Source organism: Hyperoodon ampullatus (assembly GCF_949752795.1).
Source record: "Hyperoodon ampullatus genome assembly, chromosome: 11".
Classification (NCBI taxonomy): Eukaryota; Metazoa; Chordata; class Mammalia; order Artiodactyla; family Ziphiidae; genus Hyperoodon; species Hyperoodon ampullatus.
The window spans coordinates 81,537,471-81,609,559 of record NC_136924.1 but is presented as its reverse complement, the minus strand read 5'-3'; the positions used below and the strand labels follow the sequence as shown (position 1 = coordinate 81,609,559).

The 72,089-nt window shown below is 37.4% G+C and overlaps 1 protein-coding gene across 1 annotated transcript; it reads left to right on the top strand.

Moving 5' to 3' along the window:
* Nucleotides 1–46,485: 46,485 nt before the first annotated feature.
* Nucleotides 46,486–61,281, top strand: RASSF8 (Ras association domain family member 8; the record flags this gene model as incomplete). The annotated part of the gene is made up of 4 exons (XM_079715106.1): nt 46,486–46,588; nt 56,863–57,752; nt 60,062–60,206; nt 60,851–61,281. The coding sequence occupies 4 exons, from the start codon at nt 46,486–46,488 to the stop codon at nt 60,970–60,972; spliced, it is 1,260 nt and encodes a 419-aa protein (XP_079571232.1). The 3' UTR covers nt 60,973–61,281.
* Nucleotides 61,282–72,089: the final 10,808 nt, after the last annotated feature.

The window sequence follows — 72,089 nt, the reverse complement described above, 5'->3', positions numbered from 1 at the left end:
GTTCTAAGAGGGAAGTTTATAGAAATACAATCCTACCTCAGGAAATAAGAAACATCTCAAATAAACAACCTAACCTTACACCTAAAGCAATTAAAGAAAGAAGAACAAAAAAAACCCCGGAATTAGTAGAAGGAAAGAAATCCTAAAGATCAGATCAGAAATAAATGAAAAAGAGGTGAAGGAAACGATACCAAAGATCAATAAAACTAAAAGCTGGTTCTTTGAGAAGATAAACAAAATTGATAAACCATTAGCCAGACTCACAAAAAAAAAAAGGGAGAAGACTCAAAGCAATAGAATTAGAAATGAAAAAGGAGAAGTAACAACTGACACTGCAGAAATACAAAGGATCATGAGTGGTTACTACAAGCAACTGTTTGCCAATAAAATGGACAACCTGGAAGAAATGGACAAATTCTTAGCAAAGCACGACCTTCCGAGACTGAACCAGGAAGAAATAGAAAATATGAACAGACCAATCACAAGCATTGAAATTGAGACAGTGATAAAAAATCTTCTAACAAACAAAAGCCCAGGACCAGATGGCTTCACAGGCAAATTCTAGAAAACATTTAGAGAAGAGCTAACACCTATCCTTCTTAAACTCTTCCAAAATATAGCAGAGGGAGGAACACTTCCAAACTCATTCTACGAGGCCACCATCACCCTGATACCAAAACCAGACAAAGACGTCACAAAGAAAGAAAACTACAGGCCAATATCACTGATGAACATAGACGCAAAAATCCTCAACAAAATACTAGCAAACAGAATCCAAGAGCACATTAAAAGGATCATACACCATGATCAAGTGGGGTTTATCCCAGGAATGCAAGTATATACAAATCAATCAATGTGATTCACTGTATTAACAAACTGAAGGATAAAAACCATGTGATCGTCTCAATAGATACAGAAAAAGCTTTCAACAAAATTCAACACCCATTTTATGGTAAAAAACCCTCCAGAAAGTAGGCATAGAGGGAATTTACCTCAACATAATATAGGCCATATATGACAAACTCACAGCCAACATCGTTCTCAATGGTGAAAAACTGAAACCACTTCCTCTAAGATCAGGAACAAGACAAGGATGTCCACTCTCACCACTGTTATTCAACATAGTTTTGGAAGTTTTAGCCACAGCAACCAAAGAAGAAAAAGAAATAAAGGGAATCCAAATTGGAAAAGAAGAAGTTAAGCTGTCACTGTTTGCAGATGACATGATACTATACATAGAGAATCCTAAAGATGCTATCAGAAAACTACTAGAGCTAATCAATGAATTTGGTAAAGTAGCAGGATACAAAATTAATGCACAGAAATCCCTTGCATTACTATACACTAATGATGAAAAATCTGAAAGAGAAATTAAGGAAACACTCCCATTTACTATTGCAACAACAAGAATAAAATACCGCGGAATAAACCTACGTAAGGAGACAAAAGACCTATAGGCAGAAAACTATAAGACACTGATGAAAGAAATTAAAGATGATACAAACAGATGGAGAGATATACCATGTTCTTGGATTGGAAGCGTCAACATTGTGAAAATGACTACAGTACCCAAAGCAATCTACAGATTCAGTGCAATCCCTATCAAACTACCAATGGCATTTTTCACAGAACTGGAACAAAAATTCACAATTTGTATGGAAACACAAAAGACTCTGAATAGCCAAAGGAATCTTGAGAAAGAAAAATGGAACTGGAGGAATCAGGCTCCTGGACTTCAGACTATACTACAAAGCTACAGTAATCAAGACAGTATGGTACTGGCACAAAAACAAAAATATATATCAGTGGAACAGGATAGAAAGCCCAGAGATAAACCCACGCACCTATGGTCACCTTATTTTATTTATTTATTTTTTTGCGGTACCCGGGCCTCTCACTGCTGTGGCCTCTCCCGTTGCAGAGCACAGGCTCCAGACGCACAGGCTCAGCAGCCATGGCTCATGGGCCCAGCCGCTCCTCGGCATGTGGGATCTTCCCGGACCAGGGCATGAACCTGTGTCCTCTGCATCGGCAGGTGGACTCTCAACCACTGAGCCACCAGGGAAGTCCAGGTCACCTTATTTTTGATAAAGGAAGCAAGAATATACAGTGGAGAAAAGACAGCCTCTTCAGTAAGTGGTCCTGGAAAAACTGGACAGCTACATGTAAAAGGATGAAATTAGAACATTCCCTAACACCATACACAAAAATAATATCAAAATGGATTAAAGACCTAAGTGTAAGGCCAGACACTATAAAACTCTTAGAGGAAAACATACACAGAACACTCTGTGACATAAATCACAGCAAGATCCTCTTTAACCCACCTCCTAGAGAAGTGGAAATAAAAACAGAAGTAAACAAATGGGACCTAATCAAACTTAAAAGCTTTTGCACAGCAAAGGAAACCATAAGCAATACGAAAAGACCTCAGAAATAGGAGACCCTCAGAATGGGAGACAGTATTTGCAAATGAAGCAACTGACAAAGGATTAATCTCCAAAATTTACAAGCAGCTCATGCAGCTCAATATCAAAAAAGCAAACAACCCAGTCCAAAAATGGGCAGAAGACCTAAATAGACATTTCTCCAAAGAAGATATACAGATTGCCAACAAACACATGAAAGGATGCTCAACGTGACTAATCATTAGAGAAACGCAAATCAAAACTACAATGAGGTGTCACCTCACACCAGCCAGAATAGCCATCATCAAAAAATCTACAAACAGTAAATGCTGGAGAGGGTGTGGAGAAAAGGGAACACTCTTGCACTGTTGGTGGGAATGTAAATTGATACATCCACTATGGAGAACAGTATGGAGGTTCCTTAAAAAACTAAAAATAGAACTACCGTGTGACACAGCAATCCCACTACTGGGCATATACCCTGAGAAAACCATAATTAAAAAGGAGCCATGTACCACAATGTTCATTGCAGCTCTATTTACAATAGCCAGGATATGGAAGCAACCTATGTGTCCATCAACAGATGAATGGATAAAGAAGATGTGGCACATATATACAATGGAATATTACTTAGCCATAAAAAGGAACGAAATTGAGTTATTTGTAGTGAGGTGGATCGACCTAGGGTCTGTCATACAGAGTGAAGTAAGTCAAAAAGAGAAAAACAAATACCATATGCTAACACATATATATGAAGTCTAAAAAAAAAGAAAAGGAAAAAAATGGCTCTGAAGAACCTAGAGGCAGGACAGGAATAAAGATGCAGACGTAGAGAATGGAGTTGAGGACACGGGGAGGGGGAAGGGTAAGCTGGGACGAAGTGAGAGAGTTGCACTGATATATATACACTACCAAATGTAAAATAGCTAGCTAGTGGGGAGCAACCACATAGTACAAGGAGATGAGCTTGGTGCTTTGTGACCACCTAGAGGGGTGGGATAGGGAGGGTGGGAGGGAGACGCAAGAGGGAGGGGATATGGGGATATATGTGTATGTATAAGTGATTCACTTTGTTATAAAGCAGAAACTAGCACACCATTGTAAAGCAATTATACTCCAATAAAGATGTTAAAAAAATAAAGAACTGCCCAAATCTCTCCAAAAATAAATAAATAAATAAAATAAAAATTAAAGTCACTGGGTATTGCCCCACAGATATATACCAAATGAAGAAACATTTATCCAAGAAACTCTGCTAACATTTGGTAAGAACACCAGTATGTCAGCAAAGCCATGATCTGCTCCTACCTTCCACCACTGCCCCCAGCTCAGCATTAAAATAGCTCTACTTTCAACAGGTGTGGCTAAGAAAATGGGCTCCCTCTCCTTTCATCTTCCAGTGAAAGGATAGCATGTCTTACCAGGAGGCTGGGCTGCCAGCACCTCTCATCCCCTCCCACATCGAGGTACAGAGGCTAGATTCCTGGTGAGTGCAGCCAAGAGGTCAGGAGCTCCATCACCCAGCCCCTACTGATAGAATGGAGATTCCATTGCAGGTATGGCAGCCTAGAATACTGGGGCTCCAGTTGCTCTCACTCTGTCTTGCTTGAAGGGCAGAAGTTCCCCACTGGGAGAGGCAAGCCAAGGAGACCAGAGGCTACTGCTCCCACTCAGCCCCTGGAGCAGTGTCTCAGAGATTTTGCCTAGGGGAAGGGGCAGCTATAACAACAGAGAGCTTCAAAGCTCTCCCCAAAGGAACTTATTTGAAACGGAGCGTGAGGAAGTTTAAGTTTCAGGATGCTCTCAAAAACAATGGAAATCTCTAGAGTAAGCAAAAAAAAGGAGCCTGGTATATCTTCTTAGTAAAAGCAGAATGCTAAAGTATAGGCCAGCTACTTCACAGAAGAGAACCAGGGAAAGAGCTAAGAAAAGCCTTCCTGAAGTCAGAAAAAACCTCAAAGACGGGCCAAAAAAACTGCTACTGCCCACACTTAATTGCATCAGACTGTGAAACAACCTATGCCCCAGAGCATTGTTTACAACAGTAGAGCCATCGGCCAGCAATTCCTTAAGCCAAAGAGCTAAGTAGATACCTTGATAGAGATAAGGGAAAGAGATGGGCAAAGAGAGCCCTGCTAACATGACACTGTCATTCCCTGGTGACGGTGTGCATGCCCAAGACTGCACCTCTGAGGAGCAACAGCGGAGGCTTCACACTGCAGGGGAAATGGACTTTCTGAAACAGTTTAGCCAAGTCACTAAACAAACAGCAAACAACAGCAAAAAAAGAAGTCCCAGAGAAGGGGAGAGAAACCAGAGTTCATATAATATATTATGTCCAGTTTTCAGCAAAAAACTATGAGACATGAAAAGAAATAAGAACTTGTGATTCATACAGTTGGGGGGTGGGTGGGAAGCAGGTAACAGAAACTGACTGTGAGAGGACTCAGATGTTGAATTTAACAGGAAAAGACCTCAAAGCAGCTATTGTAAATTTATTCAAATCACTAAAGGAAACTATGCTTAATGAAGTAAAGGAAGCTATGATGACACTGTCTCACTAAATTGAGAGAATGAAGAAATTATCAATATAGAAATTATAAAAGAGAGCCAAATGGAAATTCTAAAGTACAATAAACAGTACAGTAACCAAAATGAAAAATTCACTAGAGGGGCTCAACAGTTGGTTTGAACTGGCTGAAGCAACTAATGAACTCGAAGATGGATTGACAGAAGATCATGTAATCCAAAAAATAATAATAATAAAAAATGGAATAAAGAATGAAGAAAAATGGACAGAGTCTCAGAGAATGGCACTATTGGGGCACCAACATAGGTGTAATGGGAGTACTAGAAGGACAGAGGAAAGACAGAAGAGCAAAAAAAAAAAAAAAATGGAATAACAGCTGAAAATATCCCAAGTTTGATGAAAAATATTAATCTATACATCCAAAAAGCTTGATGAACAAAAAGATCCACCCTCAGACACATCATTATAAAATGCAGAAAGACAGAGAAAATCTAAAAGCAGTGAAAAGAAAACCCCTCGCTTAGAATGGAATCTCATTAAGATTAATAGCTTACTTCTCATCAGAAACAATGGGGGTCAGAAGGATGATAAAAAATTGTCAACCAAGAATCTTATGTCCTATAAAACATCAATTTTTGACATTTTCAGAGTAACAAAATTCAAGAGAATTTTTGCTTACACATTCGCCTTGCAAGTAATCCTTGCAAGAATTAAAAAAGGAAGTTCTTTTTTTAAAAAAAATTAGTAATAACATGAGATTTACACTCAACAAACTTCCAAGTGTACAGTACAGTATTGTTAACTATAAGTACAATGTTATACAGTAGATGGCTAGAACTTTTTCATCTTGCACGACTGAAATTTTGTACCTGTTGAACAGCAATTCCGCGTTGCCCCCCACCCCATCCCCTGGCAACCACCATTCTCTGCTTCTATTTGACTACTTTAATTCCTCATATAAGTAGAATCCTGCAGAATTTGTCCTTCTGTGACTGCCTCACTTCTCTTAATAATGTCCTCCAGGTTCATCTGTGTTGTAACATGACAGGATTTCTTTCTTTTTTTATGGTAGAATAATATTTGGTTGCATATATATACTACATTTTCTTTATGCATTCATCCATTCATGGACATTTAGATTATTCCAGCTCTTGGCTATTGTGAATAGTGTTGCAGTGGACGTAGGAGTACCAATATCTCTTTGGGATCCTGACTTCAGTTATTTTGGATAAATACCCAGAAGTGGGATTGCTGGATCATATGGTAGTTCTATTTTTAATTTTTGGAGGAACCTCTGTACTGTTTTTCATAGAGCCTGCACCATTTCACAGCAGTGCACCTGCCAACAGTTGCAGTTTCTCCACGTCCTCACCAACACTTCCTGTTTTTGTTTTGTTTCAATAATCGCCATCCTAAGAGTAGTGAGGTGATGTCTCATTGTGTGAGAGGAAATGTCTCATTTCCATGATTATTGATGAGCATTTTTTCATGTATCTGTTGGCCATATGTATGTCCTCTTTGGAAAAATATCTATTCAAATTTTTTGCCCAGTTTTAAATTAAGTTATTGCATTGTTTTTGTTTCTTGTTTTTGTTTGTTTTTGGTGAGTTGTAAGAGTTCCTTATAAATTATGGACATTAAAATCTTATCATATATATGGTTTAAAAATATTTTTTCCCATTCTGTAGGTTACCCTTTCACTCTGTTGACTTTTTCCTTTATTGTACAGAGCTTTTTAGTTTTATGTACTCCCACTTGTCTGTTTTTGCTTTTGTTGCCTGTGATTTTGGTGCCATATCTAAATTATTGCCAAGCCTAATGTCATGAAACTTCCATCATGTTACCTTCTAAGAATTTTACAGTTTCAGGTCTTACATTTACATCCTTAATTCATTTTGAGTTGATTTTTGTGTATGTTGTAAATTAGGGGTCCAATTTCATTTCTTGTGGATATATTATAATATGTTGTTAAAAACACAAAGTATGATGCCTCCATCTTTGTTCTTCTTTCTCAAGATTTTTTTTTTTTTTTTGGCTATTTGTGGTTATTTGTAGTTCCATATGAATTTTAGGATTTTTTTCTCTCTTTCTATAAAAAATGTCATTGAGATCTTGATAGGGATTGCATTGAATGTATAGATCACTTTTGATAGTTTGGAAATTTTAACAATAGTAAGTGTACCAGTACATGAGCATGGGATGTCTTCACATTTGTGTATTCTTTAATTTCTTTCATCAGTGTTTTGTCATTTTCAGTATGCAAGTCTTTCACCTCCGTGGTTAAGTTAATTCCTAAATATTTTATTCTTTAATGCTATTGTAAATGGTATTGTTTTCTTAATTTCTTTTTATGGATAGTTTATTTTTAGTGTATAGAAAACTGATTTTGGCGTGTTGGTTTTGTATCCTGAAACTTTACTGATTTATCTGTTAGTTGTTACAGATTTTTTGTATGTGTGGATTCTTTAGGGTTTTCTACATATAAGATAATAACATCTGCAAACATAATTTTACTTCTTCCTTCCTGATTTGGATGCCTTTTATTTCTTTTTCTTGCCTAATTGATCTAGCTAGGAATTCCAGTACTATGTTGAATAGAAGTGGCAAGGGTGAGAGTCTTTGCTTCATTCTCAATCTTAGAGCAAAAGCTTTCCGCTTTTCACTTTTGAGGATGATGATAGATAGGCTTTTCATATATGGCCTTTATAAATTGAGGTAATGTTCTTTACTCCTAGTTTGTTGAGAGTGTTTATTATGAAAGGGTGTTGAATTTTGTCAAATGCTTTTTTACATTTACATTGATTGAGATGATCATGTGATGATGTGCTACATATATACAATGGAATATTACTCAGCCATAAAAAGGAACGAAATTGGGTTATTTGTAGAAATGTGGATGGATCTAAAGACTGTCATACAGAGTGAAGTAAGTCAGAAAGAGAAAAACAAATATCATATATTAATGCATATATGTGGAACCTAGAAAAATGGTACAGATGAACCGATTTGCAGGGCAGAAATTGAGACACACGTGTAGAGGATAAACGTATGGACACCAAGGGGGCAAAGTGGCGGGGGTATGTGTGTGATGAATTGGGAGATTGGGATTGACATATATACACTAATATGTATAAAATGGATAACTAATAAGAATCTGCTGTATAAAAAAATAAATTAAATTCAAAAAAAATAAAATAAAATAAAAATATATTTTACTTATTTATTTATTTTTGTCTGCTTTGGGTCTTCATTGCTGCGCACAGGCTTTCTCTAGTTGTGGCGAGCAGGGGCTACTCTTCATTGCAGTGCGCAGGCTTCTCGCTGTGGTGGCTTCTCTTATTGCAGAGCACGGGCTCTAGGTATGTGGGCTTCAGTAGTTGTGACTCACGGGCTCTACAGTGCAGACTCAGTAGTTGTGTCACATGGGCTTAGTTGCTTCACAGCATGTGGGATCTTCCCATACCAGGGCTCAAATGCGTGTCCCCTGCATTAGCAGGTGGACTCTCAACCACTGTGCCACCAGGGAAGTCCCAATCATGTGATTTTTGTCTTTCACTCTGATAATGTGGGATGTCATAGTAATTGGTTTTTGTATTCTGAATCATCCTTGTATTCCAAGGATAAATCGCACTTGGTCATAGTGTATGATCCTTTTAATGTGCTTCTGAATTTGGATTGCTTGTATATTATTGAGGATTTTTGCATCTACATTCATCAGAGATATTGGCGTATAATTTTCTTTTCTTATACTATCCTTGTCTGGCTTTGGTATTGGGTAATTCTGGCCTAAAAATAAGTTTGGATGTGTTCCTTCCTCTTCAATTTTTTTGCAAGAGTTTGAGAGGGATTTGCATTAATTCTGCTTTAAATATTTGGTGGAATTCATCAGTGTAACCATACTCTGCATGGTTTTTTTTCTTGGGAGATTTTTGATTACTGATTCATCTTATTAATTATTCGTCTGCTTGGATTTTCTCTCTTCGTGATTCAGTCTTGGTAGGTTGTAAATTTCTAGGAATTTATCCATCTCTTCTAGGTTGTCCAGTTTGTTGGCATATAATTTTTTATAGTAATCTTTTGTCTCTTGCATTCCTTTGGTATCAGTTGTGATTTCTTCCCATAATTTCTAATTTTATTTATTTGAGTCTTCTCTCTTTGCTTAGTCTAGCTAGTTTTATTTATTTTGTTAATCTTTAAAAAACCTTTTTATTGATTTTTTTCTGTTCTCTGTTTTTTAATTTCTGCTCTAATGTTTATTAATTCCTTCCTTCTGCTAAATTTGCACCTAGTTTATTCTTCTTTTTCTGGTTCCTTGAGATATAAAGTTAGGTTGTTTATTTGAGGTTTTTTTTTTAATATAGGTGTTTACTGCTGTAAACAATCCCCTTAGTACTGAGTTTGCTGATCCATAAATTTTGCTATATTGCGGTTTTTATTTGTCTCAAGATGTTTTCTAATTTCTCTTTTGCTTTTTGGCCCACTGGTTAAACTTCCACATATTTCTGGATTTTCCAGTTTTCCTTCTGCTGTTGATCTCTAATTTCATTACATTGTGGGTAGAAGAGATATTTGTTATGACTTCAGTCTTAAATTTGATAAGATTTTTTGTTGTTGTTACTTAATATTTTATCTATGCTGGAGAATGTTTTATGTACACTTGAGAAGAATATATATTCTACTGTTGTGGGGTGGAATGTTCTGTATGTCTTTAGGTCCATTTGCTCTGTGGTGTTATTCAAGTTCTCTGTTTCCTAATTGATCTACCCTGAATGATCCATCCATTGTTGAAAGTGGGGTATTGCCGTCCCCTGTTATTATTATTGTATTGCTGTCTGTTTTTCCCTTCAGTTCTGTCAGTGTTTTCTTCATATATTTAGATGTTGTGGTTTTGAGTTCATGTAGATTTATAATTGTTTTGTCTTCCTGGTGAATTTGACCCATTATCATTATATAATGACCTTGACTCTAAAAATATTGGCAGATGATTGTACATGTATTTGATTACTGTCAAATATGTAAAATGTTTGTCATGCTTTCTGGTTCACTGCCTAACCCACTTTTACAATTAACCAGCCAATTACCATTCTCAAGTGTAGCAGGTAAGAGGCATCTGCTGTGGGGTTCTGCCTTGGAGCTAAGAACTTCCTGGAGATCGGGTTTGAAAGTCATTAAATCCTTAATAAAATTAAATATTTATTAAGCATCTATTGTATGTTAGGCCTATCAACATGAAGCTCGTAGCTGATACCGTGCCAATGACTTTGGTCACTCGGGGAGAGGGTATAAATGAGTGGCATAGAGGAAAGAGCCAGAAGTTCCATAGTTAACATTATCCTGACAAAGAGCAGCCCACGATGATGACCAATGGGAAATGACCAAATGGATGGGAGAAGCTGTGGAAAGTAGGGTGTAAGAAATCAGGACAAGAGAGTGTTTGCAAAAGAATGGTCAGCAGTACTCATGCTGTAGACACGTCAAAGAAGGTACAAGAAAAGAGTAAACTGAGTGTGAAAATATGGCCCACACAGCATGAGATTCTTGGGAAACTTGTTGGGAATATTTCATTGGTAAACAGAGGACAGGTTATAGTGGATCTTGTGAGCTGAATGGAAATGAATTATAATGATAAAAACCTGAACCATGTATAAATTTAATATTTTGCATATTTGAAAATGTTTCCCTCAGAACTTCGTTCTCTTTCCCCATATTCTGTGGGATTATAGGTGATTTTATTTTCTTGGAGCCTTTCTTCATTTTTTGAATATTCTGTAATGAACATATTTCGCCTTTGTAGTTGGGAAAGAAAGTTGTTATGTTTCCAAAATATAAAATGATGTGCAGTAGCCTTATTTGCCAATATGTTGGAATATAAAAGAATGTTTTCTAAACAAGTATTTCACAAACTGCTCAGGACTTCTGGGCTACTAAAGACCCTTTTCTTTGTAATTTCCTGTAGTGCTACATGGAATAAGAAAAATTGTGTTTTGGAAAGTTCTAAACCCCTGGGTAATCATAAGGGTCTATGCTGAATTGCCTCTTGGCTGCTGTAATCCACATACATGAAATTATAAAAAACCTATTCTATCCCTTGAATTTTATTTCTACCTGTAGCTATAGTAGAGTGGCAGCAAACGGAGAGAACGGGGGCCCTTACCTAATGGGACTGAAACAAAAGAGATTGAAACTTTCAGTTGTCAGCTCTTTCTTGTATTACATGTGAGATGGGGTGAGTGGGGAAGAGTGTTTACTGACCACATATTTTGTGCAAGACACTGTGACGAAGCCAGGGTCTTTTTCTCTCCAGTTTGATTGTAAATATATGTTTGTTGAACCCTGAAGGAGCCCTGGCTAATTTTCTTTTTCCTGAAAGCCAGATTTGGTAGATACAGTTTAAGTTTGACATGCAAAACTAGATTTAAAAAGCAACATAAATCTTTACTGCAGCCTTTAGCTGAAAATGTCCAAGAATGGTTATAATACACAGTAAAAATTCTTGAAATCTCTTTCATCCAGTTCTCTGCATTTTCTCTCACTAGCATGGTAGCCTTTCAGAAATCTTACTTCTCCCAGGAACTGCATCCCCTCCACCCATCCCTCATTGTGACTCAACTCTGTTATGTAGATCATGTTAGCCTCTCAGGCAAGTTTCACTTCTGTTCTCCAGTACCGGTATGTCTGCATTAAGGGGCAAGGTTGGGGGGTGGTTCCATCCTCAGATATAGTTCCGGTGGGGAGAGAAGAATGTTGCAAACATGTGTTGTTGTTGTTTTTTAATTATATCCTTATAACAAGTACACAACAGGTGGCAAATGCTTCACAAACCCTGCTTTTCATCTCTCTGGGGAAGGGTGACCTCTGGTGGCTAAAACAATAAGCCCCAAATTCAAGAGATAAAGCTTGAGATATCTCATTTCTGCTCAAATTGTGTGCATGTGTTTATGTTTTGTCATTTTTTTGTAATGTCCCATGTACTCATTCCAAGTAAACCAATGTCTCTGCCACCATTTTTAAATGCTGCGTCTTCTGTTACTTATCACCTGTGTTCTGTATTCATGCTTGGCCTTAATTAAAGATCCAAAATATTTTCTTAACAGAATATTTCTTAACAAGACTACCTCCTTGGTACTCTTTTATATAATTAAAACTTTTCTATTAGTTTTAAGTTCTTATTGTTAGTGATGATTCTAATTAGAAAAACAATTTTACCTAATGGTTAAAGAAGCTATCAGTCTGAAATTATGTTGTCTGATTTATACTCCTGGCTTCTGTTTATCTTTGAATCAACCCTCTAACCAATATTTAATTGAGTTGTTTTGTTACTATAGGACATTGAAATACTGTGTTTCTATAGGAAATAATATATTAAAATACTGTATCATTTGTATCTGTGAAATTAAGATGTCTTAGATTATCACTAGAGTAGTGCTTAATGGTCCAAGAAATGTAGTAATTAAGCACAGTCAGAGATACTCATCAGAGATACTTATCCGTAACTTGTTTAGTCCATCAGTAAATGGCAACCAAATTGTCAATTTTGTTTTCAGGTCAGTCTTCATTGGTTTGGTTATTTTGCCTCACTTTGTTTAAAAAAAAAAAAAAAATTTAGGGTAACAAAGGCCTATTATTTAAAAAGGTAAAAATGATTTTAAAAGAAAAATGAGGCAAAAGAGATAAAAGTATCTTTCTCTTGGGGTACAGATTGTACTATTGTATGTCTAAATTTTCTCCAAGCTAATTTTAATTCATTTGTTTTTTAGTAGGTAATTGATAAATGTTATAGTGATTAATATAGTTACAATTAATGATAAAGTAATTCTTGGTAGTTTTTCCCCATGATCAAAAGAATACTTTATTCGGGAGAAAAGAAAAAGCTGTCTTGTTCAGGAGCCATGATTTTCAGAATTTTTGTGTGACAGTTTAGACCTACATTGTTTCTCATGCCTTATAATCCTGAGTAATGGGACAATAAGAAGCAGAAGTGAATCCATTCCACATAATTTTACTTGTTTTCAAAAAACTTTCTATGAGGCTCTGTAGGATGACTTTTTAAAACCGCTTGTCTAGATAGGATGGATTCTATTCTTTTGTAATCCATTATTGAGTTTTTGTCTATCATACGTAGAATTATCAGCCTGTGATGCTCTGCAGAACTGTTACTCCATAGGCATTTTTGCTGAGGTGTTTGGTATGAAACAAAAAATTCCCATGGTACTCTAAATGTAGTAGAAAAGTGTATTCTAATGGACAATATTTAACCTCTTTTGTAAATTAAATAGGTATCTTTGAATTTCTCTTTTTTCCTAGAATTGGATTTTAATAGATAAGCAACTTCAGATTAACATCTAGAACAAAGTTAGGACTCAAAAAGCGTTTTTTTACACAGACTGTACCGGAAAGTGGTTAGTTTTCAAGGTCAATTGTGTATCACAAAATATCAAAACTGTGGCACAAAGAAAGCAATTAAGTCAAAAGCCAGACTGTGCTTAATTACTACATTTCTTGGACCATTAAGCACTACTCTATTGATAATCTAAGACATCTTAATTTCACAGATACAAATGATGCACTATTTTAATATATTATTTCCTATAGAAACATAGTATTTCAATGTCCTATAGTAACAAAACAATACAGATACTGTGTAGTTGGTTACAGAAAGAATGTACTAATTACCCAGTATTTGTAAATATGTTTTACAGAGTATCAGTACCATGGAGATGATCTGTAAAGTACAAATATACTATAGCATATGTAGAAAGCATGCATCCAAGTACTGTGTTTACAATATTTTAAAATAAACATAATTGTATTTTAATCAGTATTGTTTCCTATCTTTATCAAAAATATTCACTGTTGAAACATACTGTTAGAAAATCCTCAATGCTCCTTAATGTAAAGAAGAAAAAAATAGCTTATTTGCTACCATACCTCTTATGGCTGCACTTCACATCATCAAGGTTATCTTACATTTCATCATCTAGTCAGGGGTCTACAAACTGTTTTTGTAGAGGGCCGGGCAGTAAATATCTTAGGCTTTGCTGGCCATGTGGTAAAACTACTCAACTCCCACACTGTAGCACAACGAAGCCAGAGACAGCAGGTAAATGAATGAACATGACTCTGTTTCAGTAAAACTTTACTTACAAAAACAAGCAGCAGGGTATACATAGCTTGCAGACCCCTGCAACATGATCATAGAGATAGCAAGTTGAAGCAGTATAAATATCTGATTTCTAACCAGCTTGACTGCTGCTGCTTCCACTATAAATAAAGATTGTTTACAGCGATATAATGTCTGACAAAACAATGCAGTAAACTTTCTTTCATAACCAGTAGCTTGACTTGCAAACCTTTTTCTTCTATTTTTTGAGGTATTTGGGAGTTTATGATATTCTGCCACTCCATTAATGAAGCATTTTACAATGCCAGGGTCTCTTTCATATTATTTTTATCTCGCCAGCGTTACAATCTCCATACCTCAGGTGTAGATTTGGGGAGTTGCATTGTGCTAGATTTCTGGGTTACTTTGATTTTGCCAACTGCCAAACCTTTAAAATGTCAGCACTCCAAGGTACTAAAATTTGGTTAGGTTTTTTTCCTTTTCCTTTTCAACTGTATCACTTACTTGGGTTCTCAGAGTATATTTTGGCTCTGTGTCACACTTGGGACCCGTCCTTACTCATCAAGATGTTGTGAGGTCAATATAGATTTCTTGAGCTGGATTACCCACCTTTTCTTATACCTCTGTCGTGGTGCTTAATAGAGGTACAAAGCAGATTGGAGCCAGGCTTAGGGAACGGTAGGATTTGGTGGCAGTGGGCCAGGTGGACTGGCATAGCAGTTATAAAATGGCAAATGCTGGAGATAATAAAGGTTTTGAACTATTGGCAGTGAAAATGGCAAACGATTGAGAAACTTTAAAGTAACAGACTGGAAAACAAGTGTCTGCTTCTTAAAGGTGCTTGTTAAGTCTGAGCAATCAGTTGGGGTAGGAGAACTTGAGAGAAGAGGGTTCACTAGGGATTTCAGTATCAGCTATACATGTAAACTTACAGCTATTCCCATCATTATTGAAAATATTTCTTATTCAATGAAATTCACAAAATATGAAAAAATGCTTTAATGGTTTGATCTGATCTATCTTTGACTTATAAATATGTTCCAGATAAATTTACCAAAATATCTTGTTTCTCATCATCATATGCTCTTTTAATGAAATGTATGTTTGTGTGTGTTTAGCTTAAATTTATGTGCATGATACAGCAACCTACAGCACGTGAAGGGAAACTTCCCATATCCCAGGAGAGCAAGTGACTAAAATATGGCCTTGGGAAACTTGGAAATTTTATATCTGGAAAACTTCTGGATTAGGAATTTTTCCATTGAGCTTGCTTCACTGAAAAGATCCTTCCTCTAAGATAGTCTGTAGCACTTTTTTTAGCTCACTTCATCCATTTTTTTCATGATGATTTACTCATTTATTTTCACTTATAAAACTTCTAAATGTCTTTGGAAAATTTGTGGAAATACTATGTTTGTTGTTGCTTCATTTTTCCTAAAAGGAAGTGGGAGAAATTTGAGTCATTAATATAAAACAATTCTACTGTGTCTGTATGCTTTTAGATTCACAGCAGGTTGTTCAGAATCATCTAGGTAAAGAACTTTGGAATGTTTATTCAAAACAAACTTCTAGCACTGTTTGTATAGAGAAGTATATCCCAAAGTCAAGTTCGAGGACTCATGGGAAACTTTCACGGCTTAGTCAAAGGTTCCCTTGGGATAGATGAATTTTTAGAAAGAAGAACAATAACAAAAAAGAATTTGGAAATTGCTACACTGGTGTGAAGCAAAGATTTTGAAGAAAATATTTTCTGGCTGTTTTTATATTATATTTACCCGTGTTTATAGCCTAAGAGAATTTTTTCATCCATAAAGCCTCCAAATCTATTAAAAGTAAAAGGGGCTAGATAGATTTCATTAGTATGTGCAATGCCAATTTCTTTACTCCTCTATGATTATTTAAAACATGATTAGTAATGGGAATATCAGCTGAGAAATTCTGATAATGTTTGAAATGCCTGGGGTGCCAACATAATTAAACAGCATATGTACATACTTTGGCCCTGTTCCAAAACCAGGGATGACGTGTCTAACATTAATCCTGTGTGTCTACAAAAGCTGCTAGAGTAAACATCTGGAATCTTTTACTACCAAAACTAAAATATTACCTAATCAGTTAAAAGAGCTTCTTACCCACAGATGTCCTACAGAGAGCAATTGTTGTGAGTGATCTTATATTAAAACAGACATGTTAGGAACTAAATATATCAGATACTTCAGCCATCCTGCCATCCTTGAGATGTGACTTTTCCTCTAAGGTAAAAATAAGGACAGGTTAAATTCTGCTAAAGAGTTCAGTTCAACCCCCAAATACTCCATAATGAGACAGAACGGGATAAGTTGGAGATCAAATTCTTACCAAAACTGTGTGGCTCAGCTCCCAGGCGGCTACAGAATCTGTTGGAGCTCCTTTGATCGAAAGTGTTTGGTATCTGTTCACATAAATACTGAAGCTCTAAGTAAAACTTGTGATCTTTCACGTTGCAACAGAAGAACCACAAATTGTTTGTAGCGTTTTTTGGTTTTACAACATAAAACAACAAGAATAGTGAGCTTTTCCGTGTCCTTTTATATTTTTTCCACTATATTCCTTCTTAACCTAAGGTGTGCTTTTAGTAAGTTATTATCACACTCTTTCATCCTAAAGCACATTAAAATTTTCCAGAATACAAATGGTTTCTCTAGAAAAATCACATTAATTATCCAGATTCTTATTTTAGAGAGAAAATGAATAACAGAAGGGCTGTTGGTTTTCTTATGGTAGATATAATATGAAAGTGAATATTACCCACCCTCATAGAAATAAACTTAAAGGGTCATTAGGTTTGGTTTTGTTTCGTTTAAGCATATTTCTTTGTGGAGGTGAAAAACTGTTTCTTTGCCTTTAATATGCAAACCTGCCTGATCCCTGTGGGTTTTGCCAGGTAAAGATTAACAGCAAGGACTAGAGTCAGACTCAGTTTAAATCCCAGCTCTATCTTGTACTAACTGTATTGTATTAATTATAATTAACCTTTCAAAGCCGCTACATCCTCGCTTGTAAAATGGACATGATGATAACATTTCCTCGGTGTCTGAGTTTACATATGTCCTGGCCTGGAGGAAACGCTCAGCGTCTGCTGGTGCTTCTTTGCTACCACCACCTCATCAAGCGGGGACCGGAGGGTTCCTGGCGCTCACCTGGTGAGGTGGGTAGGAAGGAGGAAGATGTTCTAAGCAGAGAAAACTGTACATGGTGGGGCAGGGAGATATGGCTGCCTCACAAAGGGGAAGTGTAGTTAAGGAAGGGGCTGGAGTGACGTTGGCAGTGGTAGGAACATGGACTTTATCCTAAAGTCAGTGAGAAACATTCATGGATTTGAGCAGGGGAGGCCCAGATATATATTAAGAGTGACGGAAGAAAGGAATCAATGAGGAAATGACCCAGGTTGCTTTTGGATGCATTTTTCCTGAAAAAAAAGCTAAAATTAAGAGGTTGTCGTGATAGCTGGTGTGTGGTTTTTTTTTTTTTTTTTTTGGCTGTGCCACACAGCATGTAGGATCTTAGTTCCCCAACCAGGGATCGAACCCCTCGCCCCCTGCAGTGGAAGCACAGAGTCTTAACCACTGGACCTCCAGGGAAGTCTGATATCTGCTATTTAGACTGAGATTGAGCCCTTATCATTAGTAGAATGAGGTATGGAGGGCTTTATATTTTCATGCTTTCAGTATTTTCTTCTTTTTTCCCCCCACCCATGACCTTTTTTTTTTTTTTTAAAGAAATGTTAAGTATATGAAAAAGCTCTTTTTCAACCCAGGTGATTTATTCTTAAGCAACTGTGAAGATAGGGATGGACTATCATCAAACTGTACAACTTAACTAAGCAATAGTAAAACTGGCAGACAGTCATGCCCACGCAAGAGGGGTCAGTGCCTTGGTACAGCCTAGAAAAGAAATTCATTAACCTTACCTCTAGAAGTTAATAATTTTTATTAATGGTATTGGACAATTGGAAAAATGCCCATTAAAGTTTATAGGGAAACAGTGGAGTTATCTCATAAATCTCAAAAATAGGATAAAGTTCATAACGACTAATGCACATAGAAATTAAAAGCAAACTGTTTCAATAAATAGAAAGTACCTGGAAAGGTAAAAGCAGTCTACAACAAACCATTTAGAACAATTGTATAGCTTGTTGGTGAATCTGCTATATGGTATTTTTATTTAGGTGGACTTTAAAACAATTCTTAATCCAATATCACAAATTTTAATGGGTACGTTACATAGAAAAGATAGAATAAATAATTTGCTGTATTTGGACCTTATCCCACCCTTGTTTGATTTCCCCTCCCTTTCCCCTCTGCATTTTAATAAGGAAGCAGGAAGTTTTGCAGAGTTCCCTGATTTTGAAATACGGACAGTAAATGCTGGAGACAAGGAGTTACTTAGCCTGTCAGAAAAAAATAATGAATAGTCTTTTTAAGAAGATTCTTTGTTTGATCATTTCCACTCAAAAGTTTTAATTTTTGAAGTAGTAAGAGTGATAAAAATCCTAGGTAGGGCATGGGGCTATTTCCTCCTGCCCCTGGGGACACATCTCCTCCACCCCCCGCCCCAGCCCTTGGCCACTGTGTGTCCTGGCCCTGTGGTGTAGGGGCTGGAAAACAGACAGAGAAACCCTGACCCAGATGATCTCTAGGTCTTTTCAAGTGCTAGAAGTCTGCATCCTTTCAAATGCATGTAATTGCTACTAAAGAACTACTGTGGTAAAGTAGATGGGAGACTATCCTAAAACAAAAAGGGGAGAAGCAGTTGAGCCTGGTGATGTAGCATGTATGTTTCAGTGAGTTCTGAATATCTCTCTGAAGTGGAGCATGTTAAAGCAGACTAGTTAGGAGACAGGGAATTCGGTGTAGTCTAGCACTGTTTTCCTCAGAGTTTGTTAAATTACCATCTTTTAATAGGCAGCAAGGAGAAATAGGAAGGAAACAAGGCGAAAAACCATTTCAGCCTTTCAAATTAATTTAATATGGAAAAGAGCAGAACGTGCAGAAAGTTGGTGCTGATTTGTGTACCTACATTTAACTTGGGTAACATCAGATATCTTCATTAAAAGGTTTCTGTGGTCTCCGTGGTGTTTCTTTCTTCTTGCTTCTGTACCCACATTTTGACAAGAGTTAGAAACAACTGGCTTAGTGAATTTTTAAATCAGTGGTGATAGAAACCGTCTGAATATTCTTTGTAAATCATACCTCTATGATTGCAGTGCGTGTCAGAGGGAAATCTATGACTCAGTGTATAGATTCACCTCAAACCTTTTGACAAGGACTTCTCTCTTTTCTGAAGTGGAAAATTGTAACTGAGGAATAAATAGAAAATTATTTTGCAAAAATCTAAGTTCAGCTGTTATTGGAAACTTGATACTTTCAAGATTTATTATTTTTTAGAAACTTCATATATTTGCTACTTAGAACAACTTTTCTTTTTTTAGTGTAGGAATTCTTCGTTTTATTTTTATTTTAAAAGAGCTAACATGGCTGTGAAACTAGTCTTTAACATAGCCCAGAAGGTTGGCAATTGGAATTTTTAAAACGTGTGTGTATGTGTGTGATCGGGTAGTATCTAATTGATCAGAAGTTGATTTTTCCCCCTGTATATCTTGGAGTTTATCTAATTTTTCTATCAGCATCATTTATTACTTGTCTAATGATTTTTTTAAATCCCTTTTTAATAAAAATTGTTTGAGAAAGTTTGCCCAGTGACATTACGACTTTATAGACTGAATTTGGACTCTAATTGTTGTGCACCAAGGGCAGGACAGTAGAAGAGGTTGCCGTGGTGCAAGCAGTAGTGCGGTTGTCTAGAGAATTTAGAAACAAACAATAATGAAACTAAGATTCCTAAAAGCCATTCTTCCTTTTATTGTCACCATGTTGCAGAGATTCTAAACAATATCAGTGATGAAATACTCTCCCTCACCTCGGTGAATCACTGCTTCCACCAACCCCACTCTTTACCCTCTTTGGTATGCTCTTAAAAATGTGAACTCTTTAAAAGCACATTTAAAATTTCATGTAAGTTACTTTGTATAGTTTTTGTATGTTGTATACTTTGGGGGGTATTTTTAGAAGTAGGGTAGAGTTTATAATTTTTTACTACCAAGATCCTATTTTATTTTCTCTTTTGTCAAAGTCTTCATCCCACTTTTAAACATTACCAAATTGTATTTGATTAGTAAATGTCTTTTTTTTTTTAATTAGACTTATAAACAGCAGTCAGGTTAGCATTGAAATGACAAGTTTAGCACAATAAATTTAGGTAATTGTTTTCAAAAGCAAATCTGTTTCATAGCATGGACAGCCTTTGTATGGCTGGTAGACCTCCATGACTGCTTCAATGGGCGTCTCTGCAACTTGTGCGTGTGTTGGAGTGAGGATGTGTGTGTGTGCACACGTTCCTGAACACACATTAAGAGAGAGGGAAACGGGATGCAGGGGAAAGAGCTTCAGAGGAGTGGCTGTGTCCTGAAATCGAGAGCTGCCTCTAAAGGTCACCACTTTCCCAAGAGTCAGAGACTAAAGGAAAGTAATGGCCCAGCCAACCTCAGTGTGAAACAATTTAGTTTTTAAACGAGAGAGAAAAGCAGGTATGTATTAAACCAAGCCCAGCTCAGTTCTTGACCTGGACTTGAGTGCCTGTGATGTGTGTACACTTACAGTCTCACTTCCTCTTTGGGATATTGTCGTTCAACCCTACATGTCTCCACTGTCGGTTAACATACTGAGTTGTGATTGTCTGTAAACAGGCTTTATGTAGTATATGCGCTTGGGATGAACTAATTCCACTGTAATAAAATAGTTTGCTCCCTGAATAATGTCTTCCCTACTGTTATACTTTTATTCTTAGAAGTGAAGCTTTGTTTCAGGATCAGAGTCTCAAAGGAGAACATCCTAAGCCCTTTTGGAAATGGAACTGACTAGAAGTAAAAAGAGAAAAAAAAAATTGCAGTGAAGACCACAAAGACAAATAAGCTAAAATATGTGGTTTTGACAGTTTCCTGAAAGTATTTTACATTCTCAATTGATTATGAGCACCCCAGATCCTGCATAATTACTTATGTATTTTTTTACTTTGTGTTTAGAACCCCAGCTTCTGAGGCATGTTGTTGGAAAGCCCAAAACTATAGAACTGTATATTTGGCTTTTAAATACATCTTCAGTGTACACTTTGATCATTGTTACCCAGGGCATGTCAGAAAAAAAATTACTAGTATAACCTACTCTTTAATTCCCAAGGTTAATTTGGGAAAATACTTCAAAATGCTTTGTTCTTTAAAAGATTAAAAAAAAAAAACCCACCATTTAAAAGGGAACATATTTAATTTGCTTCATTTCCAACCAGATATAATTAGTGCTCAGTGAAGCCTCAGCTCCCAGCACACAAAACTAGGACATTGCTTTGTCTCTTGTTAGTTTTATTTAATTTGACTTTAGTGTCTTCACAATGAATTTATTGGCCTGATAAATTACTCCTTTGTTTTCAAAGACAAATCCTTCCTATCACTCAGGTCTCTGTCAGTCTTTCCTACTTAGAGATTTGTGGAACATTCACAGATGTTTATTCTTCCTACATAATTGTAAGACTTTTTTTTCCCCTAGAAAATGTTTACATTCTGCAAGTTTGTTTTTGAGTTTTCTTTTAAAAACTACTTTAATGGCGCTCGCAGTGTGAGGCATTAGAATCACAGGACTGGAAGGGACATCATGGGTGTTCCTCGTGATTGAGCTGGAAACAGGATCCAAGGCTGAGGGTTCCTGTGAGGCTCCTCCTCTCACGAAACTGAGCGTACTGCTCAGGATCAGGCTCCAAAGGGTCAAGAAGGGGACTTTCACAGCATTTCTGGAAGAATTAGTTTTGCTAAGTAGATAGGTCAGTCTCCATTCCTTGGGTTTTCTTAGGCAGGTGTAAAGTGGCCTCTTTGTTCATCTGCTGCTTATACTTCCCTTGTGATAAATCTGGGGAGATGATAGGGGTCTGAGTGGCTAGCGTTTTATGGTAGATTCCTATTGGGGCTGGATGTAGAGGACTGAAGATCGGAGATCTGAGTTCTTTACTTATTTAACTTAACTATTGAGCAGATCAGTTAGCCAACTGTTTTGTTGTTCTGTTTTGTCTTTGGTGGTAGGAGGGGGTGTAACAAAATGACAGTGATAACTGCCTTGCCTAATTTTATAAATTATCTAACACTTATCAACACTATTTGAATTTTTCAGGGTAAAAACCAGAAAGTGTTATCTCGGGGTTGTAATGATTCTCACACTGTGGTCAATTGTGGAAAACTTCATGGTCTGTAAACAGCACTAGTAATTGCTGATTTCCATGTCATCTTCCCCTGATTTTTGTAATAGTATGATTTTCACGTTAGTGCTCTTAGCCTTCAAAGGAATCTGCCTGTGACCTGGGAGTTGAAGGGGTGACTTTTTCTTCTACTTGTTATTTAGTTTTTGAGTGGATTTATTTAAATAAAAGATTATAACTACTGGCTTAATTTAGAGAAAACACCTGATTTGCCTAGATTTAATGAGTAACTATAAAAAGAAGAAGAGTATTTGTTGTCTGTTTTTTCTATATAATCACGTGTTACTGAATGTCTGACCCTGGTGGTATCATGATTAACAGAGAGCATGCGAATCACATTGTGTATTTAAAATTAAATCATTATTTTATTTCCTTGACTTTGATCATTCTCTCCACAAATTTGAGTATTGGATTCATTTAAACAGTGGCCTTTTTGTTTTGTTTTTGGTAAGAGTCTCATTGTTTTTGCTTTTTTAGTTATTGTTGAATAATAACTTTAAACATATTGGTATTCTTGATTTAAAAAAAGAAAAGAAATTAAGACATTGTTTCTCTCCATAATGTAAGATTTTTCGTTCAGTAGCTAAGCACAAACGATTGGTTCCTTGGATTTGAATCAAAATTAGCAACTTCGTCATCATTTTGCCACTACTAGGTAAAGCTTGAGCAGTGGGAAAACTTTCAAAAGGAGTCCAAGTTTATGCTTCTACTAGTGCCTCAGTTGACTGGCTATAGATGCCTCTTGATCATGAAGACATCTATCCTGTGTTACAATGTGGAAACCTCCTTAATGCCCTCCCCCCCACCTCTTCAGCAGTAAATTCCTTAGGCCTTGAATCCTTGATTCCCATTTTATTAATGAGGTAACTGCTGACTCTTTATTGGACTTTGACTTTTATTGTTTCCTGAGCACTGAATATATAGAACTAACATGTATATTTTATTTCATCTTTTAGACCGTGATTTACATAGTTTTATTCTGTGTGATTTTTTTCATAGTCTAAAATTTTGTACTTAATCTATCTTCTCTCCTGAATATATTGTTATCCATCACATTGAACACAAACCATGAGTTTTCTTGCATTCGTTTTCATACATACGGCTTTCAGAGTATTTCATTGTTTAGTTTGTTCCTTAGAGGTCTGTACTATTTTGCTTCTTTGGGAACTCAGTTAGATTAATATTATTATAGATTTGTGGACATTTAGGCAATCAGAAATGCATAAATCTCCTGGCTTTGACATTGGATGATTGTATAATTTGAACAGTTATCTACTGGGTAATTCATTAATTAATGAGCCTGCAGTATGTTCACAAAATTAACAGTTAGAAAGAAGGGGGAACCCTCATTTCTAGGTTAAACTACAGTTAAGGAGAGAGAGAGTGTGTATGTGTGTATGTGGGTGCTTGTGTGTAGGTATATACATATACATAATATAGATACACACACATATACATAAATATATATGCATGCATATGTGTATGCACAGATACATATATTAAAATACTAAATTGCAAGTCTAGATCAGTCTTAAAATGGAAGCATAGGACAACCTGATACAAATCTGTACAATAATGCTAAAGAGATACTATTTAAGGGCATAATTAGAGTATATATGAGTGAGTTTTACAGCTTTATGTCACCTCTCTGATACTTTGATGTGTTGGATCTGTCTTCTCAGTTTTAGATGCAAATTTCTAATTTTGCTGGATGCTCTACAGAAATGTTTATTGCTCTTACAAATTCAGAATATCCAAAACTTAATTAATAACTTCTCATTTATGGCAGAATCATACTAGGAAAATGAACAGTGCATGTTTTGGAACTTTTAGAGTCTAGTGTTAAAAATGAGATGAGGTATATGTTTATTTAATTCTATCATGAAATAATATAATTATAAGTCAAAAAAAGTTTGTTTATCTTTTCCCCACCTAAAGAAGCTAAACATAGCAATTTAAGAACTCGTTGACTGAGAAAACAAATAGCATATTTGAAGGAGGAATTGGGTAAAGAGCATATGTTGTGTTCAGTCTGTATATTCCCAGGCTATGAAACAGGAGAGGATATTAATACAGTCTATCTATGGGTTTATTTATCTTCATAATCTTAGACACGTTATTCAGATAGGTAATTTATAAACCAGAATCTGGAAATGGCTTGAGAAGTCTGTGCTCTTTACTTTTATCAATTCCTTTGTTTTGTTTTCATTAGATTCCTTACATTCTTTTTATTAAAAACCCTCTTAGTTTGTAGGGTGGTGCTTGTGTTTCTTCTTGACTGGTGACATTTGGCCTATTTGATTAATTTGTTTTTAGAGAGGGAAAAGCTTTGCTTAAGTGATAAGGTGTTGAGAAAGAGCTGTGTCAGGAGAGTTTTATACTACACTGATTTTTTTTCCCATTTCTGAACATTAGACATTATTTTTTACAATCATTTTTCTATCTACTCTTTCATAAGTATGATTTACTTGCACATTTCCTTTCACTGAGTATTTAAAAATTAATATCCCTCAAATTATTTAAATTAAATGTTTTATTTCAGAAGTCACAAATTGTAGATGACAACAATAGTATTCCTTCTCTAGGTATTGCCTTGGGATATATTTAAGAATTTTACAATGTAGTTTAATATTCACAGTAGCATCATTAATGGTAAGGTTTAACCTTTATTCCAGAGTTTAAATCCACACTGTAGGGCTTTACTTGGCTTAAAATACTTGAATGCCAATTTTATCACCTCTCAGTTCACACTTACACTTTCTCACTAGAACTGTGCTTTTTTGCCCCAATAAAATGTAAACTGTTGTCTGTGCTGTGCAGTTAGCACCTGTGTTATACAACAAACACATATGTTGCATCCACTATGTGTCAGTCACTGTGCTGAAGTGTTCAAGGGGGTAGGAGGAGAATCAGAGGAGTTAGGCAGGTAAGCGCTTTGAGAGTTGCCACGGTAAAACCAAAACAGTGATTTGGAAGCACGGGGAAGAGTGGACACCATCAGATCAGAACAGGGGCCGAAAGACTGGGGAAAGATGCCTGGAAGGAGATTAAAATGAGCTTGAAGGATATGCAGGAATCAGAAGCATTTTCCAAGGAAGGAGAGCAGCATATGCAGGGCAAAGATTCTTGAGAGAATGATGTATCCAAAGAACTGAAATGTCTTGGCACAAGGGCGACATGATCAAGAGGCGGTACCCTGAGGGCAGTGGCGAGCCATTAGAGGACTCTAAGCAGGAGTGTGGAATCAAATTTGTGTTTAAGAAAGATCTTCTGTAGCAATAATGTATAAAATGGATGTGCAGGGGGAGAGCCAGGAGGAAGGCAGAGGGATCATTTGGCAGGCAGTTGCAAACCGGAGCAACTCCGCTCCAAGCTATGCAGCATTGTTTGTAAGAGCCCCAAATTGGAAACAACCATGCTGTCCATCAACAGACGACTGATGAATAAATTGTGGTATATTTGTACAATGGGGAATCCCTACTGCAGTGAGAAAGAATGAAGTACCTGCTGTGAACAGCAACGTGGATGAAGCTCAGCAAGCATACTGTCAACCAAAGAAACCAGGCACCACTTCATACGATATAGTCCATTTATACTAAATCCCAAACCAGGCAAAACTAGTCTGTGATGATAGAGGTCCTTTCAGGGAGGGGTCAGGACTAGGAGAGGGCTTCTTCTTGATCTTGGAAGTGATTAGACAAGTGTGTTTGCCTTGTGAAAATTCATCACACTTAAAATGGCTGAATTTTTCTGTAGTATGTTATACTTTAATTAAACTGCTTCTTCAAAAATCCACTTTTCTCAGCTGCAGTACCATTCCCAGCTCCCTTCTAAGTAGTGACTTATTACCTTGCTGCTACTTCCCTCACTGAGGCAGGGGGTGGGTTTTAGTGACTGCTGGAGTAGTCCTTGGCCACATTTTTTTGACCCATTTTGTTCCATGGGGTGATACTTCTGCAAGTGACCTTCACCAGGATAACTGCTGGATTAGCAGTGCTTGAGCTTTGCTCTCTACTCTGAACATGTAGGGCTTGATGAAATGTAAACCCATTGTGGAAACCAGATATACTAATGAAATGCAAATAAATTTATTTGAACATAAAAAGCTAGGGGCCTTTTCCCCCTTAAACAAGCAGTTTAACTTGGAAAGTGTACTAGGATTTTAAAGTTAATTGCTTTAGTTGCTGCACCCTACAGTTGAGCCATTTATATTTATTCATGTGCTCAAGGTTAAACGTATAGCTTTCCTCATTGCATCTGACAGCTGATTGACCAGTCACAGCCATCTTCACCTTGACACTGTAGTTTCAGTAAAGGGCAGGGACTAGGCCTAAGCCCCGTTCTCTAAATAGAACATTGTCAAGTAGAGGACCACTTTAGTCGGCATCACTAATGATGTTTACAATAAATATCACGTCTTTTGCCCTGAAATTTCACAGTGCACGTCTCAAAATTAGCATCTATCTTTTCAAATAATATTGAATGCTCATATAGCAACAGCACTTCCTGGATTATTTGAAGCCCCAAACTTCCCCAGCTTAAATGCAGAGCAGCACAGAGTATCTCTTTAAAGAGAGTGGCAACTAAAGACAGTGTGAAGAATAAAGTGTGGAACATTATGGAATAGCATTATTTGTTTCATTACACGGAATAAACTCTCTATTAGAATTTCGCTACATGGAAAATACCTATTACAGGCATGCCCCGTTTTATTGCCCTTCCTACATATTGTGGTTTTTTACAAATGGAAGTTTTGTGGCAACCCCACATCGAGCAAGTCTATTGCCACCATTTTTCCACAACATCTGCTCACTTCATGTCTCTATGTCACATTTTGGTAATTCTTGCAATATTTCAAACTTTTACATTATTATTATATTTGCTATGGTGGTCAGTGATCTTTGATCTTGCTATTACAAAAAGATTAGACTCACCGAAGGCTCAGATGGTGGTTAGCATTTTTTAGCAATAAAGTATTTTTTAAGTAAAGTTTGTTTTTTTTTGGAGATAATGCTATTACACCTTAATAGACTACAATATAATAAAACTTTTATATGTACTGGGAAACCAAAAAACTTGGTGAGACTCACTTTATTGAGATATTTACTTTATTGCAGTGGTCTGGAACCAAACCCACAATATCTGTGAGGTATGCCTGTACTTTAAAATATCACCAAAAGATGCAGCTATTTTTGCATATCATCTAGGGATTTCATTATATAACTGACTTACATTTTCTTCAGGAAATATGTAGAGTAAGCAGAATTATTTCTGGCTCTTAAAGAGTAAGGGAAAACTACCTTTTCAAATTGTTTGAATGGATACATTTGAAATTTTCTGTGAGTTGAAATAGTTCTAGTTTAACAAAGATTCTTAGGGATCATGCATGTTTAATTTTGCCAAATATAATTTCTGCCTTCCATACTCTTAAAGCATTTAGTACTTTAATCAGCTGGTCTCAGGAGAAGGTACGGAAAAGCCAGGGAGCCATGGGTGGCATGAGACAGTGGACACTTGGTTGGTACGAAGGGGTGTCATAAAAGTGATGGAAACAAACTAAGACCGACACACAGAAGTGAACAATTCAGTCTAGTCAAGGCCTCCAGCAGCCCCTATAGTCCCTCACTGTCAGCCAGGTCCTGATGGCAGTGCGTGGAGAGCCATTGGAGCGTTCTGAGCAGGAGTGTGGGATCCAATTTGTATTTAAGAAAGACCAACTGTTACCCTTTCTATACTGTGTTAATTAACTCTTAAAACTGAAGTTAGTAGAAAGGTTTATAGTCTAGCAGCCACTTTGACCGTCAGTCAAAGAAAGTCGGGTGCTCACTTTTTCCTTAATTTTGTATGTTTATTTTATTACTCTTTCCTCCCCGAAGTATTTTATTTTGGCTTTGAAATGTTTACATACTAATTTAGCTTAGAAATATATACCTGGAAAGGAACACGTTTGATATATAAAGTTTGCCTATTTAAAGTCACCCCCGTAGTCATTAGTCAAGACAATGTTTTGTTGAAAAGTTTGTGAACTTAATTCATCGTAACTGTAAGGATGGGCTTGTCAGAATTAATGGGCTTGATATTTATGATATTATGAGTGAGAAGTCTGTAGATGAAAAATACATTTATTTTTCTGTTAAGTAAAACAGTGGGTTTCATTGTAGAATGTCATAAATACTAAATTAAGGAAATAGATTCCTTATACCTGAATGGAGGCTATAAAGTTTTGAACATAATTTAATATCACTTGCTGGCTGAGTGACTCTGGTCGAGTTACTGATTCCTCTATACCCCAGTTTCCTCACTTGTTTCATGATAAGTCATGTCACACAGAGCTATAGATGAGTATCAGAAGGATTAAATAAAATTTTATACACACACGTATATTATAATATATAAAGTACATATAAATATATATATACACAGTTAACATTGCATCTGTCACATAGTAGAATTCAATACCTGTTAGCTGTTTATTATTGTTGTTGCTAGATTAAGTAACAAAAACATGTTTCCATTTGAAGGGTTTGGTTTACAATCAAGGTACCAAAGTGTATCTGCTCTCGGAGCAATAACACAAGTCTATTTGTACTTACATCTATCTTTTAAAATGTCACCAAGTTTTCAGTAATTTCTTTTAGTAGAAATACTTTATAACATTATTGCTCACTGCCAGTTTTCCAATGAAAGAGAGCCATGAAATAGCATACGTAGTAAAAAGCATGATTTAATTGATGCCAGAATTCAGGGTTTTTCACATTAAGACTTGGAGAGTGTGATATCTTTCCCAGTCCTGGAAGCTCAACGGGAGTTAAACCATCACAGAACTTGGCACTACACGTATGCCTGCAGCTTTCTCTAAAGGGCCACAAGGTAGACTGGAACACCAACAGAAGATGTAATTGGAAAACAGATGGTTTTTTATGTTCCTTTTTTAAAATAATACTGCAGCAAGAAATGGAACCCAATGGTACATTATTTTTGTATTTTTTACTTAGATTTTGTACCAATAAAATCAAGTTGTAAGGTCCACCTTCCATGAAAATTTAAGAAAATTATCAAGAACAAGCAACACATAATATTTTTCATGCCAATGTTCCTGTGTCAGTGGCAACCCCCATTTTATGGTCCGTTTTCATTAGAGTTCTTTACAAGAGCAACTCCCTCAACATCTTCTGTACTGGGCACGTAATTAAGTTTAATCATTTAATTTCAGTTTTCAGAATAATCTAAATTAGTATTATTCCAAAGATTGGCTAACATCCATCCACGTGACCTTGCTCGAATGATAAAATTTGGCTAGACCTCAGCCTTCCGTGTTCAGTGAAATTATTATACTAGTTGTTGGCCAGCAGATTGCTAGCTCCGAAAGGAAAGATATCTTATCCATTTGGCTTCAGTGAACTCTATGAAATGAGTGACCTTTATCTGTCTGGAGGAAGTACCATCATGTGCCCATCCGTCCTTGACATCTCTAGGTGTAAGGAATCCACAGCTTCCTTTGAACTTTCACCACATGGAGCCAAATTATTTTTGAGTGATTTTGGTAGGCTTGTGACTTGGAAAGAAGAATACAGCAGGGCTGGAATAGCAGGAAAAAAAGAAGAAAGATGCACGTGTTATGGTTAGGAGCATTCCTGTGGAGTGGTGGCATTCCAGTTAAAGCTGACTCAGGGTTATTACCACTAGAGAGATTTTGACCATCATGAATTGGCTGACAGTGAGGGCTGTAGGGGCTTTTGGAGGCCCTGACTTAGACTGAATTGCTCATTTTTATGTGTTGGTCTTGGTTCATTTCCATCACTTTTATGACATCCCTTCAGACCCACCGAGTGGCCATTGTCTCATGCCACCCTCCCTGGCCTCTCCATGCCTTGTTCTCCTGTTACCCTTTTCAAGGTATGAGTTTCCAGGTTAAATGTCCAAGCAAAACATTTCCTTTATCAGTGTTCTGTCAGCCAGAACTCAAAGAAGAATTCAGTCTAATAAACATGTCCTTGTATTTCCATGGGGTATCAGAATGATTTTACAAATGGTAACCATTTTGAGGGGACTAGGGAATAAATGACTTTCTGGTGGTGTCAGTTAGTATTAGATTACTGAAAGGAATTATTTCGAATAAGAACTTGCTTTTGAGATTAGCTTTGGTTACTGGAAATATATCTCTCTATTCTCTAAAATGGGTAACTGTAAAGATTTTGCTTTTTCTTAAGTTATAATTATTACATAGAAATCCTGTATTTCTGCTCAGAGCTTTAATTGACAGGTCAGAATTTACTCAGATTGTTAGTTCAGAAATAAGTACTGTCCTGACGAAGTACTGTACTCCCAAAAGATTTTTGATACTGCTCTGTGACATGTTGGTTTACACCTCTGGGTATGGAAGAAGTCTCCATTTCAAAATCATAGATATAGGTTTAACATTATATGTGACTTAGAAAAATATAATTGTCCATAAGCTATCTGGAGATGAGCTTTGAATCAGAAACTCAACTGAAAATAATGGTTCTTCTAACACTAAATTTGATGCTAAATAAAAAAACTAAAGTTACTAGTTATATTTATTTTAAAAGTTTATTTTTTTAAAAAAAATGGTTCTTAGTAGAAGGATCAATATTTTCATATCAATAACTTTAACTTGATTTGTATCATGTTTATACCAGATGCAATTGAAATTTTTTAATATGGGTGCTAATCCCAATTATCATTTCTAATCTCCATTTAAAAACTTTGAGAGTGTTGGCTGCTCTTAGGTACACGGTGTCATAATCTAAAATGTCTTTATTTTCAGGTGCTCTTATTAAAATAAAAATAATGTTTCCAAAATGTCCCTTTTCTATTGATTTTTTCCTTCAGGAAAAGAAGTTTCTAATTTTTGAAAGTTATAATTTTTACTTCCATACACAGAACAAACTTTTATTGAATTTACACTTCGAGCTAAGCCCCGCACTAGGTACATTTTTTTTAAAGGAATTCTATTTCTCATGCATGCCACTTGAAAAGTTATGCATCTTAAGTAATAGACTCAGGATTTGAACCTTGGTAAATGCTATCTCCACTAAATCAATGGTCCCTTGGAAAAAATGGCTTATTCCAGGAAGTAGTTTTTAATGGTGTGAACTTAAAGAAAATGCCGGAAATCTCTAAGAAGCTTTGCTTAATATTAAAGGCAAGAGTTAAAAATTAACCCAAATATGCAAACATATTTTATTTAGGCCTCTGTAAAATAAATATGGACATAATTTTCCAAAACTGGAGGAATAATTTGTTGGCACTGAAAAATGAATCTGACCATGAGACACTCATTTTGCTGGCATGAGCATTTATTTATCATAGGTTCTCTGAATTAAAACTGTAGTTACTTAGCACGATTTAGTTGGTTTACCTCTTCTCTTTCTCCTGGAATGGCAAGTTCATACCTACTGTCTGATTGTTGTTTATTAATAGAAGTAAATTTCCAGGAGGCGATAGATGAGTTTTCTTAGTATAATTTAGGACATTTTAAGAACACTTATTTAGGTACAGTGAGTCCTTTTGGAGAAGCCTGCCTTAACTCATTCCTTAGTTTCTTTATTCACCCCAGTTTTGAATATGTGCCCCCAAATTACAAGGTTCGTGACCTTGGGAGAGTTAGTTATTTAAGCTCTCTGAGACTCACTCTTCTCACCTTTAAAATGAGGCCAATGATACCTAACTCACTGAATTGTGCTGTGAGGAATAAATGAGACACGATACACTGTGCTTGGCAGATGGTTGGTGCTCATGCCATTCCTCGCCATGGTTGTGGAGTGGTCATGTGCACTTGTAATATTTGGGACATGTTAGCTCGTTGCATGTGTTTGAATGCTGTGATCTGAGGATGATGAGTAATAGAGGAAAGAGCATGGGTTTATTGGATTTACTAGTTAATATGCACATACTGCTTAGCTTTGAGAACTTCTGAAAACATACTATTAAAGAAAAATCCTATGATCTAGACAGGTCCCTGAAAAGAAAAATATAAAACCCATTTTTAGAAGAGATGGCTTTATCGTGGCAATGAAGACTCTTTGTATAAGCAAAAGAGAAAGCTAGGGTTCTATTAAATATTCTCATTTGTTCTATATTGTTCCTGCAAGTAAGACTTCAAACAGTGTATCCATCACTACTTCTCAGTGCCTCAAAATACATTAAAGGGCTGGTAGAAATCTTATTTTTACATATAGGCAAATTTTCTAAAAGTTAGAAGTTTGCATCCTATAGTATAAAACATATTTTATAGGCATTGTGCCCCCTTCCACTCCCCACCTGCCATGCTGAGTCACTGAGTAAGTTTAACAGGGTTTGACCAGTTTCTCTACCCTGGGGTATCAGAACCTTTATCTTGCTGTGCATTGTCTCCCAGAGATGACATGTTATGAAATGTTTCTCGAAATTGTTGGACTGGGGAACCTTATTTCCCCATGGTGCATCTCTCAGGACTGCTGTTATCAAGAATTCATTTTGGGAGGCTCTTATTTTTATTACTAAGGTCATCTTCCTTAGCACTGCTTTTGACATCGTGTACCTTTTTGTAACAACCCATTTCTGTGACACCATTTGCAGAACTGCGTTATAGCAAAATAATGGTCTTGATAAAAGCAACTTACGTTTAACTGAGTTTCCAAAATACAGAACAAGAGTGTCAAACATGCATAATCTGAACATTGCAGTTCAGGGGCAGGTAACCTATGCCTGGCATCAGAGGCAGTTTTCCAAAAACCATTACCCGTATCTGCCAAATTCTGGTTTCTCATCGCCTCTTTTTTTCCTAATGTATTTTCACTCTCTCTCTTCTCTCACGTTGTGCTTCATCCTGTCATGCTCTCCAGGTTGTTTTTCATCTTCAGTTCCTTTCCCATTTCTACAGGTAGGCAGCAGGTACCCATAGACATTTTTTTCCTTACATCAGTAATATTTAAACATTAAAAAGTTAATACTTTTTTAGTTGGTAGCAGTTATTCTACATAACTTCATTTAATTCCCACATCAAATTAGTTTTAGAATGAGATCATGTAATCTCCCTTTAGTAGTTTTTTTTTTTTTTTACCAGTTTTCTACACAAAGGAGAATTTTAGTATCTGATTATTAGTAGTTCTAATAAGTATTCAGAATATATCGCGTTCATTGTGAGAATCTCTTCTCTATGATGCAGAAAGAACTGGGGGCTAGCATCAATATTTGACTTAATTAAAGTAACTAGCTTGATTGTGAAGATTTTATTATAACCCAGTTTATCTGTATACTGTTTTTACAAAGAATTCTTTGATATGCAATAACGTCAGATCTTGAGCGAAACTAACAATGAAGGAAATGTTAAAATTGGCAATAAGCCACCTGTATGCTTGTGTGTAGTGTCCAGGGAATGATGGGATTTGCTCAGGAGCTTGATGATTGCCATCATACGGAAGTTATACCATTTAGAGATACACAGTCAATTCTCATCATTTGCAAGTCTTTGGTCACAACAGTTTCATCAACTGATCAATATATCACCTTGTCTTATGTGTTTTTCCATTTAAAGACAGTTCATTTAATATACGTTGTTGATTCACTAACACTGAATTCACAGCCAGCAGCGCTATAACACATGCCTGAACAAAGCTTATTTTTCTCTAAGTTACATCACAGCCTTCTTGCCCTTAGGAACCCTAGACAGCACTTCTGCACTTGGCAACTGGTTTTAACAGTGAAGTCACCAACAAAAACTACAAAAATGCAAAGCATGGCACTAAATAGACTGAGGAAAGACACTTGTTGACAGCATGGGAGCTGAAGCAAGACAGAGCACTGATTTTGTCCAACCTCAGCTGGGAATGTGTAGGTCAGGCAACTCCAGTTTTTCATGTCTGTGAATAGCCATGAAAGTGCCACAAGTATTGATTTGGGGGTTACAAATAAATTTTAGTTAGTGGATGAATTCACAAATAAGGAATCCACAAATAATGAGGATTGAATAAATTACTTTACTAAAGCACTGGTCTTGGGGGAACATGTCTCCACAAATGCAGGTGCTTAATTCCAATAGACATTTTTTTAAATTGAAGTATAGTTGATTTACAATATTGTGTTAGTTTAAGGTGTACAGCAAAGTGATTCAGTTATTTTTTTTCAGATTATATTCCGTTATAGGTTATTATACGATACTGAATATAATTCCTTGCTCTATACAGTAAATCCTTGTTGCTTATCTATTTTATGTATAGTAGTTTGTATCTTTTTTTTTTTTTTTGGTGGCCACACCACTTTGCATGAGGAATCTTAGTTCCCTGACCAGGGATTGAACCCATGCCCCCTGCAGTGGAAGCGTGGAGTCCTAACCACTGGACCGCCAGGGAATTCCCAGTAGTTTGTATCTGTTAATCCCATACTCATAATTTGTCTCTCCCACCCTTCCTCTCCCCTTTGGTAACCATAAGTTTGGTTTCTATGTCTGTGAATCTGTTTCTATTTTGTATGTAGACTCATTTGTATTATTTTTTAGATTCCACATATAAGTGATATCATATAGTATTTGTCTTTCTCTGTCTGACTTCCTTCACTAAGTATAATATTCTCTAGGTCCATCCATGTTGCTGCAAATGGCAATTTTGTTCTTTTTTTATGGCTGAGTAATATTCCATTGTATATTTGTATACCATATCTTCTTAAGCCAGTCATCTGTTGATGGGCATTTGGGTTGTTTCTATGTCTTGGTTATTGTAAATAGTGCTGCAATGAACACGGGGGTGCATGTATCTTTTTGAATTAGCGTTTTCATTTTTTCCAGATATATACCCAGAAGTGGGATTGCTGGATCTTATGGTAACTCTATTTTGTTTTTTAAGGAACCTTCATACTCTTTTCCATAGTGGCTGTACCAGTTTACATTCCCACTGACAGTGTATGAGGGTTCCCTTTTTTCCACACCCTCTCCAGCATTTATTATTTATAGACCTTTTGATGATAGCTATCCTGACTGGTGTAAGGCGATACCCTGTTGTGGTTTTGGCTTGCATTTCTCAAATAATTAGCTGTGTGGAACATTTCTTCCTGTGCCTGTGGTCCATCTGTATGCTTACTTTGGAGAAATAGCTATTTAGGTCTTCTGCCCACTTTTTGATTGTGTTGTTTGTTTTTTTCATATTGAGTTGTACGAGCTGTTTGTACATTTTGGAAATTTACCCCTTGTCAGTTGCATCATTTTCAGATATTTTCTCCCAGTCTGTAGGTTGTCTTTTTCTTTTGTTCATGGTTTCCTTTGCTGTGCAAAAGCTTTTAAGTTTGATTAGGTTTTCTTTGTTTATTTTTGCTTTTATTTCTTTTGCCTTGGGAGACTGATCTAAGAAAATACTGCTACAGTTTGTTTCAGAGAATATTTTGCTTATGTTCTCTTCTAGGAGTTTTATGATGTCATGTCTTATATTTAGGTCTTTAAACCATTTTGAGTTTAGTTTTGTATATGGTGTGAGGGAATGTTCTAATTTCATTGATTTACATGTAGCTGTCAGGCTTTCCCAGCACCACTTGTTGAAGAGACTGTCTTTTCTCCATTGTATATTCTTGCCTCCTTTGTCGTAGATTAATTGACTGTAAGTGCATGGGTCCAATAGACTTTTAAGATAATAAATGATTCTTGGCTAAAAGAACACTTGTTTCCCAGTAGCATGTTACTGTATAAACCTAGTTCTTCATTATAAAAATTATTAAAATAATAGTGGTTTGAATATAGAAACCTCACAATGACAATAGCTGAACTCTGTTAATACCCTTGCAGTAGAACCTTACTTCTACCTACAAAGTAGGTAGGTTTCCATGGAAAAATGTATTCCAAATTCCAACTGAGATACCAAAGCCCTTCTGCTTCCTGAGTCCTTAGTTCCAATGATGACCAATCCACCACGCACACCTACAGTGTAGGCCTTCCATTTTCCCCTCTAATCTAGTTCTGAGGCTGGGAGCAGAGCTTAGGAGTCAGACTCGGAGGGTATAAAGGAAAGAACAGGGTCACAGCTTCTGAAAGAGAGTACTAGGGGCTTCTGCTGGGAAGACATATTCTTCAAATGACTTTCATGAATAACCTTGATCATAAGGGAAGGGAGGGATGATTGTCAGTGTAGCCCCAAACTTGACAGAAGCCATATTCTAAAAAAAGTGGCCCTCCGATAATAAAATTTTGGATCATGTGGTTCATTGATCTGATCCATAAAGGCATTTCTTACCCTCCTTAAGGATTCAACTTTGAAAGATATTGTTAGTGGTGTTAAAAACGCAGATGCTGATCTTCTCTGTGATGAGCCGTGGTAGGAAGTCTCTTTTCAAGAGGATAAATACCCTGCAAGTTTTTATTAACTAAGCAGTATTATTCTCAGTGTTTTCCCACAGCATTACTATACTCTGTAATATTTAACAGATGTATATGTGTTTTATGTTCATTTGTATTCACTTAATGATTAAACGTTCAAGGTGAAATGGTGATAATGCAGATAGGAAAAAATGTTATGGTAGGGCTTCCCTGGTGGCGCAGTGGTGAGAGTCCGCCTGCCGATGCAAGGGACACGGGTTCGTGCCCCGGTCTGGGAAGATCCCACATGCCGCGGAGCGGCTAGGCCTGTGAGCCATGGCCGCTGAGCCTGCGCATCCGGAGCCTGTGCTCCGCAACGGGAGAGGCCACAACAGTGAGAGGCCCGCATACCGCAAAAAAAAAAAAAAAAAAAAAATGTGATGGTATACTAAAACCTTAATGGAACTTAATAATGAGCCTTAATAATAAGTTTCTTGAAATAATATAGGTTTCTTGGGGGGTGGGGAGAACTTTTAATGAGATCTGCTGTCTTTTGTGTTAGGTTTCCCAAGTTTAATATCTTTTTTAAAATAATGGTGTTTACTTTTTTATTTTAATTTTTAAAATTTTTGTACAATTTTAAAGGTTACTTTCCATCCACAGTTATTACAAAATATTGGCTATATTCCCCGTGTTGTACAGCACATCCTTGAGCCTATCTTACACTCCATAGTTTGTACTGACCACTCCCCCATTCCTATATTGCCCCCCCACCAACTGGTAACCACTAGTTTGTTCTCTGTATCTGTGAGTCTCCTTTTTTGTTATATTCACTCGTTTATTGTAATTTTTAGATTCCACATATAAGTGATATCATATAGTATTTGTCTTTCTCTAATTTCTAATTTAGCCTAATACCCTCCAAGTCCATCCATGTTGCTGCAAATGCAAGAAGTTCGTCATTTTTTATGACTGAGTAGTAGTCCACTGGATATGTATACCACATCTTGTTTATCCATTTATCTTTGATAGACACTTAGGTTGCTTCCATATCTTGGCTATTGTAAATAATGCTGCTGTGAATATTGGGGTGCATGTATCTTTCCGAATTAGTGTTTTGGGGTTTTTTGGATGTATACCCGGAAGTGGAATTGCTGGGTCATATGGTAGTTCTATTTTTAGTTTTTTTGAGAAACCTCCATACTGTTTTCCACAGTGGCTGCACCAGTTTACATTCCTACTAACAGTGTAGGAGGGTTCCCTTTTCTCCACGTCCTCGCCAACAATTTGTTACTTGTGTTCCTTTTGATGATAGCCATTCTGACAGGTGTGAGGTGATATCTCACTGTGGTTTTGATTTGCATTTCCCTGATGATTAGTGATGTTGAGCATCTTTTCATGGGCCTATTGGCCATCTGCATTTCCTCTTTGGAAGAATGTCTATTCAGTTCTTCTGCCCATTTTTTAATTGGGTGGTTTGTTTTTTTGATGTTGAGTTGTATGAGCTATTTATATATGTTGGATATTAATCCTTTATGTCATATCATTTGCAAATATTTTCTCCCATTCAGTAAGTTGTCTTTTTGTTTTGTCAGTGGTTTCCTTTGATGTGCGAAAGCTTTTAAGTTGAAAGGTCCAAGTTTAATCTTTTAATGAAACATAAGGGACTATGTATTAAATAAACTTTAATTCAGCTTTAAAAATTCAGCTGTTTTTCTTTTTAATAAAACAATTTAATTTTAATATATTAATTTAACACAATATATTAATGTTTGACCGTTTTTTCATCTTAACTTATCCCAAGGAAGAATAATACATATTCTATTTTTAGTAAATAGAGTGCCTAGCAGAGAAGGAAACAAATCTTATTTTAAGTCAGAACTCTTATGTTTCCTTTCCTTAAATGTTCTCTAAATGGATTAGGGACAGTAGCACATAAACCTCTTATTTGACACTTGGAGTGCACACCAGCCTATATAATGCTCAAAGAACTCTAGCAGCAAAGGAACTTTTTAAACTTTGTTTACTGGACTTCTTACATTTCCTCGGACTTGGAGACCTTTTCCCCCAGAAATTTAACATCTTACAGATTTCCTAACTGAGGAACACAGTTTGGGAATCAGCTTGCTGGGGGCAGATGGTCCTCCCTCTGGGCATAAAGGGGGTTTAGTGAAGCCTCCTTGGCACTGCAGTGGAAGCAGAGAGAGCTGAAGCGGCACTCTGGGAAATTACAGCATGACAAAAAGATTTCTTTTAAGACTTATTTCTTATTTATTTGTTTGTTTTATTTATTTTTGGCTGCGTCGGGTCTTAGTTGCAGCACGTGGGATCTTTCCTTGTGGTGTGGGAGCTTCTCTCTAGTTCTGACGCGTGGGTTCCAGAGTGTGTGGGCTCTGTAGTTTGCAGCATGCAGGCTCTCTAGTTGAGGCGCGTGGGCTTAGTTGCCCCTCAGTATACGGGATCTTAGTTCCCCGACCAGGGATTGAACCCGTGTCCCCTGCATTGCCAGGTAGATTCTTTACCACTGGACCATCAGGGAAGTCCCAACAAGAAGTGTTTTTGTACCTTCCCTAGATAAAGTAATTAGGTTTATTCTCATGCATCTCACATGTGTTCTGACTCATCTACCCAGGTGACCAGGTACCCTCAAACTGTCTTAGGTCCTTTAACAGAATGTAAAAGGACTAAGTTACTATTTGTAGTAAATACTATTTTATAGGAAAAGTTTGTATTGTTTTTTAAATACGTTTTTAAATAATTCTGAAATGCCAGTGCCATTGTAAACCGTTAAACAAATTTAACTGTTTTCCTTAATTAAATCAATGTTTATTACATCTCATAAACTTTAACATTCTTTTTTAAAAACAGCAAAAAAATAGGAAGATCACAGGACAATGGGCAAACAATCATAGATTGATTAAAGATTTATTAACACAGGAAGTGTTGAGATTTTAAAAACCCACAGAAACAAGAATTGTGTGTAATTGATTTTTAGTAGGCTAATAATAACATTCTAATCAGTAGTATAAAATCAAGGGATATTGTTTGACCATATGAGAATGCACAATTTTCTGCTTCACCTATAATGCACCTAAACAAAATATTAAACACTGGGGAAACACAGCAAGTTAAAAACAAGTTTACATTATTAGAATAACTCTTAAATTGAAGACAGTTAGAAGATGAATGAGTATTTGCAGTGCTGGACACCCTATGCCAAACAACAAGCAAGACAGGAACACAACCCCATCCATTAGCAGAGAGGCTGCCTAAAATCATAATAAGGCCACAGACACCCCAAAACACACCACCAGACATGGACCTGCCCACCAGAAAGACAAGATCCAGCCTCATCGACCAGAGCACAGGCACTAGTCCCCTCCACCAGGAAGCCTACCCAACCCACTGAATCAACCTTAGGCACTGGGGACAAACACCAAAAATAACGGGAACTATGAATCTGCAATGGGAACCTCCTCCTGTGAAAAGGAGACCCCAGACACCGTAAAGTAAGATGAATGAGAAGACAGAGAAACACACAGCAGATGAAGGAGCAAGGCAAAAACCCACCAGACCTAACAAATGAAGAGGAAATAGGCAGTCTACCTGACAAAGAATTCAGAAAATGGTAGTAAAGATGATCCAAAATCTCGGAAATAGAATGGAGAAACTACAAGAAACGTTTAACAAGGACCTGGAAGAACAAAAGAGCAAACAAACAGTGATGAACAACACAATAAATGAAATTAAAAATTCTCTAGAAGGGATCAATAGCAGAATAACTGAGGCAGAAGAACGGATAAGTGACCTAGAAGATAAAATAGTGGGAATAACTACTGCAGAGCAGAATAAAGAAAAAAGAATGAAAAGAATTGAGGACAGTCTCAGAGACTTCTGGGACAACGTTAAACACACCAACATTTGAATTATAGGGGTCCCGGAAGAAGAAGAGAAAAAGAAAGGGACTGAGAAAATATTTGAAGAGATTATAGTTGAAAACTTCCCTAATATGGGAAAGGAAATAGTTAATCCAGTTCAGGGAGCAAAGAGAGTCCCATACAGGATAAATCCAAGGAGAAACACGCCAAGACACATATTAATCAAACTAATCAAAAATTAAATACAAAGAAAAAATATTAAAAGCAGCAAGGGAGAAATAACACACAAGGGAATCCCTATAAGGTTAACAGCTGATCTTTCAGCAGAAACTCTGCAAGCCAGAGGGAGTGGCAGGACATATTTGAAGTGATGAAGGAGAGAAACCTACAACCAAGATTACTCTACCCACCAAGGATCTCATTCAGATTGGATGGAGAAATTAAAACCTTTACAGACAAGCAAAAGCTAAGAGAATTCAGCACCACCAAACCAGCTTTACAACAAATGCTAAAGGAACTTCTCTAGGCAGGAAAGACAAGAGAAGGAAAAGACCTACAATAACGAACCCAAAACAATTAAGAAAATGGTAATAGGAACATACATATCAATAATTACCTTAAATGTAAATGGACTAAATGCTCCCACCAAAAGACATAGACTGGCTGAATAGATACAAAAACAAGACCCGTATATATGCTGTCTTCAAGAGACCCACTTGAGACCCAGGGATACATACAGACTGAAAGTGAGGGTATGGAAAAAGATATTCCATGCAAATGGAAACCAAAAGAAACCTGGAGTAGCAATTCTCATATCAGACAAAATAGACTTTAAAACAAAGACTATTACAAGAGACAAAGAAGGACACTACACAGTAATCAAGGGCTCAATCCAAGAAGAAGATATAACAATTGTAAATATTTATGCACCCAACATAGGAGCACCTCAATACATAAGGCAAATACTAACAGCCATAAAAGGGGAAATCAACAGTTACACAATCATAGTAGGGGACTTTAATACCCCACTTTCGCCAATGGACAGATCATCCAAAATGAAAATAAATAAGGAAACACAAGCTTTAAATGATACATTAAACAAGATGGACTTAATTGATATTTATAGGACATTCCATCCAAAAACAACAGAATACACTTTCTTCTCAAGTGCTCATGGAACATTCTCCAGGATAGATCATATCTTGAGTCACAAATCAAGCCTTGGTAAATTTAAGAAAATTGAAATCGTATCAAGTATCTTTTCTGACCACAACGCTGTGAGACTAGATATCAATTACAGGAAAAAATCTGTAAAAAATACAAACATATGGAGGCTAAACAATACACTACTTAATAACCAAGAGATCACTGAAGAAATCAAAGAGGAAATCAAAAAATACCTAGAGGGCTTCCCTGGTGGCGCAGTGGTTGAGAGTCCGCCTGCCGATGCAGGGGACATGGGTTTGTGCCCCGGTCCAGGAGGATCCCATATGCTGCGGAGCGGCTGCGCCCGTGAGCCATGGCCAATGAGCCTGCATGTCTGGAGCCTGTGCTCCGCAACGGGAGAGGCCACAACAGTGAGAGGCCTGCGTACCGCCAAAAAAAAAACCTAGAAGCAAATGACAATGAAAACATGACAACCCAAAACCTATGGGATGCAGCAAAAGCAGTTCTAACAGGGAAGTTTATAGCAATACAATCCTACCTTAAGAAACAGGAAACATCTCAAATAAACAACCTAACCTTACACCTAAAGCAATTAGAGAAAGAAGAACAAAAAAATCCCTAAAGTTAGCAGAAGGAAAGAAATCATAAAGATCAGAGCAGAAATAAATGAAAAAGAAATGAAGGAAACGATAGCAAAGATCAGTAAAATCAAAAGCTGGTTCTTGAAGAAGATAAATAAAATTGATAAACCATTACCCAGACTCATCAAGAAAAAAAGGGAGAAGACTCAAATCAATAGAATTAGAAATGAGAAAGGAGAAGTAACAACTGACAGTGCAGAAATACAAAGGATCATGAGAGATTACTACAAGCAACTCTATGCCAATAAAATGGACAACCTGGAAGAAATGGACACATTCTTAGAAATGCACAACCTACCAAGACTGACTCAGGAAGAAATAGAAAATATGAATAGACCAATCACAAGCACTGAAATTGAAACTGTGATTAAAAATCTTCCAACAGGGCTTCCCTGGTGGCGCAGTGGTTGAGAGTCCGCCTGCCGATGCAGGGGACGCGGGTTCGTGCCCCGGTCTGGGAAGATCCCACATGCCGCGGAGCGGCTGGGTCCGTGCGCCATGGCCGCTGAGCCTGCGCATCCAGGAGCCTGTGCTCCGCAATGGGAGAGGCCACAGCAGTGAGAAGCCCGCGTAACGCAAAAAAAAAAAAAAAAAAAATCTTCCAACAAACAAAAGCCCAGGACCAGATGGCTTCACAGGCGAATTCTATCAAACATTTAGAGAAGAGCTAACACCCATCCTTCTCAAACTCTTCCAAACAATATCAGAGGAAGGAACACTCCCAAACTCATTCTACGAGGCCACCATCACCTTGATACCAAAACCAGGCAAGGATGTCACAAAGAAAGAAAACTACAGGCCAATATCACTGATGAACATAGATGCAAAAATCCTCAACAAAATACTAGCAAACAGAATCCAACAGCACATTAAAAGGATCATACACCATGATCAAGTGGGGTTTATCCCAGGAATGCAAGGATTCTTCAATATATGCAAATCAATCAATGTGATACACCATATTAACAAACTGAAGGAGAAAAACCATTTGATCATCTCAATAGATGCAGAGAAAGCTTTCGACAAAATTCAACACCCATTTTATGGTAAAAACCCTCCAGAAAGTAGGCATAGAGGGGACTTTACTTAACATAATAAAGGCCATATATGACAAACCCACAGCCAGCATTGTTTTCAGTGGTGAAAAACTGAAACCATTTCCACTAAGATCAAGAACAAGACAAGGATGTCCACTCTCACCACTATTATTCAACATAGTTTTGGAAGTTTTAGCCACAGCAATCAGAGAAGAAAAAGAAATAAAAGGAATCCAAATCGGAAAAGAAGAAGTAAAGCTGTCACTGTTTGCAGATGACATGATACTATACATAGAGAATCCTAAAGATGTTACCAGAAAACTACTAGAGCTAATCAATGAATTTGGTAAAGTAGCAGGATACAAAATTAATGCACAGAAATCTCTTGCATTCCTATAAACTAATGATGAAAAATCTGAAAGTGAAATTAAGAAAACACACCCATTTACCACTGCAACAAAAAGAATAAAAGGTAGGAATAAACCTACCTAAGGAGACAAAAGACCTGTATGCAGAAAATTATAAGACACTGATGAAAGAAATTAAAGATGATACAAACAGATGGAGAGATATACCATGTTCTTGGATTGGAAGAATCAACACTGTGAAAATGACTGTAGTACCCAAAGCAACCTACAGATTCAATGCAATCCCTATCAAACTACCACTGGCATTTTTCACAGAACTAGAACAAAAAATTTCACAATTTGTATGGAAACACAAAAGACCCCGAATAGCCAAAGCAATCTTGAGAAAGAAAAACGGAGCTGGAGGAAGCAGGCTCCCTGACTTCAAACTATACTACAAAGCTACAGTAATCAAGACAGTGTGGTACTGGCACAAAAACAGGAATATAGATCAATGGAACAGGATCAAAAGCCCAGAGATAAACCCATGCACATATGGTCACCTTATCTTTGATAAAGGAGGCAAGAATATACAATGGAGAAAAGACAGCCTCTTCAGTAAGTGGTGCTGGGAAAACTGGACAGCTACATGTAAAAGAATGAAATTTGAACACTCCCTAACACCATACACAAAAATAAACTCAAAATGGATTAAAGACCTAAATGTAAGGCCAGACACTATAAAACTCCTAGAGGAAAACATAGGCAGAACCCTCTGGGACATAAATCACAGCAAGATCCTTTTTGACCCATCTCCTAGAGAAGTGAAATAAAAACAAAAGTAAGCAAATGGGACCTAATGAAACTTAAAAGCTTTTCTACAGCAAAGGAAACCATAAAAAAAACAAAATGACAACCCTCAGAATGGGAGAAAATATTTGCAAATGAAGCAACTGACAAAGGATTAATCTCCAAAATTTACAAGCAGCTCATGCAGCTCAATATCAAAAGAACAAAGAACCCAATCCAAAAATCAGCAGAAGACCTAAATAGACATTTCTCCAATGAAGATATACAGATTGCCTACAGATACATGAAAGAATGCTCAACATCATTAATCATTAGAGGAATGCAAATCAAAATTACAATGAGATATCATCCACACCGATCAGAATGGCCATCATCAAAAAATCTACAATAAATGCTGGGGGCGGGTGGAGAAAAGGGAACCCTCTTGCGCTGTTGGTGGGAATGTAAATTGATATAGCCACTATGGAGAACCGTTTGGAGGTTCCTTAAAAAGCTAAAAATAGAACTACCATAGGACCCAGCAATCCCATTACTGGGCATATACCCTGAGAAAACCATAATTCAAAAAGAGTCATGTACCGAAATGTTCATTACAGCTCTATTTACAATAGCCAGGACATGGAAGCAACCTAAGTGTCCATCAACAGATGAATGGATAAAGAAGATGTGGCACATATATACAATGGAATATTACTTAGCCATAAAAAGAAACGAAATTGAGTTATTTGTAGTGACGTGGATGGACCTGGAGTCTGTCATACAGAGTGAAGTAAGTCAGAAAGAGAAAAACGAATACTGTATTCTAACACATATATATGGAATCTAAGAAAAAAAAAAATGGTCATGAAGAACCTAGGGGCAAGATGGGAATAAAGACATAGACCTACTAGAGAATGGACTTGAGGATATGGGGAGGGGGAAGGGTAAGCTAGGACAAAGTGAGAGAGTGGCATGGACATATATACACTACCAAACGTAAAATAGATAGCTAGTGGGAAGCAGCCGCAAAGCACAGGGAGATCAGCTCGGTGCTTTGTGACCACCTAGAGGGGTGGGATACGGAAGGTGGGAGGGAGGGAGACGCAAGAGGGAAGATGTATGGAGACATATGTATATGTATAACTGATTCACTTTGTTATAAAGCAGAAACTAACACACCATTGTAAAGCAATTATACTCCAATAAAGATGTTTAAAAAAAAAAACAGTTTAAGACAGTTATCAAACTCCAGTTAAATAAATGGGTAGAGGACAAGCAGTTCATAAATGGGCAAGTTGTCAGCCAATGAAGGAATTAATATCCTTCAGCTAATATTTTCTGCACACCTATACCTTATGCTGCAGTTGGGTGTTGGAGTTTCAGTGGTGTAGACAACACTCGGTCCCTTGGCCAAGAGAGCGAGGCAAGGGACACAGGGAGCAAACAGATGCTGGCAAGGCTGTGGAAACTGGTTCAATTATTTGTGATTCCTAAAATGACCAAAAAAAAAATTTTTTTTTAACCTCAGAAATTATCCTAGTGAAGTAATTTTGTAAAAAAAATAGTTTGTATGTTGAGCAATAGGGCTTGGTCAAGTAAATAAGATTTCTTTGGTCAATGGAGAGTGACTTTATGATTAATATTGTAATTGTGGAAATAGTACCATGAGGTGTCATGAGAGGTGGCCATGGTTGTAGTCACACTGCTAAGTTCAGTTCTGTGAATAAGTAAGCCCATGGTCATTCATGGTAGTAGGACTGTGATATATTAAAATTTGTTCTGGTAACATTTACTTACTAGAAGAAATGGTAAGATTTGTTTTATTAAAAATGTTTTTTCCTCTTTTTAGCTGACTACACAGACTCTGCCTTTTCCGTGTTTTCATGGCCAGAGACATGACCTGACGCCTTGATGACCAGTCTCAGGGCCCTTGGGTGACTGGCTGGGGCACCATGGAACTTAAAGTATGGGTGGACGGAGTTCAGAGGATTGTTTGTGGGGTCACCGAAGTCACAACTTGCCAGGAAGTTGTCATAGCCTTAGCTCAAGCGATAGGTAAGTGAATTCTCGGGGTGTCTGAGATAAAGTGGTTTATGCTTATGCTTCCTGTTTTTGTTTGTTTTAAATATAGATGTCCTGTGGTTTTTGTTCATTTGGTTCCATAATACATCTCTCAGGCACACTTTTACTTATTACTGTCCCCTGCCTCCAGCTTAGGTCAGTCTGTGAAGATACTTGTTCTCTGCCTCACCGAGAGTTTACTGATCTTGAGTCTAGAGTCTACACTGCCTTCTCCTCACCTGTTGTTTATCCTAAACAGTGATTTCTGGAACTAAAAATGTTTTCTTGAGCCAAAACATAGTTCCCAGACTCTTCATTAGGCAAAATCCAATTTTTTATTCTGAATACTTTCAGAAAAGAAATTTGCAACAAATTAAATGACATGGTTCTTCATTAGAAAGTTAATGTGTACTTTTTAAATCTTACACAGTGAAGATGAAGTAGTCAAATCCATGCTTACTGGCTCCATCTTATTCACTTATCCCATTGCAACTTTTCTTCTTATTTACTCTCAGTTTATCTTTATGATATGTTATGCATGTTTTTTAGTTGCCATAATTCCATTTGGAATATGATGAGGGCATAAACACCTACATCAGTAAAGCCAGTAATGTGGGCTAAAGTTTGTATTTGCATCTTAAATCCATCACTTAGCAAACATGTGGAGTTGACCCTTGAACAGCACAAGTTTTAACTGCGAGGGTCCACTTTTATGGGGCTTTTTTCCCAATAGTAAATCCTACAGTACTGCACGATTCAAGGTTAGTTGAATCCACGAGGAACTGCAGATGGAGAAGACCTGCTGATCATAACTTATATGCAGATTTTCAACTGTGTGGAGAGTTCACGCCCCTAACGCCTGCGTTGTTCAAGGGTCAGCTGTATTGAGAAGGAAACTGTGTGTTCAGCATGCTAGGTGCTCAGTTCCTCTTTGTCTTTGAGCTCCTTATCAAAAGTTTGTTTTTATATAGTGCTAGTTCATATTGGAAGCATGTCAGGTTAGCTCAGGATGGAGACAAGTCACTGTCACGATGGCACCTTAGCATTTTGTAGAGGTGGTTGTGCCCCTGCATTGTGGCAAGTGCACTGTTTGAAGTTGGCAATAGCCCTATACAAAGACAGAGGCTTCGTTTTAATACTAACATCTTTTGATTTTTCCTGAAATACTATATAGCACACTCATATATTAAAACAATGCTGAGAATCCTAGGCTTTCACATCCTATGAAATTTTCTTGCATTTGGCACTAGTATTATATTTGTGGACTTAAGTTTAATTATTAAAGAGGAGGAAATTAAGGCATTTAATTTTATTTCATATTCTTTGCAACCAACTTATTTAGTCATTGCCCCTTTTGAAAGCCTCACGTAATTTATTTGAATTAAAATATTAAGCATTGTTGGGTTTTTTCTGCTTAGTGAAAACTAAAATTAGCAAGTGTCAAATCTAAGTTTCTTTGTTATATTTGAGAATCAAGCCATGGACAGTGGTTAAAAAAATGAGTAGTTTTTAGAAAAGTCAAGGTAGTTGAAGAGTACAATAAGCTGCATCTGTCCATATGGTAAACATGTTCTCTACACAGAATTTCAAGGAGAAACTGTCCGGATGTACCAGGTGTGTGTTTATCTGTTTGGACTAAAGAGTGTACTTCTTTGTGGCCAAGCTATTGATAAAAAGAAGCTTTAACTGAACATACTCCCCACCCCCCATATTTGCTTTCTCAATAACTCAGTCCAGAACTGCTTTGAAAAGTTGACAACTTGAGTACAGATGCTTTACGATATTTCTCGAAACCTGGCTAAACAACTCTCTTGCTGAATCATAAATACTTCATTGAATTCAGAATTCACCTGAGAGATGACTCAACTGGCAACCAGCGAGCACTGTTGATCCTTGCTTCTGTTGTGCCATAAAATTTTCTCAGCCTCAGATTCAGTATGCTTCTAATACACACTTAAATATTTATCTCCATTGTCATGAAAGTTATTGGTATTCCGAGTCTAAACACTAAGTGAAAATGTTATAGTATTTTGACCTTATTTATACTATAAGAAATAATAGAGGGTTTATTAATTAGGGAAAATTGCTGCTGTAACAAACACCTGCAGAGTCTCTGTGGCTTCACACAGTAAAAGGTTTAGTTCACTAATAGCAGCATATGGACTGACTGAGCAAAACTGAAGATGTTTCTAAAAAATTTATAGTGATGCAACACATAGAATAGCTTCTTAAGTTAAAGTCCACATATTTACCCACGGGGGAGGCACTATATATATATGATTAGGGATTATTGAGTTTTTCTGGGTAGCTAAAATCGCTTTCAGGAAACCATCATGATATAAAAACATGTATACATATTGGCAGTCTGCAAATATATATGATAGGTAACATTTTCTGACTCAGTGATACTAATCACTCAAATCAAGTTAGAAAAGAGCTAAAGACAGAGCATAATTTGATAAAAGATTTTGAACATTAGTTACTAGTATAGAAGGAAATCCTTTCTCCTCCTCTGATCTTTGACTACCTTGACAGGTTATATTTAGGTGGTAGAAATATAACATATTCCCAAATTATAAGAGACAGTAACTAAAAGTGAAACGATGATTGACAGACTCAATTGGCATGAAGTGGTTTAACTTCCCAGCAGGAATGCACTGTTTGGATACTGTACACCCTGGGCTTTCTGAAACATTCCCAATTTTAAATATTCGACCTTGTTTTTCCCATAAACTATCCCAGAAATGCCATTATTTCAAAATAGAGTTCAAACTACTTCTCAAATCTGTATGTGAAACAGAAAGCCTTAAACAATTCATCTGTCTCAAGTTAAGTAGAGAAAATGCATTTGCTTTTATAAAATCACAAACAAAAAATATGAAAAGAATGTACTTCTGCCCTCAAGTAGCTTAGAACTTAAAGTACAGATAACAAAAGATTAGAGAGGAAAAAAAAGAGGAGGAAGAAATCAAGGAGACTGAGGGAAAGGTTTTCTGACTCACACTGCTTTGTTGCCTGGTGCCATTTAAAGTACTGAAGATTCAGAATTTTTCTCTGTTCACACTTCTGATGATCTTGTCCCATATCTCTTTCCACCGGGGCCAGAGCTAGCATTTAATACAAACAAATTGATTGGGGCTGGGTCCCAAGATGGCGTGGATTGTTCCAAAAAGCCATGTTTCATAGAGTTTGCCCCAACAAAATCAGTTTTCAAACAAACACATTTTATGCTGATCTCTGGTTTTATTATTTGTTAATATTTCTTTCTCTTCTCTGGAAGTCTCTTCAAAATAGGGGTCCTGCTTATTTATCTTTCTTATACCGTTGTTTTGCCTAAAATAGTAGGTACTCTACAAAACATAGTTTCTAGAACAGTGCTTCCCCATAGAACTTTCTGCAAGGATGGTAATGTTCTGTATCTGTGCTGTCCAGTACAGTAGACACTGGCCACATGTACCTATTACCTACTTGAAGTGTGGCTAGTGTAAGTGAGGAAATGAATTTTTAATTAAAGTTTAAATGTGGCTCGTGGCTAATAGCTATTGCAGTGAACAGCGCAGTTCTGGAAGATGACTAACTGGTATCTCAGACTTAAAATGTCCAAACCCAAGCTTCGTGTCCCAACTGTTGCCCATCCTCAGATTTCCTCCCCCTCATCTCAACAAATGGGAACTATTGCTTTTAATTGATTAGATCTAAAACTTTTGTGTGATCTTTGGTTCTTTTCTTGCTCTAATACCTTACAACTAATCCATCAACAAATCCTCCCTGTACTATCTTCAGTATATATCCAGAATCTTGTTGCTTCTCTCCACAGCCACTGTTAGGACCTTGATGTAAGCCACCATCATTTCTCACTTAGATTTTTGCAGTGGCCTTCCAACGCATTTCCCTGTATCATCCTGGTCTCCTGCAGCCTATTCTCAACAGATTTCTTTTAAAGTAATACTTGAAACTATGCATCATCATCACTCTTCTGCTCAAAACCCCTTAGTGGTTTCTGGACTCACTCAGAAAATTTTAAAGTCCATGTGATGGTCTTCAGGGCCCTCAATGAATCCCTGCTTTACCTCCAACCTCATTTCCTCCCACTCGCTTTTGATTGCTTCCTCTTAAACGTGTCAGAGACAGTTCCGCCTTAGTCTTTGCACCTGTTCTTCTGTCTGCTGAGAATACTGTGCGCCCAGCGCTCTTCCAGATTCACTCCCTTGGCTCACTGCTCCCTGACCGCCTGTCTATGCACACACGCACACATACTCCCCATCTGCCATACTCTATTTTTCTCTATTGTGCTCCCCCCACCCCGGTGACATATAAGACATATGGGCCACAATATAGGCCACAATCCATTATCCACATTTTTGAAACCTAAAAAATTTTGAAAGCCTAAAGTTTATCATACTTAATTTGTTAGCCATACCTGGCATGGCTTGAACTCATTTGGTAGTAAAAACTAATCTGATTTGATGTGAGGCTGAGGCTGCTTTTAATCTATATTTATTCCATTTGGTATGAAATTGATATATTTTACTTTAGAATTTTCAATATGTTTAACTACAGACCTGCAGGATAGCACTGTGCTACCTTCCTATAATCCAAAAAATTCTGAATGTTTAGCATATCTGACCTTAAAGGTGGTTAATGGACAGTAGACATACATTCTTTCCTTTGTGTGTTGTGTATTGCCTGCCACTCTTTTGTTATTGCTTATTCTCATAGCTTAAAACCATGTCTAGCATGTAGTAGATACTCAATACCTACTTGTGAATAAATGAATGAATTTTTTTAAGTTTCTTTGAATTACAGGCTGAACTTGGTGATGTCCCATTCATCTCTAAGATTTTATGATCCTTTAGAAGATAAAGAAAATAATATATTTTATATTGTCACATTTAACTCTTAATTTCATATAGAAATTATCAATTTTAGAAATTTATAAGTTGGTTAATTTTGTATCTGTTTACAAGTAGTACTATCCATTGTAGACTATTTTGAAATTTAGCAAAACACAAAGAAGGTAAAAGAAGCACTCATGACCTTGCTTCCTAGAAGTAAACACTACAAGCAATGCTTTTTATGTACATACAGATGAGTTTTTTAAAAAAAAGATTTCACTCTAGTGCTTCATAGTTTTAAAGCCCCACTTTTCATTACTGAATTGGGAATTAAATTTTCCACATCATTTAACAGTCTCACAGCAGTCTTATGAGGAAAGCCCTGTTATGATCCCTATATTTCAGAGATGATGGAACAGAGGCACAGGAATGTTAAATAACATGCCCAAGCGCCCATAGCTTGTAAGGAGGATCCTGGGATTCAAACCAGTAGTCTGATTCAAGAACCCTGCTCTTAACTACTATTATACTATGTTATTTATATCCCCTATAATCTCAGTGGACCACTGTTAGAAAATATAGTCACCGACTGAATTACATTGAAACAAAAACTAAAAATCCGTAGTACTAAAATATACTGCTTTTTTATAGCCAAGTTCATCTTTTACAATTTTGATATTTATAGCAGTAGTGTAGTATATCATCCATAATTCTGAGTATCATCCATAATTCTAAGTATCTTCTATATTTTCCACATCCATAAAAGATTATTTTAATGAATGTGAACACATGTAATTCACAACATGCATCAGTCAGGATGGGTAAGATTATGCTGCATTCATAATCCCCCAAACCTTAGTGGTTTATAATGATGTGTTAGCTATTATTTTGGTTAATATTATTTATGTAAAATAACCAGCACAAAGCCTAGCAAAGAGTGGGCATATTAAATGTTAATCATTATGAAATCAATAAATGTTTTCATTATTTTTAGTCGTAGTATATTTATAATAAAATCCTAAGTAAGTCCTAAATTAATATGCAGTAATTCTGTGATTACATGATAGTCTCATCAACACACTGGGAAAAATATACTGTGAATGATTTAACTATGGGTTGAATGCACAGCTAGCTGACAAGTTATACTCAAAGATATTCTTGGACCACTGTCATCATAAGATAAATACCCTATGGTAAGAGTCATCTTAATAGCTACACACAGGACTTACAGAAAGTTCACTGACAAATTTTCAGAATAGTTGTACCTCATTGGGAAATTGCTTTAAAATATAAATATATATATTATATATATATATAAAATCATCAAAAGCGTTTAACAGACTATAAAATGTTACAATGTAAGTTCTGTTACAGAGAGCAATGTTTATTGTAGGAATTCTAAGTCATTATGGAATGAATTAGTTTTGTTCACTAGATTCTGCATAAGATTCCAAAATGTTTGTAGCTCAAGGAGAAAAGTATCTATTATCAGAAAAACTGAGTGGGGTAGGATAGTTTATTCACCATAGATAAAGAATAAGTCAGGTGTTAACTGGCATTGCTTACAATATGTCCAGAAACAGGAGGATATGTTAGCATTAAATTCGTGAGAGGTTAAATGCCAGCTCTCTGTCATGTACTTTTGAGGAACATAGAGTGTTCATCTTTGGGGTAAGGAGGATTTCATACTGAAGAAACGATCAAATGTCAGTTAAAAGTAAAATTTCTGAAGAGCATTCATGATCAGGGTGTCTAATAGAATATATTCCCAGGGCCTGACACTATTTCTGACAAAATGTTTGTTCATTATATATTTGTTGAATACATAACAAGAAGTGACACTTTTAAATGATGATTTTATTTTTTTGGCTCTAAGGAGAAATTTCCTAAAATTGTAAAAAAAATGGTTACAGTTTTTTAAATGGTTGAAATAAGAGCATAATGTGTCTGGGTGACTCATATTTGAGTATTCAAGTTTTGGGGTATATTTCTAAAACTTCATATTACTTCACAGTCAAATATTCCACTTAAAGTTAGGTGAAAGTAGTCTGTTATCTCTTTTTTTTTTAATTTTTTTAACGTCTTTATTGGAGTATAATTGCTTTACAATGGTGTGTTAGTTTCTGCTGTATAACAAAGTGAATCAGCTATACATATACATATATCCCCATATCCCCTCCCTCTTGCGTCTCCCTCCCACCCTCCTTATCCCACCCCTCTAGGTGGACACAGAGCACCGAGCTGATCTCCCTGTGCTATGTGGCTGCTTCCCACTAGCTATCTATTGTACATTTATATCAGTCGTGCAGTGAGGTTCCACTGATGCACTAAAATCTCTTTGTGATTTTCCTCATTATATGAAGTTAATGATTCTTGGGATTACACTCAATTGCTTCAGCTCTTCAGAAGTATAGTCATTATTTTATTTATCATTACAAATTATGGCATACAGGCCTAGGTAGCCAAAACAGTTTACACTGCAAATGCCATAGGTAGATAGATAGATAGATAGATAGATAGATAGATGTTCCTTTTTATTAGTCTTAGGGCTACATCAAGTTAGTATGCAAGACAGAACTAAATGTATCCACTTAATAAACTGCAATAAAAGGAGTTTTGCAGGAGGAATTGGAATCTGTCTAAATGAAGTATTCACGTTCTATAGGGCCTTGCCAAGTCTAGGCATTCAAATTCCAATGATTGTGGAATTTAACTCTTACATAAGCTATCTAAAACCCAATTTCTGCAATAAAATCAAAGTATTAATTCATTTACTTTTTTAAAAAGCTTTTTTATATTGCTGGATGGATGTGTTTTTTCTTTTTTTTTTTTTTTTGCCTAATTGCACTAAATATGCATTATTTAACAAAAAGGAAATGCTAGCAGTAAAAGCAATCCTAAATAATCTACCAAGACATTCTCATAGAGTAGCAGTACCATTAAACATTGGAAAAATCAGCTTTATATTTAATTATGACTAAATTAGAGTCCTTAAAATTTTTGATTTCACTCATATAATGTAATGATTCACTTTTCTTTTTTGTTTTTGGGGGTTTTTTTTGCGGTACGCGGGCCCCTCACTGCTGTGGCCTCTCCCGTTGCAGAGCACAGGCTCCGGACGCGCAGGCTCAGCGGCCATGGCTCACGGGCCCAGCCGCTCCGCGTCATGTGAGATCTTCCCGGACCGGGGCACGAACCCGTGTCCCCTGCATCGGCAGGCAGACTCTCAACCACTGCGCCACCAGGGAAGCCCCAGTTTTCTTTTTAAAGATGCTTCATGGCCCGGTAGGATTAGAGAGGGTTCTACTGGTCTAGTCCAACCCTTCATATTTACTGATGAGGACACAGGGTCCAGATAGCAGGAGTGAGATTCTAAAAGTAGTTGATAGACAGCAGAGCCAGGAACACAAAGTGCTGTGATCTTTGAAGCAGTGTGTATATCTGGAACGAGTTTAACTTGAAGATTTGTGGGGTGGTTTTTCTTGGTATAATTACAGTAATTTTTAACTTGAAAATCTTTAGAAACATTTTTTTATTCCAAGAAGCCAAGTCCAGTATGCTAGTAAGGTTTTGCATTCCCCTTGTTTGCCCAGGTATTTTGATAATAGCAACAACTAATAGTTGTATAGCACTTTTCAATGTTATAAAACATTTTTATATTTTATATCTCACTTCACTCTTACAACATTGTCATGTAAGAAAATACAAGTCTCACTCTACAGATGAAGAAACCAGAGCTGAAGGAAATTTAATAATTTGTGCAAATCACGTAAATATATGGCAGAGCCAGATCTGAAAACAGGCCTTCTGACTCCAGAGAGCCCTTATTCTTTCTTTCCACTCTGTCCAGCTTTACATAGCTAGGAGTTGTTGCAAGTTGATTAAGGATTCTTTTAGTCAGATTGTTGTCGCGTCATGTCACTATTTAAAGGAGGTCTCTGGTCAGCCCTTTTGTCATGTGAATAACAATGTGTTCAATTAATGATGGCTGCCATGTATTGAAAACCTGCTACAGGCCAGGCAGTATGGCAGGTACTTATTAGCCCTGATTCTGACTCTCAGAACCTATGAGGTACTGCCACTCTCCCCACTTTAGAAGTGAAGCTAGGCTACTTACCCAGCAAGTGATTTACCCGAACTTAAAACTCTAGTCTGTTTGCTTTCAAAGCTTCAACTTTTCAGCTGCACCCAAGATTCAGGTTTCCTTAAAGACGAACATACACATATGCTTAGAGCAGTATCACTCTTCATCTGCTACTTTTGAATAGCACATGTGGGTGTTCATAGTACATATCCAGATTTCCATCTATTGGCCCAGTAATTGAGGAAATACTACTATTAGTTCAGAAGCTCATGAAATAAGAAAGAAGACAGGGAAGACAAATCAGTAGCTGTATATGCCAATATGATAATTGCTAGATGGCAAGGTGAGTTTTTTTCTTTGTAATAATATTAACTACTAATGGACAGTTTTTTAAAATTGAGATGTAATTGATATATAACCTTACATTAGTTTCAGATGTCTAATGGACACTCTTAACAAAATTAATATTTTCCATCTGACCCACACACCTTAAATGGAAATATTTAGGAAGTGTATTCAAGCTAATGACATTATATTGTCTTCTGAATCTTTATCTTCCATAATTACTGTTAGATGCAGTATATTTTTAACATAAATGTAATTTTATTCTACTTTTGTTTTTTAATAATATCATCTTTGCCTTTTTAATGTTTTTTAAAAGACTCTTTGAAGCTATTACTTATCAAAACTGAACAAGACTTCTCTTCAGGCCCCACTCTTTATATGAGACTATTTTGAGGGTTGTTTTCACTGAGGTGATTTTTTATTTGCCACAGGTATGCAGGACGGTATGGGCAAGGAAAGGCCTACCCAGCACCTGTAGCTGAGTAGCAGGTCCTCCACTGGCTCCATGTCTTCTTTCAGGAGGAGAGACGGGGGCTCCAACCTTCCCAAGTCCTGATGTGCAGAGAAATCAGAGGGGTTCCTCAAGTGGAAGTTTGCTCAAGTTCTGAAGTCCTGCCTGGTTCCTGGGACCAGGCCCTCCTGGCTTCCAACAGGACACTCTAGTGCCCTCCTTAGTTTCAGCTGGAGGTCTTGCCGCAAAGAAGGTCTAGGCAGTCAGGCATTTGACAAGAGGGTAGATTAAGATTCCCATTGAGGTTTAAAGTGTAAAGATGAGTTTCTAAGCAAGTCTGAAGAGTGTATGCAGTTCACATCCCATAGTTTTATGTGTTACGTATCTTAAGGAGTTCAGTATCCTCAAGTGAAAGTTTTAAAGACATCATGGGCTGGACTTTGATGCTAATTAAGAAGACACAGTTATCAAATAGTGTCCTATGTCTGGAGGCATTATTTTAGCTGTTGCATATCCCTTTTTGACAATTTATTCTTATTTTTTTTTTATCTAGGTCGAACTGGAAGGTACACTCTTATAGAGAAATGGAGAGATACTGAAAGACACTTAGCACCTCATGAAAATCCTATCATATCCTTAAACAAATGGGGGCAGTACGCTAGTGACGTACAGCTGATTTTACGTCGAACGGGGCCGTCTCTCAGTGAGCGGCCCACGTCAGATGGTGTGGCTCGAGTTCCTGAAAGAACTTTATGCAGGCAGAGTTTGCCCCCCTTAGCTAAACTGAGGCCTCAGATTGACAAATCAATCAAAAGGAGAGAGCCTAAAAGGAAATCGTTAACATTTACAGGAGGTGCCAAAGGGTTAATGGACATTTTTGGAAAAGGTAAAGAAACTGAATTTAAGCAAAAGGTGCTGAATAACTGCAAAACAACAGCAGATGAGTTAAAAAAGCTGATCCGTTTGCAGACAGAGAAGCTCCAATCCATTGAGAAAGAGCTAGAATCAAATGAAATAGAAATACGATTTTGGGAGCAAAAATATAATTCTAACCTTGAAGAAGAAATTGTCCGCCTGGAGCAAAAGATCAAAAGAAACGATGTAGAAATTGAAGAGGAGGAATTTTGGGAAAATGAATTACAGATTGAACAGGAAAATGAAAAACAACTGAAAGATCAACTTCAAGAAATAAGACAAAAAATAACAGAATGTGAGAGCAAATTAAAGGACTATTTGGGTCAAATCCAGACTATGGAAAGTGGTCTTGAAGCAGAAAAATTGCAACGGGAAGTTCAAGAGGCGCAGGTCAATGAAGAAGAGGTTAAAGGAAAGATCGGTAAGGTCAGAGGGGAAATTGACATCCAAGGCCAGCAGAGTCTGAGGCTGGAGAATGGTATTAAAGCTGTGGAAAGATCTCTTGGACAAGCCACCAAACGATTACAGGTAAGAACACTTTTATTCGAATGTTTCATCTATTTAAAAGAATTAGATATTTGAAATCTAAAAAACTGAACTCCTCTTTTTCTTTCCTCATGGAAGCTTCTTAAACTCTGTATTTCTGCAAATCACTGTAGGTTTGCTCTTGATTTTCCAAAATGATAATGCCTTTATTTTCATCACTGGTCATGGAAAAGAATCTGAAAATAGAAAAAAATGTTCAATAATAAAACACAGAAAGTTGACTGGAAATATATATATAGCAAAAAGAATTAAATATATTTTGGCATCTTCTTTACTGATTGTTCATTTTCTCTTACATTTAAAGTTAGAAACTTACTTTGGTTTATCATTTTCTTAGAATTTCAGTGACTTACGACAAAGCTAAGATATGAGGCCAAAACAAAGATGAGAGCTGAAGCCACACAGATCCTTTTCCACGGAAGAAGCTTTCTTACTGTGGCAGTGATAGCATTAGGTAATCGGATACAGGAGATGAGAATCTCAGAGCTGGAATGGACACTAATGATGAGATAGGGAATCTGACCTTCTCCTTTTAGTGATAGGGAAACCAGAGCTGAAAGGATTACCAAGGATTGGTTCACCAGTGATTGTGCGGCTAGCTGGCTGCTTATCTCTCATGTTTCCTTTGTTGCTAACCCCACCTCCTCCCCTCTCCTGTAACTGTCCTTTGCTTCCCTGAGGAGAGGGGCAGGTTCCTCTCTGATTTTTCCCATCTCTAATGGGTACGAGAACATTTGTATTTCACACTTACTCCATGATCACTCAGCTTATATTTCTTGGATACCCATTCTTGAAAAGACCGTGTGGTAATGTTAACGGGAGGTGCAGAGAGCTATCAGTTTCTAACAGCTGAAATGAGAAAGAGACAGTTGATTATAATACAGCTACTTATATTTAAATAAATTAAAGTTAAATAATATTCAGGAGAGCTGTTTTAAAATATTAAATAAATTTAAATTTCTGTTTTAGTCACATTTGGCCACATTTCAAGTGCTCAGTAGCACATATGTGCAGTGGCTGCTGACTTGGACAGTGCTGGTTTAGAAGCTGTGTGATCATGGATCAAAGAGTGAACCGTGAGGCTTACTGGTTAGAAACTGAGAGTGTACGTAGTAACAGCATCTCCACATAGTGCCTGTGCACACTAGAGTTTGAGAAGAGCTGCTGTAGAGTAGGAACAGTTCCACAAGCAGAGAAAGCTGACGTTTCGGGAAGAACTGATGTGATTTCCTTTCTCTGCCACTAACTACAGTGAGAGGTAGAACTACCACCAAAATCTGCAAAGTCAGGAATTTCTCATAGAATAGAAGGTTGTGAACTTATGATTTGTCAGCATTTTACTATTTGGATTCATTTCAACACAAAACTACTGCAGTTGGAAATTGTATTGCCGTGATATTACAGGAAACACTAATTTGTGACAGTTGTTACTAATAAACCCCACTACCTGTGAAAAGTTATCTAATAGTCAAACTACTAACGTGTCTCCAAGTACCCCCTACACTCAAAGTAGCGAAAAACCCCGCCTTTCTGTTTTCTCTTCCCTGTACCCATACCACGTCCTCTGACACAACCAGCTTGGATGCGGCCTTGCCACTTTTTCTTATAGTGCCTAAAGGAGAGAAAGAGAAGAAAGTCCATTTGATAATAGAATGCCTCTCCTTGCTTTTGGAGCTTTCTGGCCGTCCAAACTTGGTCTCCTTACTTTAGGGCTCTTCCGTTCTCAGATCTGCTCATCAAGGATTAAAAAACCCCATAGTGGGGATCTTGCTCTCCTTGCTTTCCTTGCTGTGATATAAATCTCAATAATGGATCCCATGAAAACTTCAACAGTTTAAAAAAAACAAGAACCCTGAATCTCATGGACCCAAGTGACTATTCATTTTGCAGTCAGTTATGAAGTAGATAATAAGGAAGTTTAATTGTGAACAGCTTAGCAAGCTTGCTGTAAACACCAGGATGGATGGAATCCAGTGTTTTATTCATGAAAGTTTATAGACATATATTTATTTCATCAGGTGCATAGTATACTCCTAACGGAGGAAAGCATGACATTTAAGAGGACAGACTGAAGAAGTTGTTGTCCTTTATTTGCTTAACTTTTGGCCCATGCCACAGAGTGAACGTGACCTCCTTAGCCCATTACATCGATATAAACCAGGTTTGTTAAATGCGTTCTTGTGAAAGGTGTCCCACATTCAACCCTTGTAGCAGGTGGGCTGTCACCAGGATGTCTGTAGCTGGCCAATAGTGAATCCTCAAATTTTAGAAAGCATTTAACTCCCATCTAGGACAAAGAACAGGAACTGGAGCAGCTGACCAAGGAGCTGCGGCAAGTCAACCTCCAGCAGTTTATCCAGCAGACAGGGACGAAAGTCACCGTTTTGCCAGCGGAGCCCATCGAAGTGGAGGCCTCGCACGCAGACCTAGAAAGGGGTAAGATTTGAGAAATCGCTTTTTAAAAAACTTTACTCTCTTAACTTGGAATAAACTGCTTACATTTGGTAAAAACGTTCTCCTACCATTCAAAGCTAATTCTTGGGCCGCTTAAAAAAATTTTTGATGTACTTACTGTTTCTGGGGGAAATCAATAATATTTAGGTTATTTATTTACTTACATGACCAGATATCCTATCATTAGTTTTAAACTGCTTCCTTCCAAACTTTTCCTGAAATGTGTGTGAGTCGTAGTCTATTAGTTGAGTTTCTTGAGTTTTAGCTTCTCTCTGTTCCTAATTCCCCTTCCTCCTCTCCTAAAAGTCTTTGTTATTAATTTGTGCTGATACTTAAAAGACACTTCTAAATCTGTATATGCATATAATCTGAACAACCCAGAAAGAGAAGCAAAATGTTCACCTTTTAAGGAAAGATCATGAACTGTTCAAATCACTGAAAACTATTTTCTCAACTGAGAGGGTCAAGCAGACGTAACCTCTCCTCTCACCCAGGACTCACAGGGGGTTGCATTCGTTACTGTATGTTATTTGGTTCTTGAGAGCAGGAAAAGTTCTAATTTTTCATGTTGCTAAGTACTCCAGGTTACTGCAAACATCAAATGACTTTCTCTGTTTCCTGTTTAGAGGCACCATTCCAGTCGGGGTCTCTGAAGCGACCTGGTTCCTCTCGGCAGCTCCCCAGTAATCTTCGTATTCTACAGAATCCTATCTCGTCTGGTTTTAATCCTGAAGGCATATATGTATAACATTATCTGTCTTCAGGGGAGAGACCCAGTAAAGGTACCAAGGACAGTGAAAATTCCTTCTTTGATTTTGTGCCAATGATGAACAGAGGATATATTTCACAAGCCACCGTATCTTTTTTTCTGTCCTAAATTGCATACCACTTGGAGCCATACCCTGTGCACTGATGCTAAAGAACAAAGAAACTGTGTTTTCACACATCCACAGTGTTGATGTTTTTGTCCAGCAGCTGTAATGCAAAGCCTTCATTTTTATTTGTAGCGTTTTGAGAGCATTAGGAAAGTATTATACTGTGTGTATACATAAATAAAACCGTGACTTCAGAATGAAGAGAAATATGTGACTGGCTTAGTTTATTTATTCCATGTAATCAATTAAGGAGTGAATGTTGATGTTTTAATATTTTTTATTAATACTTATCCTGTGACTGAGTTACATTGCATATTGTGTGATAATGACTTTGTGTGCATGTTGCCAGACTCCATGCGTTGCTGAATTACAGCTACACAAGTGTCATAGGGGGCTCCGCCATGGAAACTGACGCCAGAAGAACTGACTTGCATTTACCTTGTGAACCCATCCTAGCCACTGCTTAATTAGGTGAGATAATTCAGGTTTTCTTTTTAATCTGGTGTTTAATCTTTTCTTTACAGTATTTCCAGCATATGAATGAACCACATACAAGAGCAGAAATATTTTCATGAAGTAAATTACATGTTTAAAAGGTTTGCAGTGCTTCAGACACTGTTGAACAAAAATGTAATTGTTGAATATCTATCCAAACAGGCATGGGGTTTCCTGATACATTATGTGTTTTGTTTCTGCCCTGCCTTATTATTTTAGTCTCATGGATCCTCAGAGTTGCCATCATACATAAATTAGAGATGTCTTAAAAAAAAAAAAAAAAAAAGAGATATCCAAGGATATCTTCAGGAAGGTTGCTTTAAGTGATTTTTTTTTATTTTAAAATAACCCACTTTATATGTATGGTCTATTGGTGTAAGCACCCATGGATAAGTTATTGCTTGCACATAATTTACTGTGTACATTATGAACTATTGCAGTTTTTCCAGTCACTTAAATAGAAAGTAGATTGGAGTTAGTTACTTTTTACCAAGGAAATAAAGTTAAATTCAGTGTTCGTTTTTATTAATTTTCAGCTTGACTTTTGCAGGACATTAATCTCCATTTGTACATATATTTTCTTGTTTATAAAACCAAAAATGAGTCAACACCCCTCCCATGAGTACTGACTTAACTAAGATGCACAAGAGTATCTAGATGGATGTGGTCAGATACTTCTCAGCCATTTTTACATTCCCTCTGATCAGAATTTGGTACAATATAATTAAGACTTTAATCTAAAATTTAAAGTAGTTTTTTATTCTGAGGAAAACATATTGTCTGTATTATTTACATGCAACAAAATAAAAGTGGATTAGTATATTAATGCCATGGTAACAATAAAAAGGTGTAAGTTATATCCTATGCATGAGGGCAATTTTTGATGTTTTAAATGCATTTGACTTATTTTTGGTTTAATGAATGCTGAGAATGCTGCTATATTTAGGTTTCCAATGAAACTTTTTAAGAATGGCTATGACAATATATAGACGCTTCTAGAGGACTGAAAGTAATAATGCATAGTTGCCTTTTCTAGTCCAGCTAAATGGCAAACCTCAACTAAAAATATTTTCTTTGGGTTCTTGGAGTTACCAAGTTGACCTTGCCATTATATTGTTTTGCAAAAAAAAAACTTGAGAAATAAATGATTCTTATCTAATAGCCACAATCTATACACATTTGCTCTCAGTTTATAATAGTTATTTCATATCCATATATATTTAAAAATTAGAATTAAAAAATCAAAATAATTTGTAGATTTTGTGACAATAATGGTTTATGTATGCCTGATATATGCCTTATTTTTAAAGGGTTCCATTCTATACTGGGTCATTTTGTTATTGTTGTTCAGAGAAATTGAGATCTTATTCACAAAGAAAAACATTTCTATAAGTTGATCACATTCTATTTAAATCAAAATGTTAAACCTAGATATATTAGACTTCGCAATTATTAATTGCAACGATGCCTGGGCATGCCATGAAAAACACAAAGTATCCAACTTAATTGTTGTAAATTATTATCAGCATTAACCTAATAACTTTAAAGAAAGACTGGTAGTAGGATTCTGACAACTTCTTCTGAATTTTCAAGCTGCCAAATAATCTTCACAGACCTAACTACAGATAGAAATACTATTTCCTAGATGAGAAGAGTATATAAATGTGAATTTGATTAATACAATGAGCAGCTGTACTTTTTAATCAGTTATATTATCAACACTTCTGGAAGCACATCTCTAAGAAATATTTTCTAAGTATTTTTTTTAAATAGAGGAAATATTTCCCTAGAACATCTTAAAAATATCTTAGTCTATTTCTGATTATTTTTATCTATTGTGAATACAAATGAGTTAGATTAAGTGCCACATCTTTGGATACATTTCAGAGGGGAAGTGGGCAACGGTACGCAAAAATACCAAATAGAAAATTTTGCATCTGGGGGAATATTTAGGTTCTGAATACTAAATTAGATTGTAAGTTTTTAAAATTATTATTACAGTGAAAGTTGTTTTATTGTGATTTTCTACAAGTATTAAATACATGAGAAGATTTTTTTTTCTTACCAGGGAATAATTTGAAATAGTATTGGTATATTTGACCCTTCTGAGTGTTTGTCATCCTCAGCGAATGATCCGTAGTGGCTTGCCTCAATCCTTTTATTGTTCTTATGAGATATTTTGGTTTGTTAGCTTTTTTTTTTTTTTTTTTCTCCTGATGCACAGGGTATTTATATGTGAGACTTCGGTTGGTGTTAATAGGAGTTACCCATTTAAATCCCTCAGCCATCCCTCAGCCATCACTGAGCTAGTCATCAATTTCTGTAGTTCAAATTAATCAAACTAGAGCTCAAACAAGACTAATACAGTAAAAATGTAAAAGTTACGGTGTGAAATGTGAATTTTAACAGCGTTTAAGAAGAACAAATAAGCACTTGCTTCCAGAACATAAATACATTTTGCACCTGCGTTAAAAGAAAATTTTCTTTGTGAATAAGAGCAAAGTGGCCTTTAGAGAAAAGAAACTTCATTTAAAACCATTTCTGTGAACATCTTTCCAAGTTACAACTGTAATAATGGATTGAGGAGACAATATGGAAAAGGCAGAAACTCTTGATTTCAGGTGCGCAGAGGGCACGGCAGATGGACGGTTCCTTGTGTGCATTGCCTTTGAAAAATTGGGCCTTAACTTATATGTAAATAAGGATGCTGTGTTCACGTCCCTCTTCTACCTAAAGTTGTCTTTATTAGTCCATATTGTACTAAATTTAGCTTATAAGTATTACTTTTATATTATGTCCATTTTTTTAAGTTGCATGTTTATACTGTTTGCCACAGTATTTTTTCAGTTTTGGTTGAAGACCATCAGCTGTACGGAGAAGAAAGAACAATCACTATTTATTCAGTATTGCTGCTTTACGTTTCCAGAGTAAGCTTCTGATGCCAGGACAGTGACTGCTTGAAAGCTGCAGGAGCTCTATTCCGATGCATTTTATATATTTTTAGAAACCAAATAAATGCAGATAACTATTTAGTATACTAATTATATTAAACCAGCAGAAATATAAAGGCAATAAAGTATATACATATATATATGGGGGGAGGGAAAAGATTAAAAATAGGTTTACAGCCAGACATGGTGATAGCCCTAAATGTATTTCTCCATCTGTCTTTCTTTATTGACCCGAAGAGGATTTGAGTTGCTGCAGCTTTAAACAGAAAAATGCCACGTTCACTAACTGTGGACACATAAATATGCTTTTAGTACTGCTTTGCTTATGTACAACTAAAATATCTGTAATCTGTATTATATGTAATTGTTCTTTTCTTTTGACTTTCATTTCAAAATGTATATCTTCTGATTATTATCATGAGCTGTAAAACAAAGGATCAATATCTGATATTCTCCCAAATAATAAATTTTCAGGATTCACTGGGGCATTACAATTGCTGGTTTGTTTCTTACGTATGTAATACTTTAAAATGTAATTTTATTTCCTTTAAAAGATGCCCAAGAGAAAAGGTCTGCATATCAGTGACACAGAATTACATTTTTTTAAAAGTAATGTTAATTATAAGTAAAGAATTATCTTTTGCTGCCAAGGCAGCTGCTTCATCTGAGTGACACTGAATTAAGAAACTAATATGCCTCCCTTTTATTTTAAAAGTAAAAGAAGAAATTATTTAGTATTGAAGCTCTGTATTCCCAGATCTCTTTAAAACCACAAGTGAGGGCTTCCCTGGTGGCGCAGTGGTTGAGAGTCTGCCTGCCGATGCAGGGGAGATGGATTCATGCCCCGGTCCAGGAGGATCCCACATGCCGCGGAGCGGCTGGGCCCATGAGCCATGGCCGCTGAGCCTGCGCGTGTGGAGCCTGTGCTCCGCAACGGGAGAGGCCACAACAGTGAGAGGCCCGCGTACCGCAGGAAAAAAAAAAAAAAAAAACCACAAGTGAGAGGAAGAGCAGGAACAATTCAGTCCTTCCCACCTGCTGGGCACAACAAGAGGTGCATTCTTCCATCGAGGAACTTCTCCCAAATCACATAACTGATAAGTAGCTCTTAGGGTCCTTGAATTTAGTCCTTTCAGATACCAAGGTACTGTCCTGTATTCCACAATAAAGCTGCGTAATAAGCTTTACAATGCCCAGCTTCTACATTTTAACCACTTTTCAATGTGGAAGTATATAAATTACCTTTGTATTTTTTACCAGTAGAAGTTCGATCTTGTTCATGAAATTATACATATGAATAATAGGATGTTATAAAAGTGAAGAGAAAAGGAGAAACATTAATTCAAAATGCAAATTATTCTACGTCCTAGTTTGGACTTCTAGAATTTTAATTTCCATCCTGTCTTCCTCACCTGCTGCCCATTCCATGTGTTTGTGCTTGCCTCCCTGAAGAAAGACCAGCGGAGTTCTATAAAATGGGCATAAACACGCTGGTCACATTCATGCTTTCTGCAGACATTCAGAGAGCCTCTGTTGTTGGCCAGACACTGGACTGAAGTTAATATGATTTGTTTTGCACCTCAGGGAGGTTTACAGTCTAGTCACCACCATTAAAGGAGGGCCTCACCCCAGCCCAGGGTGTTGGCAAGCCCTGGAGAAGGGGATATAAACTGGAGAGGGCTGCCGGCACAGACAAGAAGATAGAAAGATGAAGAGGCTGGGAGGGCTAAAAGAGAAGGTAGGCATCGATCGTGAAGGCCCTTGGTTGCCATGTAAGAGTCTAGACTTTATCCTTAGAGCCACAGAGGAGTTTTAAGCGTGGAAGTGAAACGATCAGATTAGCATATTAGGAAGATCCTTCTGACCGGCATCATGAAGAACTGCCTGAAGAAGGGTCAAGACTAGAGGCAAGAGGACAGCTCATGAGGTCTGCGGGAGTCGGGGCCAGAGGTGGTGGTAACCTGAACCAAGTAGGCTGTTAGGGTTTATTCCGTAACAAGTTCTTATTGAGCACCTACTGTGCACCCGGAGAAGAGGAGAACCAAAGAGATCATAGACATCTGAAGTAGACAGTAGCAAAAGGATATGATGTTAAATGGTGGAGGAGGAAAAAAAGAAACCAAGGAACTCCAGGTGTTTGACAGCTCTCCACAGCCTTAAATGAAATGGTGGAAACGGTGCCGTGGGTTTTGATGAGTAGTCACAGGTACTCTGTTCTGTGTGCTGGGTGGCAAGAGACTGGGACAGGAGGAAGGGAAGGGAGAGGATCAAGACACAGAAAATATGTATTTGAGAGGTGGGCCTTCAAATGAGTCTCCCCCTTGTAGACAGCCCCTGCAGGCTTTCCTGCAAGAAAACCATGGTTTGGGGGGAAAGCTCTTTGCAGCACCAAATTTAAACACCCCAGTCTATTAGTCTGGTGTGTTGGAATCCTGTTTTCCCAGCATTATACTTTGTGTTCTATTGATATATCTGCCACTTTCATTCATCTGCCATGAGTATGTGTCCACGATGACAGAAAGGTCTGACTGTGGTCCAGAAGGAAAGGAAGCGAAGGGAGAACGGACAATACAGACTCATCTTCGTTTATGCCAAGCCGATATTTACAAGTTTCCTGCAACTGCCCAAAGCGTGAAAATCAAATAAGTGAATTGGAATACTTAGTGTCATGCTGTTTTTAAAGAACAAAGCAAATCACAGACACTTCAAGCAAAGAACACAATGAGCTAACATGCTGTGCAGCCACAAGCAGCAGGCAGGAGGCTGGGGAGAGCAGGGCGCGGCGTGCAGGGTACACCAGGGGCCGCCCTCTCAGCCCAGCGGGCCGCAGCGTGGCAGTCGCTGAGCACCGCCTGACGGCTTCCACACCATCCCCACCAAACCCCAAGGACTAGACCCACACAGGCCACCTTGGGCTAAAAAGGTCTCCCTTTGATTGAGCCAAAATAGATTTCCTTAGAATTTCCAACTTTCCTTAAGATCTCACAGAAGAAACAATTTTTCACCAATATGACAGCACTGCAGAAATTTGAAGGCATCTCTTATGCCATCTAGTGTTCTCTTTCCTGGGCTAAATATTCCCAGTTCTTTCAAATAAGTATAATTTCCAGTCTCCACGCTTGAGAATGTGTCAGCTAGGACTGATCACGAAACTCCATCTGTGATTTGACCAGGTCAACGTGGAGGAACTTGATTCATTGTTATGAAGCCTAAAACTAAACTGGGTGGGTGGGAGTGTGGGCGGTTGGTTAGTTTTTTGTGAACTCCATCCCATTACTGAGTCGTTGAGCTGATAGTTCGCTGAAATCCTGTCTTTTTCACATTTTCTGCTGTTAGTGAAATCGTTCCTAATTTGTATGTGTGGAATTGAGTTTTGGGATGCATGTGCAGCATCCTAATTGATCAAAATACTTATCATCTCTAAACACTCTGAAAGTTATAAATCTCAGAAAGAAGAGGTGAGCTTTAACGTCAGATCAGTCATGAGGTTACTTTTGTGGAGGGCAGAGTCCTGTTTATGCTAAAACATAATTCTTAAATTTTAGGTTGTGCTTTTTTTTTTTCTATCTCTCCCAGTCAACAAGTCCATGATATAGAGGAAGATGGAGGAGAAGTGAGAGGTCATGGTTTTGGATATTTCAATATGATCTTCCACATGAGGGTTAAGGCCATTGGGCCAGAGATGCTAAGACTTCTGCAAACAGGCAGACTCTTTTTGGTAGGTGCCGAGTTATTATTCATAGAGTATATACTGAAATTGGTGAACAAACAGAGAAAGGGCAAGTGAGAAGGGACCAGTCCAGAGCTATCTCTGTGCCTGCTTCCCTCTCACCACCTTGTCCAGCACCAGTGCTACTGCCAGGACACTGAAGTCTAGAGGGAGATGAGGTGCCTTCTGGTGTGGGGACGGGTAGGCGGTGGAACCAGTGAGAACAGATCCATGCTTCTGTACTTCACTTGCTAGTGATTTGACTTGGCTAGTGAGTCTTCATCCTCTCGTATGCAAGATGAAATTCATTCATCTTTTCATTCCATTAATATTTATTGACTGCATCTCATGTGCCAGGGCCTGTCATAGGTACTGGAAATAGAGGGGTAACAAAAGAGACACGGTCCCTGCCCTTGTGGTGCTTACAGGATAGTAAGATAGACATTAAATGATCTATAGGAGATAGATATTAAATAATCAGACAAATCACCATCTAATTATGATAACTTCTGTGATAGGAAGTAAAGGATGCTATTAGCATATAATAGGTGAACTTAATTGATGGGGGGACAAGAAAGGGAGTATGTTAGGTCAAGTGTTTTAGCTAAAGCCAGTAGGGCAGGTGTGAGGATTGGAGACAGAGGGGTCTTCATGCAGGGTCAGTCTTTAAGCACAGTGGGAAGCCTGATGTCTAAGGACACCCTGCAGTGAGGGTGTGGGAGTGGGTAAGTTTTAGCCAGAGAGGTTCTGTCCAGTCACACAGAGTAGGGAGACTGGATCCTCATCCTATGTTTTAGGAGTTACTGACTGTTAATCTGTGAGAAACCACTTCCAATAAAGTCTATCAGAAAAAAAGCAACTCCGGTGGCAACAGAGGGTAAACTAAATGAAACAGGCATAAATTTCTCCACAATAGTAAAAGTTAAATAAATATCACACTTGTTCTTTTTCTTAATTACATACTCTATCAGTCAATTTTTGGCATTTTCCCTACCCTCCTTTTTTCCACCCCTCTGGATAGCACAAGAAGCCCTGGACCACAAAATTCAGGGGAAGAGGTGAGGGGCTTGGTCCTCAGTCCCCATTGCGGGAGAAGCGCTGGAAAGCGGGAGGCTGTGCTAGCAGCTCTGCCCTCCCCACCTCTACGTGGGTGCGTCCCAGCTGCCCTGAAGCCTCAGAAGCCCTGCAGATGGCCCTGCGGCCCACAAACCTCACGGCCTCTCCCCATCTCCAGGTGCTGGTTATTCCTCCCCATTCAACCCTCGCTCCTCAGGCCCAAGCCAGTCTATTTGTTCTGTTGGCCTGTTACCTTTAAATCATACTGTTTTCAGGGCAGTCTACTCCCATCTCAAAATTCTCTTCACTTACCCTAAATCACCCACATACAAAAAGCAATGTGCCACCCTAAAAGGTAAGAAGAGCCCAGATATTTGGATGCTTGGTGATCTTTTCATCCTCTCTGGTGCATGGAGGCCAGAAGAGCAGAGAAAGGTGATGCTGTTAATATTCTCTAGAAAATCTGGAGTTGCTAAAGACAAAAACAAAAGAAACTAAAAACTAAAAGGCATTGGTTAACTTTGTCCTCATATCGCCCTCTTACCCAAGTATAATTCGTCTAGACTGGTGTCCTATCCTCTGCTCTTAGACCTTTCTCTCGATGTTTTCAGCTTCTTATTCTCCTGGTCTTGCTTTCAAGTCTCTTCTGTCTGCCAGCCTCATAAATGCAGATGTTCCTCCAGCTCCGGCCTTTGGCCCTCTCCTGGGTGCGCTGCAGGAGTCCTCCAATGCAGATGTGCATGTGAATGACGTGGGGATCTCACTAACATACAAATTTTAACTCATGGAGTCTGGAGTGTGGCTGGAGACTCTGCATTTCTAAACAGTTCCTAGGCAACACGGAGGCTGCTGGTCCTCTGACCGTACTGCAGAGCAATAATGTATACTTCTCCTTGAGAAACTTGCTTCTTCCTTTAAAAACATATTTGTATGGTTTTGGTGGGGGGGAGGCGGTCTCTTGCATTTTCAAGAGAAAATGCCTCAGTGCAGATAGTTTCTGTATGTCCATCTTCAGCTTTGTTTCCTGCCCAAGCTTCACACCTGCATATTCAAATGCTGTCTGGAAACATCAGTGTGGATTCTACCAGCATCTCAACAGGACAAGTACAAAACTTGAGTCACCACCCTCTCAATGGCTCCTTTCCCAGTGGATCCCACCCCTGTGAAAGATATCATGAAGTAGTGGAATTCCAGAACGATGTCTACCAGCTCCCCAGTGCCCTAAATGGACCTGAAAAACATGCCACTGTTTGTTGAATTGGAAGAATCAAGGATATAATTTTGAGGCAAAAGCAAATGGAAAGAAGTGAAAATCTGGTTTGGAAGCATTCTATCTTTATTTGCTTGTGTCATAAAAGAAGAAACAGTCAAGGCAACAAGAGATTTATGGTTAGATAGAACTGGTTCCTAGCAAACAGGTTTTCAAGAATTTGCCTAAACTTCTATTTGGTAGCTTCACTTGAAGTTCCATTTACCACACTGCAGAGGGGAGCTCTCCAAGAGTGTTTGCTTAGGGAGGACTATGTAAAGGATTGAGCCACTGTTTTCTTTAAATCTTATACGTTTATTTGGTGTCAGAGCTCTTGGCAAGAGAGATATGGTCAAATAGCAATAGCGATTCCAGTGGTTTACTTGAGACATACTGGAGAGTTTGTACACAGTGGTATTCAGTAAGAAGAAAGGTTTTTATTTGGCTGCTATTATATGTATTATAATCTAAATACACACACACACACACACACACATACACACACACTCTGATGGTTAATTTTATGGGTCAACTTGACTGGGCCTTGAGCCAGATGCCAGGCCTTGAAATTTTTGCTGTGCCGTCATTTGAGCAATTTCTCCATATCTGTCCTTGCACTGCAGAGTCTAGGGATTTTCCATTTATGTCCACCTGGGATTTTTTCATGGGCTGTATTAGACGTATGTTCAGGGCAAAATGGTGACACAAGGTGAAGAACTGTCAATGCTATTTATTAGAGTTTGGAGGGGGTGGAGGTTCAGGACAGTTTTCACAGAAGATATTTAAGCAGGTCTATTACAGCTGCCTTCCACGAGGTTCCCCTAAGACCAATCTCTTCCCACTGCAGCCCGATCATTCCAAGATTGCCAGAGTAAGCTCTCTAAAAAGCAAACTAATCTTAAGGCTCCCTTGACCCTGTTTGGCTCTCCATTGCCTACCTGATGAGACTCAATGTCCTTCACAATACGGCCCCATCTCCTATCACTCCCTCATCTTACCCCAACTCAGAGTCCTGCCGGAGCACATTGGAGGTGAGCAGGAAAATCAGGATAGACTCCATGGAGGAAGTAGATTAGGCTCTGGAAGAGTTAGCAGGCTTTCACTCAGTTGTGTTTATTGAGTTTCTACTATGTGGTGGTCACTGGAGATACAGCAGTGAACAAAAAAGACCAAAATCCCTCCTCACATGGAACTTGTATTCTAGAGGAAAAGACAGAGGAACAAAGAAGTAAAATATTTAGTATTTTTTATTGTGATAAGATCAAAGGAGGGAAAAGAAAAAACAAAGCAGCAAAGAGCGATAGGAAGTGCCAAAGGTTGAGAAAAGACTGCAAGTTTATGTAGGTGGCCTCAGAAATCCTCTCTTAAAAGGTGACATGCCTGCAGACATGAAAAGGAGGTACCTGGGCCACGCAGCCCATGTTTGGCTGCTGTAAGCGGAGTCCCAGGTGCCCGAAGAGCCTGTGGAGTCCAGCTTTCTGTTTCCAAGCAACTGACTCGGAATATACAGTCCTTTTCTGGCTGTGAGCT